The sequence below is a fragment of the Carcharodon carcharias genome, chromosome 6 (assembly GCF_017639515.1).
Source record: "Carcharodon carcharias isolate sCarCar2 chromosome 6, sCarCar2.pri, whole genome shotgun sequence".
In the NCBI taxonomy this organism is placed as follows: Eukaryota; Metazoa; Chordata; class Chondrichthyes; order Lamniformes; family Lamnidae; genus Carcharodon; species Carcharodon carcharias.
Window position 1 is genome coordinate 128546221 of NC_054472.1, and position 50719 is coordinate 128596939.

Below are 50719 nucleotides of genomic sequence, written 5' to 3' on the forward strand. Positions count from 1 at the left end.
ACCATAGGCATCAGCCACATTTGCAATTCACTATATCATTACCCAGAATAAATTCAACCCCTGCAATAGGCAGTTTTTCCACCACTCCAGCTAAAACTTCACCTGTCTTCCATCTGCTCTTTAAATTTACCTTCCACATTGGAATAGATTTAGCATCTCCATGAACCCCACTTATTATTATCTGCTCCTGCAATACTCCATTTGAACAATAAATATCATTATCCCACAACATTAAGGATTGACTAGCCCCTGTGTCTCTTAAAATTTTAACACCTTTACCTACTCCACTCTGTACACATGGAAAGACTTTCCCTTCACACACAAAATCTTTAAGTATTTCTGCAACCTGCTCCTCAGAATTCTCAAGTAAACTGTGAACACATTCACACTTCTTTATCTATCAATGATTCTCCCTGTTTCACCTGTACACAAACCATTGGTTTCTCCTCTGCCTGAACCTCAGAACCCACAGTACTTTTCCTTCCAGAGCTTTTCTGTACCTCAATAATTCCAACAGATTTTCTGAGTGATTTCCAACACAATAGCTTTGTGTGCCCCATTTTATTACAATGAAAACACCTCAATTTTTGAATGTCACCTCTACCTTCAGCATTTTCCTTTTTATTCTGAGAAAAAAGCTTCCTGGGAACTTCCAGCTACTCCTTCTCTTCCCTGACTACCTATCCTCCTTTCACCTTCCTACTTTTTATTCTTCTCTGATTTGAAAGGGGGACGAAAAAAAGTTTAGCTCTATGAACTAACTCATGATCATTAGCTCTCTTTCCTGTTTGTTTTACAGAATCAACTCTCTCTTCCTCCACATGACTTCTCACTACTGAAGGGATTGAATCTTTAAATTCTTCCAAAAGAACTACTTCCCTAAGAGCTGCATGCATTGTCTCTATTTTAAAACCCGTATCCACTGGTCAAAATTACTTTGTTTTACTCTTTTCAAACTCAGTATAAGTTTGCCCAGGCTGTTTTCTCATATTCCTAAATTTCTGCCTGTATGCTTCAGGAACCAAATCATTTGAACTCAAAATAGCCTTTCTCACCACATCATAATTCACCGACATTTCTTCTGATAGTGAAGCATATACCTCATGCGTTCTACCCACCAACTTGGACTGTAATAATAACGTCCAGTTTTCCTGTGGCCATTTCATCAGTTTAGCTAGCTTCTCAAATGAAATAAAGCATGCTTCAATATCTTTTTCCTCAAACTTTGGAAGAACTTGTACAAATTTAAACATCTCCCCACTGGGTTCCAATCAGGAGATAAGTCCTTCCTCACCTACTGGAGTCTCTTTTTTAACTGCCAACATTTTCAGTTGGAATTCTCTCTCTATCTCCCTTTTTCTCTTTCCTTCTTCTCTATCTTCACAATTTCTAATTCTCTTTTAAAAGCCATTCTCTGTCTTTTGCTTCTAATTCAAGTTTTTGCAGTTCTTTTGCTTGTATCTTCATTTGTAACTGAAATCTCACTACCTGCAGCTGTGACTCACTAGTGTCAGGTATCACTTCCAACTGTAGATGCTGTGCTATACTTTTAATTATATCTGATTTCCTTGCCCCTGCAGGTAACCCCAATTTTAACTTATCTGCCAACTCTGTTAACTTACTCTTGTTTAATTTTTGCAACCCAATCAGAATTATATCTTCTACTCCCGGACAAGTCTTAGTAATAGCCAAAGCCATCTTGCAGTCTCACCACTTCTAAAGTACCTCACCAACTCCTGAATTCAAGGTGCTTCTCATACTCGTAATTTTAAGATTCACCAATTCCAAACCAATCAAGGAATTATAATTTTAATCCTGGACAAGCCCCCAATTGTAATGACACAGCAGTTTGTAAAGGCTAAGTTATTAAAATCTCAGAGGGGAACTTCGAACAACCATCTTAACCTATATTTTCAATTGGTATGTTTTGAGCTGCAGCTCTAAATTCAGGAATATGACCACCAGTTCTCAAGAGGTTTTTATATCAAACTGAATGAAACATTTATTAATTTACTTTATATTAAACACATACACATGGCTACAGATTACTATCATAACTTTTAACAAATTCCCAAATTAACCTCCACTAAGGCAACAATAACCAATAGACTTAATCAGACACCAGTCAAAGCATTTTCACCTTAAGAATTCAAAATGAGTTTCCTTTCAGTTTGGTTCCTTTGCAGATAGTTGTAGGCTTACAGGCTCTGATCTTACATGCCTCTGCTCTGCATACACAAACTCCCTTCTGTAAACCCAGCACTACCCTTTGAATGTAAATTCTCATTGTATCACCAGGCCCTTTGAACTCCTTTCACAGTACCAATTTTATTAGTAATATAAACATTGCTTGGTGTCTCCTGCTAGGTGCAAGATTTCACTCCCACTCTTGAATGCTGTATTCAACAAAATGCAATTGTACCCTCTACCTCTGTTTACATCTCAAAACTACTATACATTAAATCACCCAGACCAGCTGGCTTTAATCCAAATAAGACACATAAACGCACCCACAGATTAAACCTCTATTTTTTTTTAAATTTCCAATAACATTATATACATTAATATCTCTTTCTGACAGATTATAGCACCATTAATGTTATCAAACAACACAAGACACTTCACATTGATTTTATCAAATAAAATATGATACTGAGTCACATAAGGCGATATTAGGACAGATGACCAAAGCTTGGTCAAAGAGGTAAGTATTAAGTAGCTTCTTAAGAAAGGAAGGAGAGGTAGAGAGGTAGAGAGTCAGAGAGTCTTGGGACTGGAATTCTGCAACTGAGAGCCCAGGCAACCAAAGGTATTTCCATGAATGGTGGAGTGATTCAAACTCAAGATGCTCAAGAACCGAGAATTGGAGGAATGTAGATATCCTGGAGGGTTGTGGGGCTGAATGAGGTTACTATGGGATGGGCCTGTTGATCCTGGGGTCCAATATGACACCAGTGTTTTGCGAAGTCTGATTCAGTCTCAGACAGTTGCCAGGGAGAGGGACAGATGTGGCATTGAGGGAACAGGACTTGTAAAGGGCATCAAAAATACAAGAGTCATACAGCTCAGAAGGAGGCCTTTCAACCCATCGGGTCCATGCAGGATATATACATATATTCAAATATGTATCATTTACAGTTTTGGTCTTCCAAATATTTAATTGGGGGAAACTTCTGCTCATCCAGTACTGGGTATTGGAGAAGCAGTTTGATAATTTACAGAAAATGCAGAAAGGGAGTGATGAGGTAGAGCTGGGTGTCCTTAGAGTGAAAACTATCTGGGTAACTAAGGTGTTTAAAACTGGAAAACTAGTGCAACAGATTCCGTTTAAACGCTGAGTTATTTGAATTAAACATTTTTTTCCCCTTGAAGTTTGAACTCCCTGTTCTTCCCTGAGCCGGGACTGAGCAGTTTATTCAGACATATCGACCAACCGTCGCCAGGACACTCTGTGCTCCTCGGTTACCATAGCGTTGCCTTGCCGCAGACGTCACTTCCTGGATTTTAAATTGCTTTCCACGGCGGTTGATTGGCTGCTTGGATCGCGGTTGCGGCGACGTCACAATCGTCCGTGGCGATGGCTGAGTCCGGCCGTGACGCGAGCGTCTGGAACGGTGCGGGCCGTGGAATCCGGGGCTCGGGCTCGGGTCCGGGCCGCCACGAGAAGAGTCTCGGGCTCCTCACCACTAGATTCGTGTCGCTGCTGCAGGAGGCCAAGGACGGAGTGTTGGACCTCAAGCAGGTCAGGGCCACCTCACTCGCTGGAGGGGAGGGGAGGGAGCACGTGTTAAAAACAACCGACAGCAGCTGAGGGAGCATAACACCCAGATCCACCAGTTCGGGTCTCCTTCACAGTTCAGGAACCATAATCTTAAAAAGCTTCACTCACATTCTATGGTACCAGACTGGCTGTTTACAGCCAGGCGTATTTGGGGAATTTTGAATTATAGGTTCCTCAAAGGCAAACTCTTCGTCATTTGAGGCACAGGCAATCCATGTGTGTATTCCAGCAGCTGTACCGTGTTGTGAAAAATAATAGTGATTTTTGTTTTTAAATGGAAAACCTGTTCTTAAACTAGGCGGTGGAGCGGTAATATCACTGGCCTAGTAATCCAGAGTTTTGTGATAAGGCTCATGGGACATGAGTTCAAATCCTGCTATGGCAGGATTAATAAATCTAGAATTGCAAAGCTAGTCTCAGAAATGGTGATTATGAAACTATTATTGCAAAACGTATTGAGTATCCTATAATAGGATATCTGCCATTTTTTGTGAGCTCCAGACCCACAACATGGTTGACTGCAGACCCACAGCAATCTAACTGCCACTCATTTAGGGATGGGCAACAAATGCTGGCCTTGCCACTGATGCCCACATCCCAAGAAAGAAAAAAAGTGGTGGACCACAGAATAGTAACTGTTGTCATGCTTTTAAAGAATATGTAGAGGGCTGTCACTAGATTGGGACACGGAACTAAGTTATTAACAAAAGATCTTTATGTTACTATTTCAAAAACAAGTTGCATTTATATAGTGGTTGTAATGTAGTAAAACATCCAAGGTGCTTAATAATGGCATGTTGTTAAAACTGGATGGCAAGCCACAGATATAAGGGGGTGACCAAAAGTTCATTGAAAGGGTGGCTTTTAAATATGGCTGCTGATGTGGGTTGAAAGAGGAGGAAATCCAATGTTGGGGTTTATTTTTGTGCTTTATGTTGTGGTGGGGGGTTGTGGGCCCAGAAGTTGGGATGGGGGGGGTGTTGTTTGTAGGGCTCAAAAAGAAGTTGTGTATAGGGAGGTGTGAAACCATGGAGGAATTGAAATGCAAGTGTTAATTTTCAATCCTAAGCCTTGGCCTCTGGTTACCCACTGTGGATCTCTGATGATATGTATGATAAATGTGCGTTGTGGGCTGGAATATGAAAGGTTTGAATGAGCTGTTGTTTCTGGAGGGTGGAGAATGGGAAGTTGACTTAGAAGAACATTGGAATATTTAAATCTAGAGGTGACAAAGGGATAGATTAGTTTTTCAGCAGGAGAAAGGCTGAGATGGGAGAGGAGGTGGGTAATGCAGTAGTGGTAGAAGTAGCATTTTTTTAATGGAGAGTAAGGTAGCTTAGTTTGAAGTTGAATGAGCTGCTGAAGTTGTGAATGATCCTGTCCAGCCTAAGATAGTGGTCAGGAAGGACTTGAAGTCACAATGGTATAGAAGGCAAGAGTAGGGAATTATAGCAGGGCCAACAATTGTGATGTCAGTTTTCCCAATTTTCGGCTGGAGGAAATTGCACTTCATCCAAGACCGAACATTGGACTATATAGAGTAACAGTGAATGAGTCAAGGTTTTCAGAGGTTGAGCTGGGTGTCATTAGAGTGAAAGCTGACTCCATGGGCAGGATTTCCTGGTCGGTGAGCGGGGAGGTGCAGGGCCCGCTCGCCCATCCGCCCGCCGGCCGACGTGTAAAATAATGCAGGATGACCTCGACCAGAACTCCCAATGTCACCTCACGCCATTTCAATTTTCAGATCGGCGGGAGCTCAGCCGAATCAGCTTTGCGCCCGCCGACCTGTCAATGGCCTATTGAGGCCATTGACAAACTCATTAACATCATTAATGGACCTGCCCGTCCAACCTTAAGGTTGGCAGGCAGGCCGGGAGGCCCGGCGGGCTTCAGAAAAAGCATGAAACCTCATCCATGGGTGGGATGAGGTTTCATGTAGGTTTTTAAAAATTTAATAAAAGTTTAACTAAAAGTGATGGACATGTCCCAACTCATGTGACAGTGTCTCATGAGGGGACATGTCAGGGAAATTTTATTTTTCTATTTTGAGCATCTTTACATTTGGAGCCGGTCTCCCTGAGGCAGCATTATCCTCAGGGAGATGAGTGCACACTTTTGCACACATGCACGAAAGAGCGCACTGTCGGCTCGGAATCACCCCTCCCCCCAACCCTCGGTTGCACAGGGAGCGTGTAGCGCTTCCTGGTCGACGTCACAGGCCATCCACATAAAATGGCGGGGCGACGATTGGAGGCACGCCTTCATGCGCCCGCTTCTAAACTTCCTCCCCAACGGGGGGGAAAATTCCGCCCTATGTCTCTGGATGATGCTACCAACGTGCAAGTGACAAAGGGAAGGAAACCATCGAATGATCTTTGAAAAGCTCCCAAGGTGATGTTGCAAGTTGAAATGAGAAACTTTTGAGACATATACTCTTGCTATGACTGGAGAAACAGGAGCGGAAGCAAATGTGGATAATTTCCCAAGCTTGACGACAAAGAGATATTGGAGGATAATGTGGCCAACTGTGTCAAAAACTGTAGAGAGGAGTCAGAGGATGTGAGGCGGGGGGGCAATGAACTGTGGTCACAGTAACAGAATGCCTTCCTGAGTTCTGGTCAACATTTGTACTTCAACCAACATCACTAACAACTAAACTAGATGACCTAATCATTCATCTCACTTGGTTGTGGGAGTTTGTGTGCAAGTCCCACATTTGCCTAGTAGCTGTGCAGTGCTTTGGGACATCCTGAAATGTGATGAGATACTATACAAATGCAAGTTCTGTGCAGTGAAGGAATTTTTGGTGCTGCATATTTTGTGTAAATTGAAATATTTGTCAATGCGGATTCTTTTGTTATTAATCTTGTGTTACATAGTCTAGTTAAATGCACCCTTCACCCCCCCCCCCTATCGGCATTCCGTAGGGATCGCTCCCTCCGGGACACCCTGGTCCACTCCTCCATCACCCCGTACTCCTCAACCCCCTCCTATGGCACCACCCCATGCCCACGCAAAAGATGCAACACCTGCCCCTTCACTTCCTCTCTCCTCACCGTCCAAGGACCCAAACACTCCTTTCAAGTGAAGCAGCATTTCACTTGCATTTCCCCCAACTTAGTCTACTGCATTTGTTGCTCCCAATGTGGTCTCCTCTACATTGGAGAGACCAAACGTAAACTGGGCGACCGCTTTGCAGAACACCTGCGGTCTGTCCGCAAGAATGACCCAAACCTCCCTGTCGCTTGCCATTTTAACACTCCACCCTGCTCTCTTGCCCACATATCTGTCCTTGGATTGCTGCATTGTTCCAGTGAAGCCCAACGCAAACTGGAGGAACAACACCTTATCTTCCGACTAGGCACTTTACAGCCTTCCGGACTGAATATTGAATTCAACAACTTTAGGTCGTGAGCTCCGTCCCCCATCCCCACCCCCTTTCTGTTTCCCCCTTCCTTTTTTTTCCAATAAATTATATAGATTTTCCTTTTCCCACCTATTTCCATTATTTTTTTAAAAAAAAAATTTTAAATCTTTTATGCTCTCCCCACCCCCACTAGAGCTATACCTTGAGTGCCCGACCATCCATTCTTAATTAGCACATTCGTTTAGATAATATCACCAACTTTAACTTTAACACCTATGTGTTCTTTTGTTCTATTGTTGTTGACATCTTTTGATGATCTGCTTCTATCACTGCTTATTTGTCCCTACAACCACACCCCCACTCCACTTCTCTCTCTCTCTCTCCGCCCCCCACACACACACCTTAAACCAGCTTATATTTCAACTCTTTCTTGGATTCGAACTCAAGTTCTGTCGAAGGGTCATGAGGACTCGAGACGTCAACTCTTTTCTTCTCCGCCGATGCTGCCAGACCTGCTGAGTTTTTCCAGGTAATTATGTTTTTGTTTTTGTTTTGGATTTCCAGCATCCGCAGTTTTTTTGTTTTTGTCTCTGTGTTTAATTGACTGCCACTGCTTTTCAAGAAACGCCTACCTCCTTGAAGAAGTTCTGTTCTTTTCTGCGACAAGATTTCCGTTCCTCTCTTTTGCCCTGCTCACCTTCCTTGCTTTCCATTTCCCTCCTGGTGTTTGACAAGGTGTTTACTAAAACCCGCTTTCACAGCCACATCTCCTTTCTCAGTGACTGTCTCCATCTCCGACTTACCCCACGTGGATTTCAACTGAAATTCCACCCCTCATGTTTCGAACCCACCCAGGATTACAGGTATCTCCGGGACATAAAACGTTTCTCGGACTGCTGTTCCCGTCACATTCTGAAATCCACACTCAGTGCCATGCGCCGCCATATGAACATACTCGACCTCTCCCTCCAGCAGCACCGCCGTACCCTTTTTCAAAGCTGCGCGTGCCCCCAGTTTCATTTTATCCTTCGGCTCATCCGACGCCTCAACAAGAAACTTTCTCTTTCTCTCAAGTGCTAAGGAACGCAAGCTCCAACAACTCATCGACACCAACACCCACCTAGGACCCTCCACCCCTGCCTGTCCCTCCGTCCCCACCCCATCTTCCAATCCCAACCTCAGCCGTGTATTCACTATACCCCCTGACCTTCCCCTCTCCGATGCTGAACGTACAGTGCTCAGCAAAGGACTTAGTTTCATACCCTTATGCCCTCACCTCAATGAATTTCGGGCTCGGCATGATACTGAACTCTTCTTCCGCCGTCTTCGTCTCCGGGCTCACTTCTTTGGGCAGGAGTCCTCTCCCAGTTCAACGGATCCTTTTACCCATCTCCAATATTCTCCCTCCACCTGGACCCCTCCCTCTGGATTCGTACCTTCTCTTGATCTTTTCATTGAGAACTGTCGGCGCGACATTAGTCGTCTCAATTTCTCTGCTCCTCTCACCCATTCTAACCTGTCTCTCTCTAAACTTACTGCACTCCATTCTCTCAGGTCCAACCCTGACATTGTCATCAAACCCGCTGACAAGGGTGGTGCTGTTGTCTGGTGCACTGACCTCTACCTCGCGGAGGCTGAGCGTCAACTCGCAGACACTACCTCCTACCTCTCCCTGGACCATGACCCCACCACTGAACATCAAGCCATTGTTTCCAGGACTGTCACTGACCTCATCTCCTCTGGGGATCTCCCTCCCACAGCTTCCAACCTGATAGTCGCCCAACCTCGGATGGCCCACTTCTATCTCCTACCCAAAATCCACAAACAGAACTGCCCCGGTAGACCGATCATCTCAGCTTGCTCCTGCCCCACAGAACTCATTTCTCGTTATCTTGACTCCCTTCTCTCTCCCCTTGTCCAGTCCCTTCCCACCTACATCCGTGATTCCTCTGACACCTTACGTCACATCAACAATTTCCAGTTCCCTGGCCCCAACCGCTTCCTCTTCACCATGGACGTCCAATCCCTCTACACCTCCATCCCCCACCAGGATGGTCTGAGGGCCCTTAGCTTCTTCCTCGAACAGAGGCCCAAACAATCCCCATCCACCACTACTCTCCTCCGTCTGGCTGAACTTGTTCTCACGCTGAACAATTTCTCCTTCAACTCCTCTCACTTCCTCCAAATAAAAGGTGTGGCTATGGGTACCCGCATGGGCCCCAGCTATGCCTGTCTCTTTATGGGGTATGTGGAACATTCCTTGTTCCAGTCCTACTCCGGCCCCCTTCCACAACTCTTTCTCTGGTACATCGATGATTACTTTGGTGCCTCTTCATGCTCTTGTCGGGACTTGGAAAAATTTATTAATTTTGCTTCCAATCTCCAACCCTCCATCATTTTCACGTGGTCCATCTCTGACACTTCCCTTCCCTTCCTTGACCTCTCTGTCTCAATCTCTGGTGATAGACTGTCCACCAATATCCATTACAAACCCACCGACTCCCACAGCTATCTCGACTACAGCTCCTCACACCCCGCTTCCTGTAAGGACTCCATCCCATTCTCTCAGTTCCTTCGCCTCCGTCGCATCTGTTCCGATGATGCTACCTTCAAAAACAGTTCCTCTGACATGTCCTCCTTCTTTCTTAACCGAGGTTTTCCACCCACGGTCGTTGACAGGGCCCTCAACCGTGTCCGGCCCATCTCCCGCGCATCCGCCCTCATGCCTTCTCCTCCCTCCCAGAAACATGATAGGGTCCCCCTTGTCCTCACTTATCACCCCACCAGCCTCCTCATTCAAAGGATCATCCTCCGCCATTTCCGCCAACTCCAGCATGATGCCACCACCAAACACATCTTCCCTTCACCCCCCTTATCGGCATTCCGTAGGGATCGCTTCCTCCGGGACACCCTGGTCCAATCCTCCATCACCCCCTACTCCTCAACCCCCTCCTATGGCACCACCCCATGCCCACGCAAAAGATGCAACACCTGCCCCTTCACTTCCTCTCTCCTCACCGTCCAAGGGCTCAAACACTCCTTTCAAGTGAAGCAGCATTTCACTTGCATTTCCCCCAACTTAGTCTACTGCATTTGCTGCTCCCAATGTGGTCTCCTCTACATTGGAGAGACCAAACGTAAACTGGGCGACCGCTTTGCAGAACACCTGCGGTCTGTCCGCAAGAATGACCCAAACCTCCCTGTCGCTTGCCATTTTAACACTCCACCCTGCTCTCTTGCCCACATATCTGTCCTTGGATTGCTGCATTGTTCCAGTGAAGCCCAACGCAAACTGGAGGAACAACACCTCATCTTCCGACTAGGCACTTTACAGCCTTCTGGACTGAATATTGAATTCAACAACTTTAGGTCGTGAGCTCCGTCCCCCATCCCCACCCCCTTTCTGTTTCCCCCTTGCTTTTTTTTTCCAATAAATTATATAGATTTTCCTTTTCCCACCTATTTCCATTATTTTTTAAAAAAAAATTTAAATCTTTTATGCTCTCCCCACCCCCACTAGAGCTATACCTTGAGTGCCCTACCATCCATTCTTAATTAGCACATTCGTTTAGATAATATCACCAACTTTAACACCTATGTGTTCTTTTGTTCTATTGTTGTTGACATCTTTTGATGATCTGCTTCTATCACTGCTTGTTTGTCCCTACAACCACACCCCCACTCCACTTCTCCCTCTCTCTCTCCGCCCCCCACACACACACACCTTAAACCAGCTTATATTTCAACTCTTTCTTGGACTCGAACTCAAGTTCTGTCGAAGGGTCATGAGGACTCGAAACGTCAACTCTTTTCTTCTCCGCCAATGCTGCCAGACCTGCTGAGTTTTTCCAGGTAATTCTGTTTTTGTTTTTGTTTAATTAAATGCACGCTTGTTTAAAGCATATCCTCTTTAATGTAATGGACAGAAGAAGGAGAGGTGAACTGAAAGCCCCTATTCCCTTCCCTTCTCCATTATCATTGTGGTTAATTTTGAAAAGGTAGATTTTTGGTGCTTCTAAATCCCCATTTAGTGTGTGGTCAATTTCAAAGGTACCAGCATCAGACTTCTGTGGGTGTAAATATACTCACCCTGAAAGATCTAAATACCACAAAAATCTCACACCACACATTCAAGATAGATACAATTAAAGAAGATAATGCACTTTTACAAGCAAAAACCAAAATAATAGTTAACAGTTCATGTGTCTTAGTCCAGTGAAGAAGGAAGCTTTTACCCACTCTTTAATTGTAGTCCAGATAAATTCAGGTTGGTGGGGTCAGATATCCAGATCTTTTGCAGGATTCCTTCAAAGAGAATGAAGTTCAGCAGGTCATGAAGTCTGGCACTCATAACTGTTGTATCAGGTGGTCTAATTTCTGAAACTCACAGCTTTGGAAATAGGCTGGTAGGCTTTTAAAAATAATTTTAAATTTCTCAGTACACAAGTGTATGGCTTGAACAGAATGACCAGCAAGACAAGTTTGTTCTGGTAGTTCACAATCGCCTTATTGAATTACCACAGCCCTCAGAGAAGGGCTGCATTCAGCGATCACGCAATACAGTTCCAGCCAGAACCCTGGCCCCTCAGAGGCTAAACCCCCACCTTTTTCCTAATTTAATACTTAAATCTTTATATCCTAACTTAATACTTATGATCACCCCTTGGTTGGACTTCCAGTGATGTTCTAGGTTCCTCGGTGGGGTTGAACAGACTGTTCCAACTTCCTTGACTACCTGCAGAAAATAGTGGCATCCTAAGATTTCTGTCCCCAGTTATACTATTTCTGCTCCTGGCCTGGTCAGCTCATTTCAATGTCCAATAGTTAGCACTCTTAGTTTATTCTACACATAGTCCTGACAAATATGATCAGCTCATGCTGGTTGAAGCAATACGGTCTTGCCATGGACAATATACCCCAGATTGCTTAAATAATATTCCTGCTGTTCTGAGGCAATACAGTAACCGCATCTGGCTCCAGGGTTGATGAAGGTTTGAATAACCCTATTACTCTCCCTGAGAGGGGCCAATCATAGTTGTGATGCCAGATTCCAGCACTATTGTTTGTAATACAGGCCTTAGTTGCATTACAATTCCTTGATTGTATTTTATTGATGGCATGTTCCTTGTGCCATTGTACCGGGTGATCAGTCTCCTAATTGCGTTAGCCAATGACAGGTAATGGCATTTTCCTGGTACCATTGTTCCATGATAGAAATCAGTTAATGTCCAAGCCCTTTTGAGGAGCCACCGTCTTTCACTAAATGTCCAAATTAACCCCTTGCTGCACAGCCCTGTGATGTTGACTGCAGTTTGGTTTCTGTATCGTGTGGTAAAAAACATGAGGCTAAAACATGTCCATGGGTTTTGGTTTTATGCTCCATAAATTCCTCGGTTGGAGGGAATTCCGATCCTACATGATCTTTCTCATCTTCCGGTGATCATAACTTGTGGATAACTGGAATCGTCAGCTTTCCTTTGTTACATTGCAAATCTGGAGACATAAGGCAGAATCATCCCAGATCTGCAATAAGTGCAGTAGCAGGCATGAAAAACAGCATTTTACCCGCCAGCTGCAATGGTGGGTTTTCGCACAATACTGTCTGCTTCCCACCTCATTAATTATGCAGCCTCAGGAAACAAGCCATCTTGCTAGCGGGAGGCCTCTGAATCACCCGCTACACTATTACCTCACTGTTTCCTCACTCCGTGTGCCATATTTAAACTACAGCCACCCACATGGTTCTCAGTGCTTGCAGCCCAGGGCTGCTCCAGTGAAGACATGGCCCTGAACGCCAAGAAGAGTTCAGTGACCCATCACTGGAATGCCTTTTGGAGGCCTGCTTTGTTGTCCTCCACCCCCATTCTGGCTGCAGGAGGTCCAGGAAGGAGGCGGTGGCAGTGGTGGTCAGTGCCAATCTGCACAGAAGAGGGTTGGCCATGCAGTGCAGAAAGAGGATGAATAATCTCATCTGTGCCGCCAAGGTAAGGCAACCATCTCATTACTCTAAACTCTCATACTCACAAAGCCATCGCACATTCACTGACACCTCACTCACTGTTAGTTTCTCACACACACCCTCATATCTCCATCTGGCCTCATCTCCTCCGAAGATTGTCTCCTCAGCCCTCACCATTGTGAGGCCACTTGCACAGATCAACATGTACCCACTTGGATACCCCCCTTCCCCAGTACAGCCTTCGCCATGCAGCCTGAGGCCACACCTTCCCCTTCCTCAAGCAATCCCTAGCTTTGCAACATTGAAAAGCCAATCCCACCTTACGGCTGGCCTAGTAGGTAGAGATCTGCCCCTGAGCCCCCCCTAAAAGTGATGTGGTGCTGCCCGTGAAGCTTGGTGCTGATGACCTCGAGTGCAGCCCGAAGCAAGGTAGGTAAACAAGCCACGAAGTCTCGAGCAAAGTGCAGATCGCCAGGTGCATGTTGTTTATGTACAGTTGCAAAACCAGTTGCTGTGCCCGGATGATCCAGCATGGGGGATTTATTCCGGTGAGAAGGGCTTATAATGCGATGCTGAAGTATTGAAATTAGGTTACCGACATGTGATGATGGGATAACGCACCGTTGACAGTTGGAGTGGACAATCACAAACTGGTTTTATGACGGTTTTTTTGCCTTCTATCATATTGTCCGCTCACGCCAGCTATGACATCCTCTGCCAATGCAACCGGATGATTCCACCCATTGAGTCTAGAGTCCATTGACTCGTGTCGAACAATGGCAGACAAGAATTCCACAAACGAATGTTGCCTTGGCCTGCCCATTCAAGGGGGATACCCCCCACAATTATGATTCAATTCAGAACTTTCTGACCCCTTTGGCATCCATCTTAACAGCTCATCAGTGTCCATTTTTAAATAAAGGCAATTGCAGAAGCTTCTGTATGAGCACAGTCCTTGTTCAAAGTTATGAATATGACATTCATTTTACTGGGAATGACATTCAACAAAGGGATATTTGTAGTTTCTCAGGATCATCTGAAATCTGTACCTACGATTTACCTTAGAAAGTTGGGTAAACTTGACTTATTACTTCATTTCCAGAAAATACGAGGTTATCTGATTAAGACAGTGCTTCAGATTTAAACAAAGAATTGCGGTGCTTGATTTGCTTGTGACACTGACAAGGGCCATGTAACAAAAGTCAATGACAGGACCAATGAAGACTTCATAATTGAAGTACAGATTTGAATTATCTCATCTATATCACAAGACAGAAGGAAAATAGATAGCACCTTTTAACTGGTTGTAACTTTAACTCTCTGATGAATATATTTACACTCAGAAGAGTATGGGGATAAAACTACTTTGTCATGTGTTTAGTAACATAACTCTAAAATGGGCCCCATCCAACTAGGAAAAAAAGACCTGCCCTTATTTAATGACTTTTTTGAGCCCAGGATGTCACAAATTTTTAGTACTTTTTCATTGTAGTAACTTCACATTAGGGTAGAAGAAAGGTATTGAAGGAGGACAGTGTGACTGACTCTGCCACAGGTCTCTGAGGGTGGAAGTAATGATGGTAGGATACTCAGCAGCCAATTTGTACAAAGCAAGCTCCCACAAACAGCAGTGTCATATTGACTCAGATAATCTGTTTTTAGTGATGTTGACTGATGGAAAAATATTGGACAGGACACCAGGGAGAACTCCGCTAATCTTCTAAATAGAATCGAGGATCTTTTTCAACCATGTGAGAGAGCAGAAGGGGCTTCGATTCTACATCTCATTTGAAGGAGGCACCTCTGACAGTGCAGCACTCCCTCAGTACTGCACTGGAGTGTTAGTCTAGATTTCTGTGCATAAGTCACTGGATCAACCTTGAAACTACAACCTTTTGACTGAGTTGCAGAGTGCTATCAACTGTGCCATGGCTGACACTACAAAGCAATTCCTGATCTTATCAGAATTTTATAATTTCTGAAATTATCTTGCTTTCCAACCCCATACTGTCTTCCCTGGCCATAGGCCAGCCCTTTGCCTGATTTGTTTTTGTGCCACGCCACTTTTCTTCTAGAAATTGAGATTGGAAGAACTTAGAGTAGGGGGAAGGAGTCAGTGAGTTTCCCAGTTCAGCCTGCCTGCCTTTGGAGAAAGTGCCTGCAAAGGAGGGATCTTCGTTGCTGGGGGTCAGGTGTGGGCTGAAGAAATGTGGAGGCAGCCACAGGAGCTGCTGGGTGTGGAGGCAGTCTGTCTAAAAGGTCCACCTTGTTACCTTGGGACTTGGTTCCAGCTAGAGTAAAAACACAGGCCCTCCAGCCTTCACGCTTCACACCCCTTCACCCTCCCCTAACATTCCCCATGCTCCATCCATGCCACCTCATGTTCCTCTACCCATCTCCCATAGCCCCTCATGCCAAGCTATGGCACTTCCATGGAATCTTCATGGGTCCTAGCTATGCTACGTTTTTGTGGAACATTCTTTATTCCAGTCATACACATATCCCTTACCAATATATTGACGACTGTATCGGGGCTGCTTCCTAGTCTCGTTCCAAACTGGAGAATGTAATCATTTTTCCTTTCAATTTCCAACCCTAGCTTGCCTCCACGAGATCCATTTCTAATTCTTAACTTCTCTTCATCAACTTCTCTGTCTGCATTTCTGGGGTTATGTTGTTAACCAATGTCTACTGGTTCCCTCGTCCTCCCACAACTTCCTGTAAGGACTGTTCCTATTCTCTTGTCTCCATCACAGTTGTTCTGACGAATATGTCTTCTTTTTTCTCAACCGAGTATTCTCTTCCACCTTGCTTAATTGGCACCTTGAATATGTCCATTCTATTTTCCGCACTTTTACTCTCATCTCTTCTCCTTCCCAGAACCTTGATAGATTTCCCATTGTCCTTGCTCCTCATCCCACCAGCCTCCACATTCAACAGATCATCCTCTGCCAATCCTGCCACCTCCACCTCCAACATGATACCATCATCAGATGCATCCTCTGCTCCTCCTACAGCATTCCAAAGGAACCCTTCCCTTTGCGGCATCCTGGTCCACTCCTCCGTCAACTCCAACACCTGCTCCCCTTCCCTGCACCTTTCCATGCAAGCACAACACACCTCCCAAGAGCAACAGCAATTTACTTGCACTCCTTTCAATTTAGTATACTGAATTCACTACTTACAGTGCAGTATCCTCTCTTGGATAACCAAATGCAGTCTGGGTGATCTTTTGGCTCTTCAGTTTCGTCCACAAGCGGGGCCCAGAGTTTCTATTCTCTTATCCTTTTGATTCTCCATCCCACTCCCACTCTGACCTCTCTGCCTATATTCTCTTACACTATTCTAAGGAAACTCAACAGAAGCTCAAGGAACAGCATCTCATATTTTGAACAAGCACTTTTAGCTTTATAGTTCAACAATTCAGATCATAATCTCAGCTCTTGTTGTTTTTGGACTGCAGTTGTGATGAGCCTGCAATTCCCACTTACATCTCTAGATCCACATTTTGTTTCTTCCTTGTCCCACTACTATCTCCTTTTGCTTGCACCATCATTTCTTTTGGCCGTGGCTTAGTTGGTCATGTTCTTACCTCTGAGTCAGAGGTTGTAGGTTCGAGCCCCATTCAAGGACTTGTGCACAAAATCAAAGCTGACACTCCAGTGTCAGTGGCTTGGCCAATATTCATCCCTCAATCAACATCACAAGAACAGATTATCTGATCATGATAACTGCTATTTGTGGGAGTTTGCTATCTGCAAATTAATTGCCTAATTTCCTATAATACAACAAGGGTTACATTTCAAAAGTCCTTTAGGTCAAGCAGTGGTTGTGAAAGATGCTATATATATGATTTATTGAATCGTTCCCCTGCCCCCTGGCTCTGTGCTTGTTTAAAACCTGTCACATCTCTAACTTTTGCCAGTTCTGACAAAACATCAAAGACTTGAAGCATTGGGCATTATTTTAACTTGCTCAAAACCATTCATTTAAAGTTAAAATTGGGGCCATTAACTCTGGTTTCTCTCCATAGATGCCACCTGACCTACTGAGTATTTTGAGCATTTCCTGTTAATTTTTTTTTTTGTTTGTGTTGCCTTCACTCCCGTGCCTAGTTTGTCATTGTACAATTCCTGTAAAACCAAAATTTGGACTCTTGATGTTTCCCAATTTTTGTACCCAATCACTCTACAATTATGCTGGTATTGTGTGTATCTTGCCAAATGAAGATCTGTGTGAATCTGATGTTTATCTTTCATGTACTTATTTTCTATTTTGATTTGTATTAATGTCTCTAAGATTTCAGTAAAAATAAGTGCGTTTGATGTACTGATATTTTCCTGTTAAAATTACCTCAGTAATAAGTGAACTTCTAGTTTGAGTACTTTTTTGTTAACCATATATGTATGTTCTTACTCTTTATCAACAGGCTGCTGACATACTTGCAGTGAGGCAGAAAAGGAGAATATATGATATCACCAATGTATTAGAAGGAATTGGCTTAATTGAGAAGAAATCAAAAAACAGCATCCAATGGAAGTAGGTTAAAGTAACAGAATATCCAGAATATTTTTTTTAATAGATTCTTATGTATAATTAGATGTCTTGGACTTTTATAGAGGGTATAATTTTGAAGTTTGCAGTTGGCAGAAAACATAGTAATGTAGAAAACTGAAGAACACTGGACCAGATTTCAAGAGACATGGTCAGCCTGGTGAAATGCGCAGACATGCGACAGATTAAATTAATACAGAAAAGTATAGTGATGCATTTTTGAAGTAAAAATGAGGAGATGCAATATAACCTAAATGGTACAATTTTAAAGGGATTGCATGAACAGAGAGAGCTGGAGGTTCATTGGCATAAATCATCTTCAAAGGTAGCAGGATAAGTTTATAAGACTTTTTTTAAAAAATGAGATGGTAGGCTATGGTAGTAGAAGCGCAGCTTACGAAAGCAGGGAAATTATTCTAATTCTTGATATATTATTGGTTTGGCCTCAGCTGGAGTATTATGGCCAATTCTGGACACCACGCTTTAGGAAGAATGTCAAGACCTTGGTGAGGGCATGGAGAAGGTTTACTAGAATGATACCAGTGATGAGGGACTTTGGATATTAAGAGACTAGTAATTCTGGAATTTTTCTTCACACGGAAAAGGTTGAAAGAAGATTTGACAGATGTTCAAAATTATGATGGGTTTTGATAGAATAAGTAAGGAGAAATTGTTTCTGCTGGGAGGAGGCCCTGTAACCAGAGGATACAGATCTAAGGTAGTCGGCAAAAGAAACAGGGGGGGAATGAGGAGAATTTCTTTTTAAAGTTAGTAAGGTGTTATTTTCTGGAATACACTACCAAGGAAGATGGTAGAAACAGATTTAATAGTAAATTTCAAAATTAGATATATAGTCAAACAAAAACTGCTGGGCAATGGTGAAACAGCAGGGCAGTGGCACTGATTGTGTCTAAACCAGTTATTTTAAAGAGTTATCCAGTGCGCCCAATGACCATCCCTATGCTGAATGCTTATATTTATATGCTTATGAGTGCATCACTTTCTGTTTTCTGTCCTGCTTAAAGGTTCCTGAAGTTTGATGGGGGGAAACGTAAGCAGATGATCGCAAAGTGGTTTCACGCTATCATGAAACCAATCGTGCGATATTGTCCACTCACGCTACCAAACATGTCCGACACAGAAAATCCCAGCTCTTGTTTCTGAAATAATTTCAGTAAAGGAGTCTGAATTAATACATATAACGTCAGCCCCGCTGTCCTGTGACTTGTAATTTCTTGAGGACTGAGTTTAGCTCAGTAGTAGAAACCTTAATATCTAATATATCAAAATCCTGCTATGCCAACATAGTCCAAATTCCTAAAATATAACAATGAAATATGTATAATAGCATATCCTCCAGCTTGCCAATACAAAGGTAGTTGTTTTTATAAACAGGTGTGTGTGTGTGTGTGTGTGTGTGTGTATCTACATCTGTATCTATAGATAAATGCTAATTTGTATCTCAAACATTTTGTGCATTTTATCTACTGTGATGAATGGGAGATTGTATTTAATGTGTTTTTAACTTGGTTTGTTAAGCAACATGTCTATAATAGTGCACGTTGTGAAATTTGTGAAATTTTTATATGGGTTGAGTAAATATATATGTACAATGGTGTGGGTGTAAAATAGCTTACATGCTGAATTATGCATGTGAGACTTTTGTGCGAAACTAACATTTGTCTTAATTTTGGATTGTCAGGGGGAAAAAAAATTATTTTGAAGCTATTTTTGTTATCTAATAAGTGTAATGATTAATTCATATGTTGGATGAAGACATGATTATTTCATGGAAGTAGTAAAATTGCTTCCTCACTTTAAACTGGCTTCTTTTTCTTTTAATAGAGGTGTTGGTCCGGGATGCAATACAAAGGAAATCATAGATCGGTTGAGATGCCTAAAGGCAGAGATTGAAGAACTGGAAACGAAGGAGAAAGAACTTGATCAACAGAAGATGTGGCTACAGCAGAGTATTGAAAATATAACTGACAACACATACAATAATAGATATCCTTTCTAGTTGAGCAACACTCTGTATCTCTTGTATAAACTCAACATTCTGTGTAGACTGAACAGTCCAGTGTTTTTACATGGAATATTGTAACTTTAAATACAGGATATTCCTATACCTTTAAACCTTCCTCAATGTTACCTGAGGAACACTGAGCTGAGAGGCATATTCATATGGAGCATATGGTTTACATTGGATACAGATTAATACCTGTTAAATGTAGACTTAGGAGATCTAAATCAAATTGGGAAAACTAATACAAAAGTGAAATACTGCAGTTGCTGGGAATCTGAAAAAATTTTGAAAATACTCAGCAGGTCAGGCAGCTTATTATGAGAAAAAACAGTTGATGTTCCAGGTGAGTGATCTTTCATGTGAAGGTGAGTGTTGTAACAGTTTTTAAACAAGTCAAGGCAGGGGAAGGGGGTTAAGAAAAAGTGTGTCTCCTGACAATGCAAGATGGCCACCAATACCCATCTACACATGCACATTTGTCCACACATGCGCAGAAAACCAATGACATAATTTGCAGGAGACACCGTGCTGGTTGGAGCTTATTTGGATTGTGGCAGGCAGCCGTTTGGGGTGAGACCTCCCCACGGTTTCCAGGGATCAGGATGGGGAGGGAGGGTAAGCTTCTGATCCACTCGGTGATGGCTGCAATTCCGAATTGCAACCTCCATATCCCGCATCTGCAGCTCTGGGGCATCTTCCCAGTGACAGGTACAGGTTGGGGGGGGATGAGGATCCAGAGTGGGAGATTTAGAAACACTGAGGAGAATGTGCCCCGACTGCCTGCCCGCCCGCCTTGGGGCTCAGAAACTGGGTGAACTGCTTCAGGATCTGAATAAGATCCAACCGGAAGAAGCCCCAGAACTGCAAACACGGAATATGAAGGTTGTGATCCAGAATTGTGGCCGTCACTGGGTCAGAAGCCTCCCATTCTGATCCCCAGCTCCATTTCTCTCCGCTCCACTGACCCAGAGAAGGTGAGACATTTTTAATTGCTGTCTTTAACAACTGTTTGATAAGCATCTCTGGTCCTGCCCACTGCCTATTCTTGTCACTTGGAGTAACGTCACAGAGTAAAACAGCACAACTGCGCATGCACGGCATTGGCAGAGAACGCTGCCTAAGAAAAAAAGGCAATGTCTGTGACAAGGTAGAAGGCAGGAGTAATTAAATGACAAAAGGAATGATGGTGCAATGTAAAAGGAAGGTGGTAATGGGCTAAGTAGAGAAACAAAAGATGCATCTAGAGGAGGTGTAAAGCTCAGATCACTCTTGTGGACTGAATGAAAATGATCTGCATTTAGTTCCCCAGGTTAGAAGAGACCATATCCTGAGCAGCAAATACAGAACACTAAATCAAAAGCAATGCAAGTAATTTTGCTGTTTTACCTGGAAGGAATGTTTTTGGCCCTGGATGGTGGGAAGAAAAAGATAAAAGACCAGGTGTTGCATCTCATACAATTGCACGGAAATGTGCCATGGAAAGAGATACAGGTGTTGGGGATGTGATTGAGTGGACCACAGTTGCGTGAAGGAAACTGTACCATTGGGCTGATGAAAGAGGTGAGGATGATGCGTTTGGTGATATCACACTGGAGATCATGAAAATGGCAGAGGCTGCTGGGATGGCAGATGAAGACAAGGGAAACTCTATCATAGCTCTCGGAGGGAGGGAATGAAGTGAGAATTGAAGTGCAGGAAATGGATCAGAATTGGTCGAAGGCCCTGCCAACCACAATCAACAGAAATCAGATGAGGCAAAAGGAAGATTTTCAAAAGGCAAATGGAATGTTGGCATTAATTGCTAAAGGAATAGAGCATAAAAATAGGGAAGTGTTGTTGCAATTGTACAAGGCGTTGATGAGACCGCACCTGGAGTACTGTGCACAGTTTTGGTCCCCTTAATTGAGGAAGGATGTAGTTGCATTGGAGACAGTTCAGGGGAGGTTCACGAGATTGATTCCAGAGATGCGGGGCTTGTCTTATGAGGAGAGATTGAGCAGTTTAGGCTTATACTCGCTGGAGCTTAGAAGGATGAGAGGAGATCTAATTGAGGTATATAAGATGCTAAAGGGGATAGACAAAGTAGACATGGAGCAGATGTTTCCCCTTGTGGGGCATTCTATAAGGAGAGGCCATTGTTTTAGGCTAAGGGGTGGTAGATTTAAATCAGAGATGAGGAGGAATTATTTTTCTCAAAGGGTCATGAATCTGTGGAATTCACTACCTCAGAGTGCAGGGGATGCTGGGCCGCTGAATAAATTTAAGGAGGAGATAGACAGATTTTTAATCAGTAACGGGTTGAAAGTTTATGGGGAGAAGAGGGAAATTGGAGTTGAGGCCGAATTGAGATCAGCCATGATCGTATTGAATGGCAGGGCAGGCTCGAGGGGCTGAATTGTCTATTCCTGCTCCTAGTTCTTATATCAGAAGCAGTAATATGGAAGATGACATCATCTGAACAGATGCAGTGGAGAAACTAGGAGAATGGTATTGAGCCCTTTCAGGAAGTGGGGTGGGAAGAAGTGTTGTCAAGGTAGCTGTGGAAGCCATTGGGTTTATAGTGGATATTTGATAGCTTAACCCCAGAAATGGAGACAGAAAAGGATGTGTCAGAGATGGACTAAATGAAGATGAGGGAAAGATGGAAATTGAAAGCAAAGTTGATGAATTTTTCCAGTTTGGTGTGAGCAGGAAATGACATCGATGCAGTAATCAATGGAGGTGTGTGGGGGAGAATCTTAGTGGAACTGGATCAAAGGATGTAACACGTAACCCACAAAACAACAGACATAGTTCGGACCCATATGGATACACATAGCAACACCTTTTGGAGAAATGAGTAGTATCCAAGGATAAGTTGATCAATATGAGAACAAGTTCAGCCAGGTGGAGGAGAGAGGTAGTGGACTGGGGACTAGTTGGAACTCTGTTCAGTGAAAAAACCGAGAGCCATCGGGCTGACCTGGTAGACTGTAGAGGGCTTGTATATCCATGGCGCAAAGGAAACCAGGCCAGGAACCTGGAAGCTTTTAAACTACATGAGAATGTAGCAATATTCACGGGGTAGGATGAGACTGGGCAAGGACTGAAAGAATAGAGATAAATCGGTTCTGTGGGGCAGGAACAGGCTGATACAATTGGCCTACCAGGGCAGTCATGTTTGAGGTACAAGTGGACTGTTATGGGGTTGGGCACTGTGAGGTTGCAGACTATGTTGGGTAAGATCTCCAGAGGAGATGAGGTCAGTGACAATCTTGCAAGAAATGACGATGTTTTTTGGGGTTACGATCCAGAAGGGAAGGCCAGAGGCAATGGTGAAAACTGAAATTTGAAGAAGCGATGGGGTCAGAGGAAGGTGAAACTAAAGAGGAAGAAGGATCTGCAGTGGCGTTGCTAAACTTTGGCTCAGTACAAAACTGCTATTTAAATGCGTTTACAGCTCTATGTCAATCTCCTTAACTTTTTACATTGGCATATACAACTCATGAAGATGTCTGCAGGTGCTTTCAAGGTTTGTTAATATCCATCTTTATCATTCTTTGTTAATTGTTTATTCTCACTGCAACTGTGCATCCACATCTGACCAACCTGCTCTCAGATTAATACCACTCTGAGCCAGCTGCTATGTCAGTGATGTCAGTCGAAGGCCAGCTATTATGAGGTGGTGCTGTTGGTCCAAGGACAGTTCTACTTTTTTACACTCCTAGTGAAAAGATTCATGCCCCTCCACTGAGTACCACACTGATGAGTATCTCAATGGCATCAGATTGGAATTGAACTAGTGTAATGGTGAACAAATTGAGTAACGAGCATGCTTTGCTTCTTATTTCAGTAATTGTTCTCTTTAATCTCTTATTAAAGTCACAAATGACATCCTACATGAGTGTGACAAAGGCAAGCTATTCCTCCTTGCCCTGCTCAACCTGCGTGCAGTCTTTAATATAGTTGACCACACCATCCTCCTCCAGTACCTCTCCACCATTGTTCAGTTGGATGAGACTGGCTACGAGTGGATAGATAGGAATAGAAATTGCTTGAAATGGCTTCTCTTCCTGCTCCTGCACCGTTAACCTCTGGTATTCCAAAAGATTGATCCTAGGGGCCCCTCCTAATTCTCACCTACATACTGGTCCTCGGCAATGTCATCTGAAAACAGTATCAGTTCCCACATGGGCAGTCACAACACCCCATTCTATCTTGCCAACACCTCTTTTGACTCCTCCACTGTCTTTAAATTATCACACTGCTTCTCTGCTATCTTGTACTGGGTGAGTAGAAATTTTGTCCAAATAAATATAAATATTGGGAAGACCAAAGCCATTGTCTCTGGTCCTGCAATGAACTCTGCTTCCCTCTCCCTGTCAAATGTATGAGGCTCAACCAGATTATTTGTGACTTTGGAGTCATATTTGACTCTTGGATAAGTTTCTGACCATACATCTGTGCCTTCACCAGGACTGCCTATTTCCACCTCCACAACATTGCCCTACTTCCCCCCCCCCACCCCACTGGCTCTGCTCAACTGCTAAAACTCTTCATTCAAATCTTTGTTAGCTTTAGATTTAGCTATTGTAGCACACTCCTGCCCTCCCATGTTTTGCTGTAATGTAAATTTGAGTTCATCCAAAACTCTGGTGCCTGTGTCTTAATTTGCACCTTGTCTTGTTCACGCATCAGCCCTCAGTGACCTACTTTGATTTCTAGTGAAGAAAGTGCTTCGATTTTAAAGTTCTCACTGTTTTCAAATCCCTGCGTAGCCTAGCCCTTCCCTATCTCTCTAATCACCTCGAGCCCCACAACCCACTGTGTGCTCCTCCAATTCTGGCCCCTTGAGCATCCCCAATTTTAAACACTTCCCCATTGACAATCATGCCTTCAGCTGCCAAGACTTTAAGCTCTTGAGTTCCCTCCTAAAGTCTCTCCAGCTCTCTACTTTTTTCTCTTTTAAGATGCTCCTTACAACCAACTTCTTTGACCACATTTTTGGTCATTGACCCTAATGTCTCCTGTGTTGCAGTGTCAGTTTCGTTTGATGGCACTGCAGTGAAACACCCTTTGGACATTTTACTATGTTAAATGTGCTATATAAATATAAATTGTTAATAGTTTAATAATATTCTAGTACAGTGATCTCCAGGTAGAGGTTAGTTCCTGTTGTATAGCACAGAAGAGTCTAAAAATTAAAAAGGGAAAAGGAGAAAATGACCTTGTATGGGATATCAAGTTGAATTCAATGGTTCATACATATATCTATGTTTTCAGGAAACTCAGAATTTGTTCTTTTAAAATTTGCTTATTACCTGTATCTCCTTTGGATTTATACAACTGGCTAAGATGTTACAATGCAGTGTTTAAAAATTCCAGTGACCAGTCCTATGCTTTGGTTATGTTACCAACAGGAGAGGGTCAGTTCAAATAGCACTGGTTTCCTCTTACCACCTGTCTGTAAACAGGTGTTTTGAATTAAGCTTGTTTTTTAAAAGTAAGGAGTAGTGTATTTTCCCAACCCCTTGGTTTTTGTGTGATCCAAATTTTACTAATAATCCCACAGCAAACTCAAGTTAGGATTAATTCAGCAAGTTAGTTTATTGTACACATTCAAAATTTGCGAAAAGGAGCATCTGCAACTTCCCACTCCACATTCGCACAGTAAAGGAAGTGATAGAGGAAAGGTTTACAATACAAGGACCACAGAAAAACTGAATATTGGTACACGTCAGTTCCAGAGTCCCAAAGTCATAGTCCAATGAGGAAGTTTTTCAACTGGCATTCAGTGGTTGGTTGACTGGAGACCAGTGTTATAAGGTGCGCTTTTTCAGGTGGTGTTGATATCGCAAGTTGAAGTAGGTACTCAGAGATGGTGCCAGTTCTGTTGGCAAGGATACAAACTCTTCCAGTAGAGTCAGGTTTAGTGGGCTGGTGGGCCAGCCTCGACAGAGCTTGCTTCTGTGTGGCCTGCCAGTTGGATGTTAAACAGCAGACTGGCTTCACAGCTCAGAAAGTTAATATTAAATTGTCCAGAAGCCCAGAGTCTTGGGTCATGTGACCATCCCTGCCACAGTGACTTCAACATCTGGAATTTGGCTTTGTTTTCAGGACTGAAGATGTCTCAATCATTATGGGTTGAAAGGGGTGTCATTCGTGTTGAGGGTTTGGCACTTGGGAAGCCATTGTCTCAACAGATCCACGGACTCCATTGGCAAGGTTGGCTTATGAAATGCAAATGGCATTCCTGTAGCTCCTTTTGAAATTGGTCTGTAAAGTCCCAGGTGGTCTGTTAGAAGCTCCTTAGGCATAACGAGGTGGGACATTCCTGAAACTGAAGAGAATTCTTTTGTTCTGGAGACTGCTGGGGATAATTTCCAGAGGGTCAGCCATCTTAATTGTCTGTGTTCAGCAGAAAAATCCAGTTTAAAACTAAGAACTAGTCATAAGGATAAAGTTTTAAAATATATGCAGGGTTGGGTTTCTGCTCCGTGTTGGAGGAACCCAACAGTTATTTGATGAAAGCATCTCCCAATCCTTTACAGAATCAATATTTTGAAATAACTGCTTTTAAAATGTACATATTCTTAATCCATTTATATAACTATGATAGAAGTTCAGTTGAAACTTTGTTTCTTATGAATTCTAACTCATTAGTGGTTCCATAACAGGTGATACACTTCTTGCCATCCAGGCTCCTTCTGGTACACAATTGGAAGTTCCAATTCCTGAACTGGTATGTTACCAAATACTCACTTCTGTTTTATTGTTAGGCTGGTTATTCTTGTGTTCCTGTATTAACATTTTGATGTGGAGTGAAGGCAGCAGGTTTTAACAGTTTTTTTTTAGCACTGTCAGTAGTACTTGGTAACATGCATTGTAATGAGTGAATAGTAAAATTAACTTTCCTTTAAGGGTGTAAAGATAGGCCCAGCAACTAGAGGCCAGTCAGTTTAACCTCAGCGGTGGGAAAGCTTTTAGAAATAATAATTCGGGACACTTGGGTCAATGAGGGTTAACGAAGAAAAGTCAGCACTGACTTGTTAAGGGCAAATTGTGTTTAACTAGCTTGTGTTTTTTTGTTGAAGTAATGAGAAGATTGCTGAGGGTAATGTTGTTGATGTGGTTTACATGGGCTTCCAAAAGGAATTTGATACAGTGCCACAGAACAGATTTGTAAGCAAAGTTTGAGCTCATGGAATATAAGAGACAAGAGCGACGTGGATTTAAAATTGGATGAGTGACAGGAAACTGAGTATAGTGGTGAACGGTTATTTTTTTTGGTCCAGAGGAAGATAAATAGTAGTTCTCAGGGGTCGGTGTTAAAATTTATATTAATGACCTCGACTTTGATGTACATGGCACAATTTTAACATTTTTGAATGACACAAAACTTGAAAGTATTGTGAACTGTGGGGAGGTTAGTGCTAAACTTTAAAAGGACAAAGACAGTTTGGTGAAATGGGCAGACAAGTGGCAGATGAAATTTAATGCATGAAAATGTGGAGTGACTAACTTTGGTAGGAAGAACAGGAGAAACAATATAAACTGGGAGTAACCTCAACCATAATTACAACAGATTTTTCAAACACATTTGACAGAGTTGTGCATACAATTGTGGTCAAGATGTTTGTAATGTTAAGCATAGCATACATGAGATTCATGTCCAGTGGATTGCTGACTTCCTCACTGACTGCACTCCTTGTCCGATACTGCGGTTGCCTGTCCAAAAGCATTCAATTAACAGCAGATGTGCCTTGGCACTCAGCCAGGACCATTTCTTTTCCTAATCCTTATTAATGATGCTCTCTTCTTCTGGCCTTATATACTGGAAATACATGGACAAAAAGACAGGTGCAGAATCTAGGTCTCGGAGTATGGTCAGTGAGGCTTAGGAGACACCTGACTCTCTCAATGAATGGAGTGGGGAAAACAGGATACAATAAATGCTACTAAATGTAATACCATTCAAGTAGACTTCAGTAGGCATAAGGATATGCCCCTGGACATAAAGTTAGGCAATTACACCCTGATAGAGGTGAAAGCCTTGAAAATCTTGGGCAGACTACTAGCTTGAACTGGAATGATAAAGTGGACAACATGATTTTCTTTTAAAAAGAAAAAAATGGATATTCATCTTCAGATCCCTCATCTCATTCAGACTCCCTGTCCATGACCTGTTATTGATCCACATGCATCTCTTGGTTGAATAGGCTGTGCCTGTGTGGCACGCTGGCCTCACATACGCACTAACAGCCCAGATCGAAAGAATAGGAAGCGCCCTGAAGTTGATCTTAGGCCCTTGTTACCAGTCATATGACAATATTCTTCATGTCACGTACTGTAGCTCGAAGTGCTACAAACAAGAAGAATTAAAATTTGCACAGAGTTTGGAAGGTCCCTTATGCAGTCTGCTCAATTTTAGAATTGGTTACCACCACTATGCCTAGAGCAATCAAGGCAACTCAGAAGTTTGTCTAAATTCAACCATGTCAGATGCAGGACAGAAAGGTACCAATGTAGCCCTAATCCTAACATGGTTCAGGTCCTCAATGAAGTACTTAAATGATGAAACTTAAATGTACTTCAGTGTTTGAATGTAGGAATGGTGTTTTGGTTTGTAATTTTAATATAATTTTAATTCAACTTTACTCTTTTAATATCCTTTCCACCACTTCCCTGCTGAATTTGTGTGTTTTTGTTACTACACGTTTGCTACATGCTTGCATGTGTTTAACCTAATTACTTAGTCTATATACGAATTTTTAGATGCAAGTTACCCTGCAATTCAGTCTTTGAGCTGTGAACATGTCATATATTATATTAAAATACCATTATATAAAATAAAGGGTACAATTCTGTAGGGGGTGCAGGAGCAGAGGGACTCAGACGTTTACAGCACAGAAGGAGGCCATTCGGCCCATCAAGTTCACGCCAGTCAACAAAGATCTGACTATACTAATCCCATTTTCCAGCTCATGGCTCATAGCCCTGGAGGCTACGGCAATGCAAGTGAATATCTAAATACTTCTTAAATGTTACAAGAGTTTCTGACTCAACCACCCTTTCAGGCAGTGAGTTCCAGACTCCCACCACCCTCTGGGTGAAAACATTTCTCCTCAATTCCCCTCCTAGCCTTCTACTTCTTACCTTAAATCTATGCCCCCTGGTTATTGACCCCTCTACTAATGGAAAAAGTGCCTTCCTATCCCCCACTATCTATGTTCCTCATAATCTTATATACCTCTATCAGGTCCCCTCTCAACCTTTGCTGCTCCAAGGAATACAACTCCAGCCTATCCAATCTTTCCTCATAGCTCAAACCCTCCAGCCCAGGAAGCATCCTGGTAAATCTGCTCTGCACCCTTTCCAGTGCAATCACATCCTTCCTATAATGTGGTGACCAGAACTGCATGCAGCACTCCAGTTGTGGCCTAACCAGCGTTTTATACAGTTCCAGCATAACCTCTCTGCTCTTGCCTTTATTATCCGAGCCATTGAATATAAGTATTCCATATGCCTTCTTAACCACCTGATCTACCTACTCTGCAACCTTCAGGGATCTGTGAATATGCACACCAAGGTCCCTCTGATCTTCAGTACTTTCCAGGGTCCTACCATTGATAGTGTAGTCCCTTGCCTTGTTAGCCCTCCACAAGTGCGTTACCTCAGACTTTTCCGGGTTGAATTTCATTTGCCACTGCTCTGCCCACGTGACCAGTCCATTGATATCTTCCTGCAGTTTATGGTTATCATCCTCACTACCTACCACCCTACCAATTTCATGTCATATGTGAACTTCTTGATTATGCTCCCTACATTTAAGTCCAAATCACTTATGTACACCGGAAACAGCAAAGGTCCCAGCACTGAACCCTGCGAACTGCACTAAAAACAAACTTCCAGTCACAGAAACACCCCTCTACCATCACCCCCTGCTTCCTGCCTCTCAGCCAATTTGGGATCCAATGTGACACTTTGCCTTGAATCCCATGGGCTCTTACTTTCTTGACCAGTCTACCATGAGGGACCTTATCAAAAACCTTGCTAAAGTCCATATATACCACATCAACTGCATTACCCTGATCAACGCTTCTGGTTACCTCCTCAAAATATTCGATCAAATTTGTCAATCGTGACCCTCCCTCAACAAATCCATGCTGACTATCGCTGATTAATCCATGTCTCTCCAAGTGCAGATATATTCTGTCCCTCAGAATTCTTTCTAGTAACTTCCCCACTATAATATCCTGCTCTATCCCTTCCTTTTTTATTAATGGGACAACGTTAGCATTCCTCCAGTCCTCTGGCACCTCACCTGCCAGAGAGGATTTGAAAATTACTACTAGGGTCCCTGATATCTCTTCCCTTGCCTCCCTCAATAGCCTGAAATATATCTTACCTGGCCCTAAACCCGCTAGTACTTCCTCTCTCTCTATGTTAATCTCTAATATTTCACAGTCCTCCACCCTGATGTCTTATACCTTTTCCATTGTGAACACTGACGCAAAGTATTCATTGAAGACTGTACCCATGTCTTCCGGATCCACACACACATTACCTCTATGGTCTCTAATTGGCCTTACTCTTTCCCTAGTTATTCTCTTGCTTTTTATATATTTAAAAAACTCCTTTGGGTTTTCCTTTATTCTACCCACCAATGCTTTCTCATGCACTCATCTTTCCTAACTTCCTTTTTAAATTCCCCCTGCACTTCTTATACTCCTCTAAGGACTCTGCCATATTGAGCCCTCAGTATCTGCCATAAGTTTCTCTTTTTTTCTTAATCCTAACCTTTATGTCCCTTGGCATCCAGGGTTCTCCGGACTTGGTCCCCCGCCTTGTCTTTATGGGAGCATATTTGTCCTGTACTTGTGCTGTTTCCTCCTTGAATCCCTCCCACTGCTCTGACACAATTTTATCTGCAAGTAGCTGCTCCCAGTCCACTTATGCAAATTGTCTCTCAACTTAGAAAAAATAGCCTTTCCCCAGTTTAGAACTTTTATTCCCAGCCCAACTTGATCCTTTTCTATAACTATCCTAAATCTAACTATTTCCAAAATGTTCCCCTACTGACATGCCTTCCACCTGCCCAGGCTCATTTCTGAATATTAGGTCCAGAAATGCCCCCTCTCTAGTTGGGCTTTCTATGTACTGGCTAAAAAAATTCTCCTGGATGCAACTGTTGATGACCCCTTCCATTACTTTACAGATGATCAAGAGTAGACAGTAATTGGCCGGATTGGATTTGTCCTGTTTTTTGTGTATGGACATACCTGGGCAATTTTCCACATAGCCAGGTAGATGCCAGTGTTGTAGCTGTACTGGAACAGCTTGCCAAGGGGCGTGGCAAGTTCAGGAGCACAAGTCTTCAGTACTATTGCTGGAATATTGTCAGGGCCCATAGTCTTTGTAGTATCCAGTACCTTCAGCCATTTCTTGATATCATATGGAGTGAATCGAATTGGCTGAAGGCTGGCATCTGTGATGCTGGGGACCTCCGGGGGAGGCCGAGATGCATCATCCACTCGGTGCTCCTGTTGCGAATGCTTCAGCCTTATCTTTTATACCACTGTGCTGTGCTCCTCCATCAGTAAGGATAGAGATATTTGTGGAGCTTCCTCATCCAGTGAGTTGTTTAATTGTCCACCACCGTTTACGACTGGATGTGGCAGAACTGCAGATCTTAGATCTGATCTGTTGGTTGTGGGATCGTTTAGCTCTGTCTACCACTTGCTGCTTATGTTGTTTGGCATGCAAGTAGCCCTGTGATATAGCTTCACCAGGTTGACATCTCATTTTTATGTATGCCTGGTGCTGCTCCTGGCATGCCCTCCTGCACTCTTCATTGAACCAAGGTTGATCCCCTAGCTTGTTGGTAATGGTAGAGTGGGGCTATGCCGGGCCATGAGGTTACAGATTGTGTTCGAGTATAATTCTGCTGCTGCTGATGACCCACAGCACCTCATGGACGCCCAGCCTTGAGTTGCTAGATCTGTTTGAAACCTATCTAATTTAGCATGGTGGTAGTGCCACACAACACGATGGAGGGTATTCTCGATGTATAGGTGAGACTTTGCCTCCACAACGACTGTGCGGTGATCATTCCTACCGATACTGTCATAGACAAATGCATCTGCAGCAGGCAGGTTGGTGAGGATGAGGTCAAGTCTGTTTTTCCCTCTTGTTTGTTATCCTTCCTCACTGCTGTAATTGATCACTTAATCAATATTGCGACCCTCCTTCCTCTTCTACCCCCCTCTCCATCTCATCTGAATACCCTAAACCCAAGAATGTTGAACTGCCAATCCTACCCTTTTAGCCAAGTCTCGATCATAGCTATGCTATCATACTCCCATGTGCCTATCTGTGCCCTCAGCTCGTCTATCTTATTCCTCAGGCTCCTTGCATTAAAATATATTCCATTTAGCCTTGCTTCTTTCTTATCTAGCATATTTCCTCTGTCTTCCAGACTCACTTACCAGTGTTTTAACTTCTAAATCCATCTCAGCTTCTCTAATCTCTGAACTACTTTTCAGGGGACTTGGGGATAAATGTACAAAAATCATTGAAGGAGCCAGGTTAATAAAGCATACACATGCTGGCCTCCATAAATAGGGGCATAGAGTACAAAAGTAAGGAAATAATGATAATCCTGTATAAAACGCTAGGTCGATCCCAATTGGAGTCTGGTGGAGGCAGATTCAATTGTGACTTTTAAAAGAGACTTGGATAATTATCTGAAAAAGAATAATTTGGAAGGCAATGGGGAAAAGGTAGGAAGTGGCACAAGGTGAATTGTTCTTGCAGAGAGCTGGCTTAGACACAACAGGCTGAATGGCTTCCTGTGTTGTAACCATTCTATGATGCTATCATTTTTGTGCTTCTCATGTTTAGACTTAGTTACTCATCATTTTGAAACAGGCAGATCCATACAATAAGACTAAATGTCTCTAATTTGTATGACTGTTAAGTTGTAACTTGGCGTTTTCCAAAAATATAATCCTCATTTCAGTTGGTATCACTCCATTCTGGGTCAGAAGATGATGTGTTCAAGCCCTGTACCATAAATTTAACATAGACTAATATTCCTGTGTATTATTAAGGCACTGCTGTATTGCTAGAGGTGCTATCCCACTGAATGAGACACTGAACTGAGTGTTGTACACCTGATTAGGTGAATGGTCATATCCATGGGCAGAATTTTACGAGTAGGCGAACGGGGGCGGGGCCTGCTCGCTAACGCGTAAAATGATGTGCGGTGACGTCAGGGGGAATACCTGATGTCACCACGCCCCATTTAAATTTTCAGGAAGGCCGGAGTGCAGCAGAATCAGCTGCGCGCCTGTCGACCTGTCAGTGGCCAAATGAGGCCATTGACAGGGTCAATTAAGTAATTAAAGGACCTGCCCGCTCAACCTCAAGGTTGGTGAGCAGGCCAGGAGCCCCAGCGGGAACTAGAAAATACATGAAACCTCATCCACAGGCAGGATGAGGTTTCATGTAGGCTTTAAAAAATTTAAATAAAGGTTTTGTGAAAATTATGGACATGTTCCAACTCATGTGACATTGTCACATGAGGGGACATGTAAGAGAAATTTTACTTTTCTATTTTTGTCTTTTTCACATTTAGAGCCGATCTCCCTGAGGCAGCACTTAGCCTCAGGGAGAAGAGTGCACTCTTTCATGCACATGCGCGAAAGAGCACACTCTCGATTTTGGGATTCCCTCCCCCCCCGCCCGCACAGGGAGCGCATAGCACTTCTGTGCATACGTCACGCTGGGTGGGCCTTAATTGGCCTGCCCACGTAAAATGGCGGCGTGCCTCTGATTGGAGGTGCCGATCGGAAGCGTGCGCGTCTATCAACCCCCCCCCCCAACCCCCCATCGACGGGGGGAAATTCAGCCCCATGAGACTTTGAAGAAGGAATTTTTTGGGCAACACTACTCCGTTTAATGAGTCATCATATTACTGATTCTATCACAAAATGGCTGGTGCATTTGCTCACATAAGTCACCACACCTCGTGTAATTCATTATCATATGGCAGTTTGTTTTTCGATGTTGTATGTTTGTGAAAGAAGTTTGGTTATAAAGGAGTGTTATGCGGATTAGTTGAATTCAGGAATAATTAGTTGAAATATAGCACAGCTCTAGAAATAAAATAGCTAATAAATCCCTAAGTTTTAAAAAGTATTTTAAGGGTACATATGATATCAGCACTAAGCTACTGCTTGCCTGTAAACAAATGAAATTATCTAAATTAAGCTGCTGATAAAGTTACTTTTAAATGTATAAATTACTAAGTACATTAGGTTGTAATGAGAAAGGCATGAGATAGTGGTGCTACATATACTAAGAACACAGAAGAATATATTTTGGGGTTTGAGCCATGCATTCTTATAACTTGAAGCCTGCCTTCAAAGAAACCGATGGCCATAGCTATGTAAACCCTCCAAGTCATTAGATGTCAGGATTAGTGTAGTTTAGATTTTATAAATAGCTATAATAAAGTCCCATATCTGCTGCTTGAGATAAGCCTATTGGTTATCTTTTGAATACTTAAGTGAGGAGTCTGTTTATGTTACAGCAGTTCTAATGTACTTGAGGATTAACTAATTGTATTTAGTTTGAAGCATTTCTGAAATGTAAAACCAAAATGCACATGCACTTTTTCTAAGCTGAAACATCAGAAATAAAAATACATTGCTTGAAATATGCAGCAATCCCAAAGCAACAGCAACTGTAAAGAGAAAAATGTAGGTTAATGTTTGGGTCTATACCCTTCTTCAGTAATGAACAAAAATAAACAAGGCCCTTTGTTGCATGGAAAAATGGGGATGGGGAAAAAGGAATGGGTGGGAAGAGACAGTTGCCGAGGGAGTGCACAGGGTTCACACCTGCACCTAAATGGTAAAACCCAAGGATGGTCCTGCATTATAATTGAGCTAAGGAGGCATGACAGCCAGCTGACTTTGAGGAGTGCAAGATCTGGCCACTGCAATAGTCACTGCAGCACCCTGGTAATTGGGCCAGGTCTGAGTTCCAGGATTGAATCAAATCCAGGGATCAAGGGAGCTGGGATCAGCCCAGCTCATTACCTCTAATCAGATCAGAGCCAGTTCCAGGAGAGGATGTTGGGGTTGGATTTTGGAGCAGCAGTAAGCTTTTCCTTTAATGTGGGGTCAAGAGGAGCACTCTTGTCCATCCTGACTACCAAGTTTAAGTAAGCAAGGTCTAGTTTTAGTGAGTGTAGTCTGTGAGCAGATACACGTGAGACTAATTGGTATCTTGTTTTAAAAGTGTTTAATGTATAAAATGTAATTAAAAATTTAAATATTTGTATTAACCATGGTAATTCTTAAAAATTTATTTTCTCAATAAAAGGGACCAAATGGACAAAAAAAATACCAGATTAATTTGAAGAGTCAATCGGGACCTATTCACGTTCTGCTTATTAATAAGGAGTCCAACTGCTCGAAGCCTGTAGTGTTTCCAGTTCCTCCACCAGATGACCTAATGAAGCCACAACAAGATATTGCAATACCATCATTCCCAGAAAAATTATCTTCGACTCCACTTCCATCAGATCGAGTTGTCTCCCTAAAGGAGCCGTACCTTGTTCAGGCAGCCATACCCAGTCAATCTCCTGGTGAGTTGTGGAAAATTAGCGACTTACATTTACATAGGTTATGTACAAAAGTTGCCTGGTCTTGGGTAGAGTTTTTCTATGGATATGTGTCATTGGGAGGAAGTGAAGGCAAGTTGAAATTTGAGCTGCCACACGATGCTCATACAAAATGGATCATCACTTTATTTTTCAGTCATAAAAATATAATACATAAATACGTTAATGGAGCAACAATAATTGTAACTTTTTCTCACTGCATGCAAGTAATATTCTTCAAAAAAATCTTTGTACTTAACATTTGCAATATCAGTCATCTTAGATCATGATTTTCTATGTTTCTATGATTTGCCTTAGCACTACTGTTTTCTTTCCTTGTCCTTTTATTGTAGGAAGGATAGGACAATGTCTGTTTCAATGTGCTAATTTAAATGTTACGACTATTTTAAAATCAGATTGTGGCCTGCAGCTGCCTAGTATTGCATCAGGTGTCCTTTACTCAAACGTGGCAGATCCGCCAGAAATTTACAAAGGGATGACAACTGAATCATTACAAAACATTCGGGAGCAGAACGGATTACAATCACTACTTCCCGTAGATGTTGGGAGCATTCTCAAAAATCCTCCAACATCATATGAGCAAACAAAGACAGAAGATTCAGGTGGTAAGGAAAAATCTAAGGCAAAAATTATGGAGTTTGTGTAACATAAGCAGCGCTTAAAACTGTTTTTTCTTCTCTGTCCCCATTTTTATTCTCATTTCTCAGGTTTGTCTCAGCATGAGCTTTTTTTGTTTTAAAGTATCAGGCAAAACATTTGTATAATTTTAATTTAATGCATCATAATTTGAGCTGCAAAAATTAAAACAGCTTAACGTTGCTAATCTGTACATGGCTGGAGTGAGCACACCAGGCTTCTACCACTAAAAAAGAATCAAGGCACTTTGTCGTTTGCATTGTATGTTGTCTTTAGAGATGGCATTGCCTTTGAAGGTATGGGCTAATGCAGTGTCTTTTGTTTGTGTTCTTTGCCTCTAACTGCTGTCTTGTTTAATTTAGTATGGGACTTGAAAAATAACTGCTTGGGCAAGGTATCAGAGAATTGGTAGCACCTTCGGAATGCCCAGTACGATTGCTGCGTTTGAGAGATGAGACAAATGTTAAACAAAATCATAAAGTATTGACCAACATTAATAATTTGGTGGAAAAACTCAGCAGGTCTGGCAGCACCAGCGGAGAAGAAAAGAGTTGACGTTTCGAGTCCTCATGACCCTTCGACAGAACTCCTTCTCTGCCGATGCTGCCAGACCTGCTGAGTTTTTCCAGGTAATTCTGTTTTTGTTTTTGTTTTGGATTTCCAGCATCTGCAGTTTTTTTGTTTTTAATAATTTGGTGATGGTGTTCCTATGATGGTGCTCTTGCCCTCCTTAGATTAGAGGGCACAAGGCTGGGTGCTGCTGTCCAAATTAGTTTGTTAAATTGTCAGATTACTTCCTGCACATCGTACTTTCTGCAGCCACAGTGTGGAGGAGATAAATGTTCGATCCAGTATCCTATGCATTAGTCAAACAAGTTGCTATCCCTGGATGATATTGAACTTCTTGAGCGTTGCTCTGGCTGCACCAATCCAAGCAAATATTCCATTACACTTGTGACTTGAGCCTATTAAATGTTAGAAAAGCCTTGGAGTCAGGAAGTGAGCCTCTTGTCGCACTATTGTGTAGTACAATACTTGATAACTCAGCAAGTTTGCAGAGTATACATAAATTTGGGATTAACACTTTTTCTGCCAAATGTAAATTGTAGCTAAACAAATAGTTAATGTGTATAATTTGCAGGCAAGTGGCAGAATGCGAGGTTTAAGTACATTGCAAAATTTGTGTTCATTTTCTTTAATTATTTAAAAACTTGTGTAATCCACTGCCTGAAGTGTGAATAGTTAATCCTCAGTTGAACTGTTCTTATAAATTTATTCCATTTTCTGCTGCTTTGAGTTTCAACTTAACCAAATGCCAGCCCACTTTCACCGGTTTGGGTGAATCCTGCAATGAATTGCATAGGAACGTAAAAATCTACTTTGGTACATCTGGCTGACTCCTGACACATTTAAAATTCTTTTAAGCTTGGTTAACTGAGTACAAGAAGTGCTTTTTGCCTATTCAGCCTATGTTGCCCATTCAGTTGTATCCAATGGGTTGGGTTGTTCGATCCAAATTACATTACAATTTATAGTATTAAATATCTGTAACCCAATTATTTGTGCCATTTGAACAAATAACATCAGCTAGTCAAATTATTCTCCTATTAAATGCTACCTTTTAGCAAGATGCAATCGGTTGAATGTATTTGGATGCAGGTATGGTAACAACAAGCAACAGCCTGATATGTCAACGCAGCAACTTGAAATAATGAGTGTGCCTTCATCAACTATTGCCTGGACAGAAATGCATAGCTCCCTGAAGACTAAATCCTGACAAGTTATTGTCATGGGACTGTACCTGTTACACATTGACTAAAGAGGACTAGGTAAACTATAACCTGATATTATTGTTCCTGCCCTTACAGAATTTCTTCTGACCCTGATTGCCAACTTTTGAGAGTGAAGCCTTTTGTAAAGATTGTAAATATGACCTGTAATGGCAAGTGTAGTGAGACCACACATGTACTGTATTGAAAGGATTGCGCTTTATGTAATGTCAACTTATGTAATGTACCTTTACAAATTGTATGAATAAAACATATTTTTGAGGAAAAAATCCTTTTATAAATACAATGGGATGAATTTTTAATCGGCACAGGAAGTTGATGGGCCTGGAATTTTCCAGCACTGGCTAATGGCTGTTTCACTGGCACAGTCCTGCCTCCAGGCCATTTTCCAAAAGGCATAGCCGGGGCCAGAACAGCTACCTGTCTGCAAGCAGCAGTTAGCCATCTGAACCAATGACGGGGCCTATTGACAGGGCCAGAGAAAGGAGGTGGCCTCCAGGTGGAAGACCAGGTGACCAATGCTCAGTTTCATTATTTATACATTCCTACACTCACAGCTGACTTACAAATGGCCACAGGCCACCCTTTGGACGGGTTCCCCCTCCACGAGGACAATCTGGCAGCTGTGACCATTTTTAAATTGTAAAAGTGCTGAGGTGGCACCTCCATTTTGTGGGTCTCTCTCTCTCTCTCTCTCTCTCTCTCCCACCCCCCCCCACCTTTAACCCCATTGGCTCCGTCAGCTTCTGGTGCCCCGTAATTGAATGGCGAATGCACCCTCTGGCTGATAATTGGTCTTTCAATCAAAAATCGGGGAGTGCGTGCCACCACCAAGCTGTGGGAGATTGGGACACGGATATTATCCAGCCCCAGAACATAAATTCATCCCAATGTGTTGGATAATTCTGTGATCTTTGAGACCTCTAGCTCAATGGCATTTGCATTTTTTTCCTGAGTAAACCTGTACACTTTTTAATTTCAGGAACTATTGATGGAGACATAATGGATGAATTTATGTCATCAGATGGTAAGTTATATCTTATCAATCACTAAAATTTGCATTGTTATTTTTAAAAAGACCATTGTATCTCCCACAAGTGTAACCTTGCTCATTCTTTGATGGAAGTTTAGTTTATGGGAATTTTTCTATTGGTTCACACACCCTGTGAACAGGGTAAAACATTTAAACACAAAATTATATAGCTTTTAGGACATTAGATTGAGTTAAATTAATTTCACTGTTGTATGTAAGGTGTCATTCTGGATATTGTCCTTGACCAGAGAAAGCAACATTAAAACCCAATGGACAAAAATACTTGAGCACTATGTTTTAAAGGAGCTCCAATCAATGCCAGGTCAAAGGAAAAGATGAGACGTAAGCAGGTCAGGAACATTGCATATGATGGCTGAATTCCTTTCAAAATGTCAAAACCACAAAAATGAAACGAAGGGCAGAATCATCGCAGAACCAAGTGCGGTAGCGGGTGTGAAAAATGATGTTTGGCAGGTTTTCACACTGCATAGTCCGCTTCCCACCTTATTAATTATGCAGCCACAATAAACATGTCGTCTTGTTGGCAGGTGGCCTCTGAATCACCCGCCACGCCGTTACCTCATTGTTTCCTCACTCTGGGTGCAATATCTAAACTGCAACCATGCACACAGTTCTCGATGCTTTTTTTAATTCATTCGGGATGTGGGCTTCGCTGGCTGGGCCAGCATTTATTGCCCTAGTTGCCCTTGAGAAGACGGTGGTGAGTTGCCATCTTGAACCTCTGGAGTCCATGTGGTGTAGGTACTCCCGCAGTGCTGTTAGGAAAAGAGTTCCAGGATTTTGATCCAGCGACAGTGAAGGAACAGCGGTATATTTCCAAGTCAGGATGGTGTGTGAGTTGGAGGGGAACTTCCAGGTGGCGTTGTTCCCATGTATCTGCTGCCCTTGTCCTTCTAGATGTTAGTGGTCGTGGGTTTGGAAGGTCTAAGGAGCTTGGTGAATTCCTGCAGTGCATCTTGTAGATGATACACAACTACTGCCACTGTGCATCGGTGGTGGAGGATTGGCTTGATGTGGTGCCAATCAAGCGGGCTCCTTTGTCCTGGATGGTGCCAAGCTTCTTGTGTGTTGTTGGAGCTATACTCATCCAGGCAAGTGGGGAGTATTCCATCACATTTTGGACTTGTGCCTTGTGGATGGTAGACAGGCTTTGGGGAGTCAGGAGGTGAGTTACTCATCACAGGATTTCTAGATCCTGACCTGCTCTTGTAGCCACACTATTTATATGGCTAGTCCAGTTCAGTTGCTAATCAATGGTAACCCCCAGGATGTTGATAATGGGGGATTCAGTGATGGTAATGCCATTGAAAGTCAAGGGGTGATGGTTAGATTCTCTCTTGTTGGAGATGGTCATTGCCCACCACTTGTATGGCAAGCATGTTACTTGCAACTTGTCAGTCCAAGCCTGGATATTGAACAGGTCTTGCTGCTTTTGGACATGGACTCCTTCAGCATCTGAGGAGTTGCGAATGGTGCTGAACATTGTGCAATCATCAGCAAACGTCCCCACTTCTGACCTTACGATGGAAAGAAGGTCATTGATGAAGCAGCTGAAGATGTTTGGGCTTAGGACACTACCCTGAGGAACACCAGCAGTGATATCCTGGAGCTGAGATGACTGACCTCCAACAACCACAATCATCTTGTTTTGTGCTAGGTATGACTCCAACCAGTGGAGAGTTTTCCCCCTGATTCCCATTGACTGACTCCAGTTTTGCTAGGGCTCCTTGATGCCACGGTCGGTCAAATGCTGCTTTGATGTCAAGGGCAGTCACTCTCATCTCACCTCGGGAGTTCAGCTCTTTTGTCCATGTTTGATCCAAGGCTGTAATGAGGTTAGGAGCTGAGTGGCCCTGGCGGAACCAGGACTGCTCCAGTGAAGACATGGCCCTGAAAGCCAAGAAGAGTTCAATAACCCATTACTGGAATGCCTTTTGGAGGCCTGCCGTGATGTCCTCCACCCCCTCTCTGGCTGCAGAAGGTCCAGCAATCTCACCACTCCAGTTTGGGAGGCAGTGGTAGTGGTGGTCAGTGTCAACACTGCACAGAGAAGAGGTTGGCCATCCAGTGCAGAAAGAGGTTGAATGATCTCATCCAACCTGTCAGGGTAAGGCAACAATCTTATCACTCTAAATGCACACAGTCACAAGACCATCACACATTCACTGGCATCTCTCTCACAGCCAGCTCGAGGGACATCACCACTCACTGTCTCACACGCAACCTCACATCTCCATCTGGCCCCATCTTTCCTGAAAACAGCCTCCTCAGCCCTCACTTTCTGGAGGGCACTTGCACATATCAACACGTGCCCCCCCACACACCCCGGGATACACCCCTTCTCCAATACAGATTCCTCCCTACAGCCTTTTCCCTTGCCTGAGGTAACTTCTTCCCCTTCCCCAAGCAAGTCCTAGCCCTGCAGCTGTTAAAAAACTACCCCGCCTTATGGCTGGTCTCGTAGGTAGAGACCTGCCTGTTAATGCCCCCTAAAAGTGATCTGATACTGCCTGCGAAGCCTGGCACTGATGACTGCAAATGCGGCCCAAAGCAAGATAGGCAAACAAACTTCGGCATTCCGAGCAAAGTGCAGCTCACCAGCTAAACGTCACTTATGTACAGTTGTGAAACATGTTGGTGTGATGCTGGATGATCCAGCGTGGTGCATGACAATTCCGGCAAGCTGGGCTCCTAATGAGATGCTGAAGTATTGAAATTAGGTTCCTGACGTGCAGTGGCGGGAAACACAGTCCGCCATTGATGGGTGGAGTGCACGATCACAAACTGATTCACGACAGCATAAAGCCGAAGTGGGACTAACTGGGTTGCTTTTGTAAGAGCCAGTGTGCACATGGTGGATGAAATGGCCTCCTGTGCTGTACCACTCTAATTCTATGAAATGGAAAGGAGGTCATCGGGCCAGTTTACAACGCAACAGAACCAAATTACTATATTCATTTGGTAGCTTACATAAACTGTAATGCTTATTATTACAGGCATGTACACTGCTTCATTTTGCAGACATCGTCATCAGCTACTGATGTGATTCCCTGATCCACTGCCTCAATGGGAACAATGCTCCAAGCTCATTTCAGAAAATTGTGAGCGTGCAGCCCCTTATTTTCATGCTATAAATTTTATCATTTGCGTGTGATCTTCAAAGACACATTCCTTGTACATGCTGTTCCCTGTTGGAAGTGCCATATTGTGACTTAACCTCTATTCACTGTATACTGCCCACAAAATAGCCATAGTGAACTGTCCACTTTTGAGATTGAAGTCCTAGTGTAGATCTTACGTAGTATTTACAGCATAGAAACAGACTGTTCAGCCCAACAGATCCATACTGGTGTTTAGCCTCCAGATGGACTTCGTCCTACCCTACATTATTTAACTTCTTCGATAAATCATCCTGTTCTTTTCTTCCTTGTGTTTTTATCTAGATTTCCCTTAAAGAAATTTCTGTGTAGTCACCTCAGCCACTTCTTGTGGTAGCAAGTTCCATATTCCAACCATTTTCTGAGTAAATTCTCCTGAATTCCCTATTGAATTTGAGTGACTATATCATAGTTATGGCCCCTAGTTCTGGACTCCCCTAAAGTGTTTTCTCCACATCTACCAATGTTCCATCCAATTTCTATTTGCTGTGCGCAGCCAGCTTGTTGCACTGTGAAGTTCCTTTAAGAATAATGCAGGTCGTGGGTGTCCTCATTTTAAAGGGAACATTGCTTTTGAGCAGCTTGTTTCCTGTGCAGGCCCGCACAGCTAAGAGGAAACATTGATGTCTACCTTACCAAATTCTTACCTGTCAGGTCATTCTTCAGCTTTCTCTTTTCTAGAGAAAAGGGCTTCAACCTGTTCAGCCTTTCCTGATAAGCTATTCTCTCACTTCTGGTACCATCCTTTTGAGTCTTTTTGTGCACTTTCTGCAGCGCCTCTATGGCCTGAATTTTACACATGGCACATCCGCTCCTGCAATTGATCGGCTCCCGACCACGATTCCCACAGGACGGTAAGAGGAGGCCATCTCACCAAACCAAGAAAGAATGGATGGAGGTGACTGCCCACGTGAGCAGGCATGATGATTTGCACCACAGTTGGCTCCAGTGCAGAAAAAGGTTCAGTGACCTTCTGTGCTCTGTGCCAGGGTGAGTACTGAGTCTGTTTGGAACTGCGTATAGATGTCTGAGTAGGTGGCAGGACTTGTTGGCGCTCACAAGCGTGAAATGCAGAGTGCCAAATGGCACATACCCCTGTGCCTTGAGAGATTGAAAGATGTGCCCAGTTGGTTTGGATGTCTGCAAGGATGAGGTGTCCCAATGTGATGGGCACCACCTATATCTGTTGATTGGGGGGGATGGTGTTATGGTCTGGCATGTAGAGGGGGTCTCATGAAAGCACTTTCGTCCTTACAGGGGAAGAGAAGTCATAATGTTCAGGGGTGAGGATGAATGGGTGGAGGTGTGCCCAACCTCCTTATTTAGATGCAGGTGGAGGAAGAAGCTCTGGAGGTTGCTTATGAGCATGGAGCCAGGTCCACAGGTCATGGAGAGGCAGGGGTCTCAGAGGAAGGTAAGAGTCGAGTCGACAGGGAAGCGACAGGGTTGGGTATAAGATATGTAGGGCAGTAGTATTTGGAATGGGATGTTCAAACCAATCGTCTGTGTCGCTTGCCCATTCACAATGCCTCTGTGAGGCAGTTGTCTATTATGAGAAGCAACCAGAGTGCCTGCACTGTGACTTCGTAATGATGTTAACTACTGACATTTTCTCTTCCTTAGGTGCACCATCTTCACAGTGCCTGTTAGACCCCAAGGACCCTCCTTACCACCGAGGAGGAGCTGCTCGCAGATACACCTGCGTCACATCCTCCCTTTGCACCAAGCACCAACACAGGCACGCCGGCGGGCATTGGTGTGTCGGATCAGATGGTACTGCACAGCGGGTGAAGGCACATCTCACTTGCCTGAGTAGCTGATGGAGGCAGAGAGCCCCCAGGGCGTCGGCAGTCGGAGGATTGCTGGAGACCAGACGATGCTGAATACGACGCAGGCGATGAGCCTCTGGAGTCGTCTGTCAGGCGGCAGATGGGTGTCCAGCAGGATGCGCAGGAAGATCTGACAGAGGTCCCTGAGGGTCTGCGTGCCATGGTTTCTGTCTTGGAGGGGTCCATGCGGAGCATGAGCACTGCATTGAGCTGGAGCTCCGAGTGCACAGCCTCCTCTATAGAGAGAGTGGCAACTCTCATTGAGAGGCAGCTCCATCAGGGATTTCTGGGGTTGCATTTAGACCTGTAAGCCCACACACTGACAGCGACCTCAGCAGGTCACTGCCAGTGTGATATAAGGATGAGGCACCTAGTAACTCTGCTAGCTGCCCTTCCATCAGTGTTGAGCAGGGAGGTTCAAACCAACCTCATGTTGGCGGACAAGCTGCAGCTCGCATCAGCAATCTCCTCTCAGGGTGATGTAGATGATGGCAGCAACTCCTCTGCCCCTCTGCCAGTGGCCGTTGTATCTGATGAGACTGAGGAATGCCCAGCCATGACGCTGGACTCTACCGCCCAGACAGGGCCTGCACAGGCTCTGTCGGCCAGAGGATGGCCACCAAGGCCGATGGTATCAGAGTCAGCAGGCTGCCTCCAACCCAGCTGCCAGCAAGGGGGGTGCACCAAGACATGGCATTCGCAAATGGAAGTTTTATGTCACTATGATCACAAAAGGGGTTGTCACAAGTGGTTTGTTTCCTTGGCATGTGTGCACTGGTTCATTTGTAAATTTGGCTTCATTATAAAAATGTTGTATTATGTGCAATGATGTTAGTGTGCTTCATGCTTTGAAAGGGAATAGGCTTGGGAGTTGCATGTGAAACAGAGGAAGGGATACAAACTTTATTTCAGACATAAGGGTGACAGGATTGTCTCATCAGGAAAGGTCATTAAGGTGGCGCTTCCCTTGCTATCACCTTGACTCCCTACTTTGGATGCCTAGCTGAAAATTCTCAGAATCAAGGCCTCCCTACCTCCCGTAGGAATCCTCACAACGGCCTCCGCCTCCTCACCTAGGGGCTCCTCCAGCTTCTCCTCAGACCCAGCACTTGAGTCATTCGCCCTCTGCGGCATGTAAATCAGGATCACTGTCTTCATCCTACAATTGGTCCCCCTTTGACAGAGCCAGATTGTGCAGAGCGCAGCAAACAACAATAAGCAAGACGCACTCTAGAGGATATTGCAGTGCTCCCCTGATCGGTCCAGGCAGCGGAACCTCATCTTGAGCAGCCCAATGGTCCTCTCAATTACCACCCTTGTAGAGGCATGACTTCGATTGTATGTCTCCTCCACTTTCATCCTTGGGTCTCTGAGTGGCGTCATGAGCCACCGTTTCAGGGGATAGCCTTTGTCCTCCAGGAGCCAACCATCCAACCAAGCTGGAGCAATGAATAGTCTTGGCACCAGGGAGTGTCGCAGGATGTATGCATCATGGCAGCTGCCAGGGTACCTGGCTCAGACCTGAAATATCTGAGTCTCGTGATCGCAAACAAGTTGGACCTTCAGGAGTAGAACCTCTTTCTATTTATGAAGGCACCCAGCTGACCCAGCCACACGAGTACAATCTATGGCTCCCTGGATGCAGGGAAACCTGGCAATTGCAATGAAGCGTCTAGCTCACTCAGGCTGACTGGCTTTGTTGGTCCAGAAATGAATCAAGTTACTGACCTGTCTGAACAGAGCTTCAGTGACCAGCTTGACGCAGCTGTGGGCAGCAGATTGAGAAACACCACATAGGTCTCCCGTTGGAAAGAATCTGAGTCAAAAGAATTCAGGGCCACAGTAACCTTAAGAGCTACTGGCATAGGGTAGCCACCTACACAGTTTGAGGCGATCCCTGAGCCAATAATCTGGCAAACGGAGGTCACATTGTCCCTAGAGAGCTGGAGCCTTCTTTGGCACTGGACCCACTGCCTGTAATCTCTGGCTGCAGTATAATGGTGTTTTCAGGGGTCCCTTCTGCCTTGTACTTCTGCCAGCCTTGCATCTCCTCTGGCTGAGCCTCTCTTTCCACATCGCACTCTGGGACGCTGACTGCGGGCACCTGGCCTCCTGTCCCTCCTGGCCCTCCCCTCCTCTTCTGAGGAGGTCCCTCCAGCAGAGTAGACAATCCCCATTTACTGCAATATAGAGTGCACAGGATAGTGCACCGAAGGGGGTCCTCAGCAGAAAACCTCTGAAAATGCTGGTAAACCAGTGTCCTCCAGAACACAAAGAAAATGCAACAAACTGTCTGAAAACCACCTCCAGGCAACTCATAGCAAGTTGAGTAGGTAGGAGTTTGTCTAAGACCCTGTTTGCCTTTTATCCCACCTTGGATCGAGTTTTAATTAAAAATGGCCACCTGGCCAAGTGGCCCGTGTACCGAGTGTGAAATCACACTGGCCACGTAAAATTCTGATGAATTGTCTTCTTAATTAGCCTAATTACCCCTTTAATTGTTGGCTTCTGAGATCCGCCCATGCCCGCCGACCATAATATCGCACGATGGAGTGATGATGTCAGAACGTCCCCCCCGACCTCACCTTGCATGATTTTGAGAGATTGGGATCACCACGTGCCTGCTCTGACACCATAAGGTTCAGGCCTGTATTTTTTTTATATAACGTGGAGACCAGAACTGTTCACCGTATTCCAAGTATGGCATAATCAAGATCCTTATACAAGTTTAACATAACTTCTCTGATTTTCAGTTCTGTGAACATTCTGATGAAAGTGAGGGAGCAACCAACTGAGCCAAATACTACAGGACAAGCCTCTGTGCTTAGTGTGACAAACGTTTCTAACAATCCGCCAGATAGGATGATAGAGGCAAATAGATGAAGAAGTTCAAAGTGAAACTTGATGCCCTAACTAGAGTCGGGTTATTAGTGTAAAGTCCTTTGATGAGTCAAAGGACAAGCTAATCTTAAACTTGTGCTCAGCGAGTTCACCCAATAAGTACATTAGTCATACTGTCTAGAAAAAATACCGGAGTTTCTCCTGGTTCATCCCCTCTAACTTTAACAAAGGAGCCACGGAAACCCTGGATTTTTGTGGTTCCCAATGGACAAAAAGAATTCCTGTGAAAATTGCCCTCTTCTCTCCATATTTTATCCGCAGTCAGTGCAGCATCAACTGACCTCTAACAGGGATGGGCTGGTAAAAGTGCTACAATTGGCCTCTGTGCCCTGGGTTAGGGAGGAAAAATCAGAAGAGTTTCTATTAGAAGAGCATCTTTATGAACTGGTGGAAGACAGAATTAGGTTCAGCTGTGATCCTGCTACAATTGTGCACCTCATTAAGATCACTCACATGAATAATAGCCATTTGGGCGAATTATTGTATACAATCTGCAACGGAGAAAATGTACCCCAGTAAGGAGCAATCATTTGTCCTCAAGAGAAGTGAGAAAATTGGTGACAAAAAAAAGTCACTATTTATAACAGGTGCCTGAAGTTTTGTTTTACCTTTAGCCAGTTCTCTCCCTGTAATGTGCTCTGTTTATCCTACAGTCTTTCCCCTCCTTCGACTTTCTCCTCCGCCAGTTGATGAATACAGTTTCAACCTGGATGAAAATGAAGGCGTCTGTGATCTTTTTGATGTGCAGATTTTTGAATTGCCGGTTTTAACTAGTGTGACTACCATCCCGAGATACTGAATCTACCTCTGGATCACCAGCCTTCATAAACTGCTTTGTTCCTATTTGTGAAGTTCGCTACAGCATTATGGTCAAGACAAAAGTTTAAGGTTTCTGAACTTGTGTCCTGTACATATTTAAGTCCTACACGGACATTTTTTTTAGAGAATGGTTCAGTTTGTTTCATAGCACTGCCATGTAGCACACAGTAGAATCATTTTTTTCTTATACTGCCATGGAATAATCTCATTAATGTTGCAACAAAATTATTTACTTCACTAATGACTTTTCTACTGCCGTTTTTTATTGAGTGGCAGAGAAATCTGATTATTTTTATATGCTGCACACTTTTTTAAGTGCCTTTTGGTTCTCGCACTTTAGGAGAGATTTTTATCTTGTAATGTATAGGAAAACCTGTCTTAGTTTAGGACTGAATATTAGTAGTCTCCTAATGTGCTGTTAGTTGACCACAAGATGTTTGTTTTTATAAACAAGTGGTCTTTTTAGGCCAATTTCACCGTAATTCTGTTATTCCCACACACTTTTTGATTCAAGGGAAGGTAGTGTGGGTGTGGAGGAAGGATATCTAATAGCAGAATGTAGCCAGAAGACCTAACTTTCATCCAGCTGTAAAGTCTTTTTATTTTTCCATGGGATGTGGGCATTGCTGGCAAGGCCAGCATTTGTTGCTCATCACTAATCTACTATACACTAAAATCTTCTGGTGCATAGGATGCACACCAATGTGACTAATTACAGTGCAGATTACAACAAATATATAATAAGTGGATTGTTTAATTTTTGGTTGCTTATTGGTTATTATGCAAATAACTTCAAATATACCCTGCCTCTTCTAACTGTTCAGTGTTCAAATGGATTTGTGATACAACTTGGGTAATTCAGTTGGTCTAAATGTTTGCTTGGACCAGACTACCTTGTACATCTCATGAAATGTTTACAGTATGTATTTTGTTTAAGAGGATAAAATTGTCCCTTGGTGTGCCTCTAGTGTAGAATTACAAGAAAGTTCTTTGTACTATTCAGTTTTTATATTGACCAAAGTTGTCTTTTTTTTAAAAAAAGGCACAAAAGATTAAAGTGTTGTGTCTCTGATGTTGCATTCTTTCTTTCATAGTAAAATAGTTGACGTGTTGACATTAATTAAAAATAGAGTTGACCACCTGAAGGTTGTCACCTCTCACTCTTTGTTACCAAGGCTCTGAACCTTGAGGATCTCAATAGCACCTTGTCCCAGCTGGGACAATATTTAAACTACTGGTGTCTCCACCCAACCCAATTAAGACCCACAGCAATGGAATATGATTATGGAATTTCAGCCTTCTGGTTGTAGCAGTAGTCTACTCGGTCTGGAAAAAATCCAGATCATTTATCACGGCTCAGTATATTTACTCCTCAATCTGTAATTTTGCTTTTAATGTCTTTAAAGGTCACACACTATTTAAGGCGATGGGTAGATTACCATTTTTTTGTGTTCCAGACCTGGATATCACTGTACTCCCCACTTGAACTTTTCAATTAGCCAATATTTTTCTGGTGTCCTGGTTCTCCTTATACTTTAAGAAGTAATAGTTGAGCTGTATATGTCGACATGATGACATTAATTAAAAATAGGGTGGACCACCTGAAGGTTGTCACCTCTCACTCTTTGTTACCAAGGCTATGAACCTTGAGGATCTCAATAGCACCTTGTCCCAGCTGGGACAATATTTAAACTACTGGTGTCTCCACCCAACCCAATTAAGACCCACAGTCACTGCTTTCCACCTTAGCATCCGATTTGGCTAACAGTGAATCCAGGTTTCCTTTTGCAGCAAACCAGCCAAGAATGAGATATAGCCCAGGTACCTTAGAGTCATACAGCACTGCAGCCTCATGTACTGCAAACACCTGAAAAGGGTCAAGAAATGATCAAGAACTGAGTAAATATTATGTAGAAACCAGCAGATTAGATGGAGATCCAGCACATGTACTCTTCGTACTGCTAGCCCTGCTCTTGTGTATTCTGTGTGGACAGAGAGTAGTCACACAAAATGCTTGGACATTGTCCTCAACACATGCTCAATGGCTCCCAGAAGGCAATAAAGAGTTTGATGCGTTGAAGCCAACCCAGAATTGCCAATTCATGACCTACTGAATATGGGACTCAAATCATGCGAAGCATTCACAGAGCTTAAGAAAAGTTTTAGTGCTGTTTGTTTTAATAAAAAGGACAAATGGTGGAACCTCTGGGCTGACACCAATATCACCAACGAAGATTTGGTGAGTGATCTTACAGTAGAGCCTCCAGGGTTTGACTTCCCTCAAACAGTGGTCAACAGGATCTGCATTCTCCATGCAAGGACATTGCATCTCTTCACAAATGAAATTTCAAGTGATCCAGCATGCAACTGTGGTCACCCAGACCACCACATTGTGAATGAATGTGACCTACAAAAGTTTGCCACAGGACATGGAACAATCTGCCTGACAACAGATGCTGCTGTGACTTGTACTTTGATATCTTGAAGTTTTACAAGTCATATGCAAGAAGTTGTCCATTACTGTGGCTGCCATTTTCAGGAGAAAATGCAATACCAATAATGCAGGAAAAGAGACAGAGGACTGGCACTCAACTCTACGATGGTGATCTCAAGGTCCTCCTGGAGACTGTGAGGGAGAGAAAGGATGTCCTCTCTCCATTGGGTAGAAGGAGGTCACACCTGTCCTCCCCACCCCACTCCACTCAAAGCAAGCCGGCATTGCTGCAGGTGACTGAGACTGCCAGCAGTGGGAGTATGATCCGTAGGATCTGGGTCCACTGTTGAAAAAAGTTCAATTACTTTATTCTGGCAAAGTGAGTGCAATGCCAAACCCTCATGATAGGCCTTTGAGTATTAGACCTCCAGCAGACTAATCAACCGAAAGCCTGAGGGTGGATACTACACATAAATATGAGAGTAACGTGTGCCTGGGTACTTACTGACCCACTCAGCAAGCCTCAGAGTCAGCACTGATGCATGCAGCTTCTTATGTGAATGAGCCGCAGGCATTGATCACAGAGGCCAGCAGTGCCTTAGCTGTCATTTTTCTTTGCAGGAGAAGATGGCAGAAAATACCAGAGAAAGGAGGAGTATCCTCTCTCCAGTTTGTGTTGTACATGGAGGAAATCACGTAGATTGCCAGGGTTGCCCTGTAGGAGCAAGTCAGGAAAGG

General features: G+C 43.4%; 1 protein-coding gene across 3 annotated transcripts; it reads left to right on the forward strand.

The window, feature by feature from the left end:
- Window positions 1–3538: 3538 nt before the first annotated feature.
- On the forward strand, window positions 3539–48619 carry LOC121278941 (transcription factor E2F5-like). 3 transcript variants are annotated; one of them, XM_041189517.1, is made up of 9 exons: window positions 3539–3742; window positions 17537–17646; window positions 19507–19668; window positions 23155–23198; window positions 26344–26408; window positions 35060–35324; window positions 35756–35965; window positions 38769–38813; window positions 47382–48619. In XM_041189517.1, exons 1-9 carry the CDS (start codon window positions 3578–3580, stop codon window positions 47525–47527), a joined length of 1212 nt encoding a protein of 403 aa, XP_041045451.1. In that variant the 5' UTR covers window positions 3539–3577; the 3' UTR covers window positions 47528–48619. The 3 variants fall into 3 exon arrangements, with proteins under 3 accessions (XP_041045451.1, XP_041045452.1, XP_041045453.1); XM_041189518.1 differs by lacking the exon at window positions 47382–48619 and adding an exon at window positions 42773–47373; XM_041189519.1 differs by lacking the exons at window positions 38769–38813; window positions 47382–48619 and adding an exon at window positions 36068–36525.
- The last annotated feature ends 2100 nt before the right edge of the window (window positions 48620–50719 follow it).

Bases quoted from the DNA above. Each gene is read 5' to 3' on its own strand.
- LOC121278941 (XM_041189517.1), top strand. From the start codon at position 3,578: ATGGCTGAGTCCGGCCGTGACGCGAGCGTCTGGAACGGTGCGGGCCGT. The intron at 17,647-19,506 runs GTAGGTTAAAGT...TTCTTTTAATAG, and splicing joins AAAAACAGCATCCAATGGAA to AGGTGTTGGTCCGGGATGCA. The intron at 23,199-26,343 runs GTTTGTTAATAT...GTTCCATAACAG, and splicing joins TGTCTGCAGGTGCTTTCAAG to GTGATACACTTCTTGCCATC.